Source organism: Pleurodeles waltl, chromosome 6 (assembly GCF_031143425.1).
Source record: "Pleurodeles waltl isolate 20211129_DDA chromosome 6, aPleWal1.hap1.20221129, whole genome shotgun sequence".
Lineage (NCBI taxonomy): Eukaryota > Metazoa > Chordata > Amphibia > Caudata > Salamandridae > Pleurodeles > Pleurodeles waltl.
This window is the reverse complement of record NC_090445.1, coordinates 1,546,828,659-1,546,900,747: the sequence shown is the minus strand read 5'-3', so window position 1 is coordinate 1,546,900,747 and position 72,089 is coordinate 1,546,828,659. Positions and strand designations below refer to the sequence as shown.

Sequence of the window (72,089 nt, the reverse complement as noted above, 5' to 3'; positions counted from 1 at the left end):
AGAAAAATCCAATAGTCAGACAGAAGCCATGGAAAGCAGGAGTTCCTCCACTTCGATATATGTCAATATCGGAATATCCACGCCAAAAAGTATCATGGAGCAGGTGTGTCCCAAAGCCCCAAAACCATCCAGGGCGGCACCCCGTGCAGGGCCTATGAATGAGACAATACCATCTTCCTCCAGGAAGGGAATCTCATAATCTGCCTCACGAAGCAAACGCAACCGTAGTGCACAAGTCTGGGAATGAGCCCTAATCGGGAACATCAACAGATCAGTATCGACCACTGTGGGGCGCTGCAGTGAGAGACAGAGAGCCAGTGCATGTTCAAACTAGCACCAAAGGCACCGAAACACGGGTTGCACACAATCCAAAACCGGCCGAAATGACAGAGACCAGTCACACTCCAATTGTACCAGGAGTGTTGCTCCAAAATGCTGCATCATGCGTTCAGAACACAGCTGCGCTGACGGGAGCGCCAATATGGAATCTTGTCGCGGCGGGACAGCCATTGCGGAAGAACAGCAGCAACAGCAAAACTCCAGCCAATAAAGCCAAAGTAATCGGGAATCCCCCAAAAAGGCTTCAGAAAATAGAGTGAATAGCCGAAGATATTAAACCGAATATGGAAGAGAAGGTGTGAGCAAAACCAACACCAACGGCTTTAAAAAAATGTGCAAATCCAGCAGTGCTGGACGCATTAAATATACGTCCCACGAGTTCACCAAAGTGACTCGGAAAGTTAGTGTTCAAAAGGGACTGTATTTCCGCCGATGACCTTGCCACCTGAAGTGCGTAGGTCTCGCTAGCAGATGTAAGGGCCACATGCTTTTGAAACAATAGAGCCTTTAGTCGACTCAACTTGTCGAAATTTACCTTGGAAGTAGCAATATGAGGCCAGATGTCTGCTACCTCCCTAATTTGAGTGGGGGGAAACAACACATTCCCGCAGCACGTAACGGCCTTGGTGACAACGACTACGTAAACTATTCCGGCACGCATGCCACAACAGGGTTCACTGTTAAGAAGGACGTAACTGCCGTTCGAAAGCACCTGGAAAGTGCTTTTAATTACTGGGACTGGAACTCCCTTAAGATAACAAGCTAAGTTAGCAATCGAGGCATTACACGCCCCGTGCAAGGACAGCTGTTTACAAACCATGGAATGGCTGACAGAAGTTTTGCATCCGCTACCGCTACCGCTAAGAAAAACCTCCCTCAAACCATTAATACATCTGTATAGAAAGGGAAGCTCCCACACCTCATGTATGTAACTGTCACCCAAGCGTTCGTATCTACCCACCGAAATGTCCTTCAAACAAGAAGTAAATTGCAAAGTGGAGATAGGCAAATTAATAACCCCATGAATCAACCACTCTGCTGACGGAATCTCAGCAACAGTAAAAGGCAATTTCTCCAACTTTTCAATATTTAACATAACATATGTCGCTTCCTTCTTAGCCATCAGCTGTTGTTGACGAGTCAAATTAAAGGAAATAAATATTTCCCTGGCACGAATGTGCTGCCACGGAACGTGACCTGCCTTCAATTTCTGTAGAGTCCAACCCAGCTGCATGATGGACCGCGTTTGACTCTGCCCATGATATAAAGAAGACATATCCGATTTAATAATGTCTATAGCAGAGGAAACTATGTTGTCTATTGTGTAAACACGGTCTGAAAGGGTATGCATCCCATTATCCACAACAGACAAAGCCTGTATCAAATTTTCCTGATCAATTTGTCTCAACCGGGCCGCTGCCTCTTGTTGTGAAAGCTTCCAAATCTCATTATATACTTCATATAGAAAACGTTTCTTCCGCGGCATTCTTGGTCCTGACAAAAAATCTTGTAAGTCAGTCTCATTAGACAGTAACGTGAGATGTGACTTAACTGCATCCAGCATGGATGACTTCAACCATTGCTGACAAAGCTTCCCCACGCTGTATGTAGTAATGATATCAGCATGTTCTGGTGATATGTAGCGAGGGTCTGCCCTACTAGTTCTGAACCCCCCCTTAGAGGTGACAAAACGCTGATGACACCCATTAGTGTCTATGGGCCATAATAACCACCGGCCCGGATGTATCAATAAAGTGTGAAGCGTACCATTCTGGACCCAGTGTGTAAGCTCACTAAACATGGCATTAACATATCACTGCCAATTGTTCAATTTGGAAGGGACAGGTATACTAGGCAAATTCAAATTTCCAATCGTTGCTAAGCCCAAACAGCTAGTCTGTTGCACAGTGTCATTGAGGAAAATCATTTGGACAGGAATAATACACGCCCTAAATAAAGTGTCCCTGCCCTGCGTTTGCCAATTTTTCGTTCCCCAGACACTTTTCAAGTCAACAGTCTTGAACCAATATTCATACCCCTCAACCGAAAGTTTAGAAACAAACAAATTTGAATACAGTAATTTAGTATCGGTCAATAACATTTGCTTATTAGCATGCAGAGTAACTTTAAAATAGTAAGACTTAGCATTCTGTTGATTATGCCCAGAAAAATATGCAAATTTATCATAATACGTTTTAGAACTCCCCTGTGGAGGAGTCGGGCAATGTTCCCATTGCATATATTCAAATATCGACTTAGGGCTACTAGCTTTATGAATAAAGTGGTGTCCATAATAATTGTGCAAAACATGTCACCATGATTATCTCTAAATAGGTAAGCATCTTCATCGTCATAGACAGTATAATATTGCAATTCTGTTAGCATAGAATCCACTGTCTTCACATCCCAATCATCAGAAACAATGCCTGGTATAACGATATCATTCATTGATAACTTGAGAACATACGGTATCTGAATCAATTCAGTGGGACCATATATATCAAACATCACTTTATCCCACACAATCCCATCCGGAATCGGTACTGCAGAAATGTTCACATAGGACAAGTCTCTTCGAACCATATGAGACGAAAAATGTGGTTTCAACACCGTCTCCACGTGCTCAATGTCAGATCGTTCAGGAAGAAAATGACCATGTATTACCAAAAAAAAGGTAACCACAAATCCCAACCACAAGAAAAGAGTCATTACAGTCATAAAAAGCCACAGATAGTTCCAAGGAAAAACAAAATATGTGTGTTTAAGCCAACACAGCAGCTTAAGTGGACCCCGGGCTGAAGATAAAGAGGACGTGGAGTCTGACACGGTATCATCAGTGTCGTTGAAGCAGCCAGAGGCAGTTCTTGCAAAAGGTGCAACCGTAAACAAAGAAGCAGATGGTGGCTCCCGCCGTGGCACGCTATAAACCACATTCTCAGCAGTTTCAGTAGAACGTACAGCAATCTGATCAAAACATTCCAAATTAATCGGCGTCTGTGGAACAATCGCAAGATCAACTTCCACCCTCCCCAAGCTCGGAGAGGAAATAGCATCGGTGCAAATCACCTGCAGCGGGACTTCTTCCCCAGTAGTGAGAGGGATTCCGGAACTACTGGGTGTCCCTCTTGGACTGCTGTGAGGATTCGGCCACATGTTGTAACTTGACATTATCAATGGAAACAAAGCGATTTCCTTTGGCCCCGTGCAGCGGCGGTAAAATTACAGTTCTCGTGCCGCTAATCCCTAACACAGGGACAGGCACCCGGTAAGAAGGACCAAATTCTTTCTTTACTGCGACCTTTTCACGCACAAGATCCCCAATCCTGGAAATCCAACCAGTAGGCATTACTGGCTCATCCTTAATTCCTGTGGAGGCAGCACTTGCAGAAGAGTTATCTTCACGGAATTGTTGTAAATCCTGCAAAACAGTGACACGATCATTTATGTCAAAGGGCGTATCTGCCGTCTCCACACCAGGACCATCTAGATCAGGAACATACATTTGTGTTCCAAACAGGCACTCATATGAAGTACGACCCCCCAGAGACCTTCTAGGCAAGTTATTAAGTGCTCTCTGTACTCCATACAGGTGGGCTAGCCAACTACGACCCGTACCTATAACTCTGGCCGTTAAGGATTGCTTTAAATCACGATTTAAACGCTCCACGACAGAATTTCCCTCAGGATGAAATGGAGACGAGAACTGGAGTTGGACCCCCAACGAAGCCATGGTGTCCCTGAATGCCTTAGAGGCAAAAGCAGGGCCCTGGTCCGAATGAAAAGCCGCAACTGCATATGTATCGACAAAGATGCGCAAATCTTTAATAACAGTTCGAGCGTCAGCCGAGCGCTGTGGCCAGACCCACACAAATCTGGAGCACAAATCTACAGCAACCAATATATATTTGTATGCACTATCTGGCGTCAGCAGACCACAATGATCCAAGTACACACACTGTCAAGGTTTATTTGATATGAGGAGTGGCGTCTGCTGCGGGCGTCTAGCCGTGGAAACTTTAATTTGTTGACAGATGTCACAACAAAGGACATACTGCTTTGTCTCTTTATAGAGACCAGGCCACCAGTAACGGGCCTGTAAGAGTGAAATTGTGGCAGCCACGCCTGCATGGGCAGAAGCCGCCCCCTCATGTGCTGCAGTAATTAATCGCTCAATTTTATTGGGCATTTCACGTACACCAACGCCTGGTATTTTCAGCGTTTAGCATACCACCCATACAGTAACTATATTTAGAAGGAAATCCTTTAGGAAATGGCGTGCCATCACCCGTAGCTTTTATAGCAGCCAAAATCTCTGTGTCTGGTTTGGAACTCGAACGAGTTACTGCGGCCACAGTGGCAACTGCCACTGCCGATTTTGCGGCTTCATCAGCCAAAGTATTCCCAGCAACGTGTATTCCAACGCGCTGTTGTCCAAGTGTATGTACAACATGGACTTTAGGAAGCGTTTCTTTCAGATTCGCAACCTTCCCCCACAGAAATTTGTGTTTAATGGTGTTGCCTTTGGAATCTCTGAACCCATTCAACCTCCAGTAGTGCAAATATTCATTGAAAGACTGAACACAGTAATAGGAGTCACAGACCAGCAAGGTAAGTACCGCTGGATCCACGTGTTCTAAGGCTAACAAAAGAGCTTTCAACTCAGCCTACTGTGCCATACAATCTCCCAAGGTCTGCGTATAAGTATGTCGGGGCAGAACACTTCCGTCACCATATTGCAGCTCACCACCACACATGCAGCAGAATACTGTTGTTTAGTCCCAACCGCCGGCTGCACTGAGCCATCTATATACATGACCACCTGATACTGGTCAATAGGCAACGTGCCAGCAGGAACTGGGTACTCCATTTCATATTGAAGAAATTCTTGAGTCTGCAGTTTAGGGTCAAATATGTAATCTACATCAGTGGCTGTCAAAGACGTAGCCCATTGTATCCATCGCGGGTGTAAAGCTTTCGAATTAGGAACACTCGCTTTTGTAACAGCCTCTAAGGCTGGAATTGGGGAAACGACAATGATGCGTTGGCCCTGGGCAAGAGGTCTTTCTTTAATCACAGCCATCTGTACAGCAGTGAGTATTTTCTCAGTTTGTGCAAATCGTTGTTCTGCAGCAGAATACAAGTGTGACTTGTATGCTATCGGGACTGTCTCACCCTCATTAGAGGTGACATATGTAAACCCAATGGCACCAGTATTACCCTGATGACCAGATGCGTTTTATTGTCTCGAGTGTGTAAATGTTTAACAGCTAAGAGATCAGTTTGTAGATCTCGAACAATATGTGTATGCTCAATTGTCCAAAATCTACTTGAAAAATGTGGGCGAATCAACTCGTATAAGGGTTTTATACGTGTAGCATAATCAGGAATGTAAGTTCTGCCAAAATTCAGAAACCCCAATAATGACTGGAGCTTCCGAACCGTATTAGGAAGCTGCAATTGAGCACATTTCTCCAAAAAATGTGGCGCTAAGCTCTTGCCCTCATTAGACAACTCATATCCCAGGAAAATGACGCTGAGGAAGGCAATCTTCGATTTCTTAAAATTAAACTTATAGCCAATTTCAGCAAACCCCACAACAATGCGTGCTACACGCCTTAGATGTTGCAGAATCTCATCGTCCGTCAAATATATGTCATCAACATATGATAACGCTTCAGGGTCCAACTCGTGCAGAATTTCAGTTACACAAGCCGGAAATAGTCCTGGGCTATTCTTATACCCCTGAGGCAGACGACAAAACTTTTTTTGAGAGCCAAACGCACTGAAACTGGTATAGTCCCGACTTTCGGGCGCTATATTTTGGCAGAAGAATCCATTCGAGATATCTAATGTTGTTTTATATTTTTTACGCACAATATTATTCATAAGCGCTGCGCTGTGTGAATTCTGTATTGCATATGTGCGTGTATGTCCATTTAAATGTCTGTAATCTACCACTATCCTATATGAATGGTCCGGTTTAGCAACTGGAAATAAGGGATTATTCATAGGCGAGACACAGGGTTCAATTACTCCCTGGTACTCCAATTGTGTAAGAATTTTCCTTACCGATGCCCTTGCCTCAAATTTTATAGGATACTGCGGCTGCGGCTGTGGTTCGCCCTTTATCGGAATTACATGATAAGGTGATTCTCTATCCCACCCCACATGATTTCTATATAGGGCGGGGACTTGTGTCAGAGCCCATGATTTACTATAGGACTCCGCTAGTTCTCTTGGAACAAGTTGTGAGAATGAAGGTATAATAACCTCCTCCCTAACTGGACAGTTGCGAACAAAGTCAGGTGGCCAATCTTGTTCGGCCACCAGAACATCATACGATTTTACCACATGGTCCCAAAAGATGGCGTGTACAATGCGGTCAATGTCCCCTTCTAATTGCAAAGTTACTTTATATACTCTATCGGGATCAGAGACACGCATATCTGCCGTTTCGACTTGTATGAAGTCATCAGTTGCTTTCACCTCCAGATGCTCTAGAAGACTCCGGCGAACTATTGTGACCTCTGCCGCGCTGTCTAACAGTGCTAACGCCCATGTCTTGTTCTTCAAGAGAACTCTCTTCTTGAGCGGCATGTCTAACTGAGACTGCTGCCACTTTCTTCTTTTTAAATTGTTGCTTTTGTTGGAGCGGTTTCTCTTCCTGTTTAATAGAAACCTCCGTTGAGCGTTGTGATTCCTGTCTCGGTTTAACGTACTCAGTTCTCCGCTCTGACAGCCCACCTCTCTCACTTCTCTTGTACGAGGAGTTCTGAAAGGAACGAGATTGGCGTGTATCAGTATATTGATATCTATCAGGCGTTTTCAAATTATCCCTATTCCTGAGATTATACCTATTCTGCGGGGTCTCCGGCTGCGGAGACTGCCCCCCATCTTTCTTAGGTGTCTGTTGTTTTTTCTCCCAGCGCTTCTTAGTACCCTCAGGCTGTTGTTGTTTAGCATTATCCTCACTATTTTTACCCTGTAATTGGGGTTTTTGCGGTCTAGCCCCAAGGCTATCACAACCGATACTAGAATATGTTTCTACTATTATTCTCGGCAGTTCCCGCTCCTGATTAAGTTGCAGAACGTCCCGAAGACGCATACGCACGGCCAGCGCAATTGGCTCTCCCTTGAGATTACTCAAAATAATAGAAGAAACTGTGGCAACATTGCCCATCAGCTGCATGCCTAAATCTAAGGCTGGGGCAGCCCCATATTCATCTTGAATTTGTTTAAGCACTTCCGGTAGGTTAGCCAATGTTGGTGTACCGTGTGCTGTAGTGTAGAGCGCGGCAAACACCGTGCCCCAGGTATTAAAATGGTCCACAATAGGAACCAATCCATACGGCAAACACATTGTCAATATTCTATGTTTATCCTGAGGTCCCGTATGGGGAAATACTGCTTCCAGCGTATTAATTTTTTGCGCCAGCCAAAATGGAGTTTCCTCACGTTTAGCCGGTACCTTACCCATTACTGAGTGTACAGTGGCCGGATTGATACCCGGAACCACTGCCTGTGGGTGCGCCGGAGCAGCACGCGCTGCATTAGTATTTAAGGTCTGCATTACAAATTGAACCACTCTTCTGTATGTAGTAGCTAATTCTACGTATAAACGACGAACGTCAGCCACTGCCAAGTTAGCAACCGCAGGATATGGTGTGTAAGTAGCCAATAAAGGCCAGGTCGGACCATCATTACTAAGTGGACCTAACCTAACTTGTGCTACTGTGTGTGGGAGGGCGCCATCAAGCCAATTATGGTGTTCTTGATAAGATAAAGGTATCTCTAAGTATGCATAAGCCCTGTACTGTCCAGGGACATTCGCAACAGTGTAATCGTGAAAAGTGTTTGTACCCCCATCAACTGCTGGAAATACGACCCAAGAATAAAAAAGTTCTGTTCTATAGGCTGCATGGGCGTCCACCACACAAGTGACCGGACCCCCCTGGTTCGTCAAACCATGTGCTATCAGATGTCCCGTGAGCGGTTGGCGCATATTAAGCGCTATGTTCACTACTAGAGGATTCGCCATTATAAAAATAGCACTAGGACAGAGAAGGCACACCAATATTGGGGTTTTCCTTTCAAAGTTCAAGCTTGAACAACCGACCACTAAGTAATAGGATACACCTATCCCGTGGTGGCGGAAATCCTCAGCCCCACGGACGTCTCCGCTTACGGACCCGAGGAGTCAATATATATATGAGACTGAGAGAGTCAGCCGGACCCAAAAATTAGAGCCAGACCAATCGTTGGCGGCGCCATGTCACGTGGGCTCTCATTATCCTAAATGAGACTACTGGATTTCTAGGCAGCAGGATCGTTCATGGTGTGGGGGACTGAGTCGGATGAACTTGGAAGGACCTCTGTCACCCTAAACCCGGTTTTGCTCCGGCTAACTAGCAGTGCCTCATTTCTCCATAAGGGAAGAGATGATTGGGCAGCCGAGCGCATGACATCTTGGAACTTCTCAGGGAAGTCGTGGTCACTCAGATCCAAACCAACTCTCTCATTTACAATATGATCTCATATATGTTTTAATAAAACGACTGCATTTTAGATATTAAGGCGTGAGCTGCAATAACCAGAACCATACAACACAGTAGGATTGAAATAGTCACGAGGAGAGTGAAACATAAGAACAACGCTATCATGGTGTTTAACAATTTCTACTCTCTCTCAGCTAGTTCTATTTCGAGCACAGCATGTTAAGCTTCTAACTTGCCTTTATGAATCCCTGGGGAGACATCAGCCCTCATACCTGAGCAAAGGCCTGTGATCTGGTTCAGCATCTGCAACGAGGCAGTCAGCGTCTAGTTGTGGTTCCCTGGTCGGAATCTCCCTCTTGCGTGTATTAGGACAAGGAAGTGTTTTTATAACTAACATGTCAGCGTGATCACAAAATGTCCCTACGCAAGAATGGAAAGGCTAAACTCCTACCACGTCTATCGGCAATGTACCAGACTGTATCCTTGACTGAAGCACAGAGTGAACAGGAATGTGTTATGGAGAACTCCAGTGCTGAAGTAGGCTAAACAGTGTGATATAAAAAATAAAACAAGACCGTAGAACTGGTTATTTGAAAAATAACAGTACGAAGCCGAATAAAAGCATTTAGAGCAAAGTGCACAAAGGCTCTAAGCTGCGAGCAAAGGAATAAAATACATCCAGGGCAAAATGCACAAAGGCCTAAAGCCTGAAGCTAATGCGCAAAGGAATACGTAAAACTGACCACACTACACCTTTCCCTACCGCAGCAAGCCCAGCTTACACTTGTACTCTTAAAGTTCGGGTTAAGAATTCAATTCCAACAGATATAGCTCCAACCCATTTCAGGAGAGATGTACTCACTCGCCTCTAAAACACTCAACCTCATCGTAGAGAAACTCTGAATGCTCAACTCGACCTATTTCTTTGTTCCTACAAAAACATCTCATTGCTCTATTTATTTTCTTCCTCACCTTATCTATTGCTGCCTGCCTACTAGCACCTCTCCATTGCCTCCTGGGAATGAACTAAGTCCATGCCACTAAACACCCTGACCACTGTGCTTTTATCTCCTTCAGGTCCTTCTTCATGGCTCGCAATAACGATAAACCTTTTTCCACTGCCATGTCATTTTCACCCGGATGTATTAACAAAATGTCAAGACACACTTTCCCTCGCAATAGCTTATTCAACATAGGCAAGAGCTGTTTCCACCTCATACCCCCTTTCCCATGCCACTGAAAGACTATTTCAGTTGAATCCTAGTTTACTTCCCCAAGCCTGCTTCTCAACCGGCCCACTTCACAAAAGAATGTTCAACGAGCCAAACCACAAAGCCAGCAGCTATTGGACCCAGAACCAAACCTGAAAAGAGAAAATACAGTAAGAGGCATAAGGAAAATCTACATATTTACAATTCCTCTTTGCTGATCCTAACATAGCACTGGAAACAACCGGAAGACCATCACCCCAGTTCCATGATTTGCTCCCTTGACCAACCCCTCTTCCCCGCCTTGGTAGCGGCCAGTATGCAAAAACAGTGTGCCATAGTCCGTGGCCTCTAAACCAACCCCGTCAGTGCTTTCCTCTGTATTGGCAGCAACTGAAATGCAGTAAGTACATCACTTTGGACATGTATGAAAACTACCCCGACAGGTGCTGATCTTTGTCCCCAGAATGTCTTGCCCCAAGCTACCAGGCAAAACCCTTCCAGCAGATACTCTGTAAAAAGATTGTCTTTCCCTTTACCTTCCGATCTGCCTTTGAACTACATAGGCACATTCTTACCCCAGCGGGTTGGAAACTGACATGATCCCATAGCAGCCCCCTATGACTCCTAATCCCCAATAATTCCGACACCCTGAATGCCCTGAAAAACGTCTATGTTATCGATGTGGTAAGCAAATTTGGTTTGTGGGGGAGGAGCAAATGGCTGGCAAGAGACCCAGCACTTCTGACAATACCTGCAGCGTAGCAGGCTTCCTTTTCTATCCTCAACGACCCTGCTCCTAAGCCCAGCCTTCCAAAATCCTCCTTCCCAATTCCCCCACCGATGACGCGTAACCCCAGAACATCTTTCCCATGAAGGCGATACCTGCCAATTTCCCGGCAATCATGACCCGAGACAAGCCCTTTCTCCATCAACCACAGGATAAACTGAACCAAATCTTTCACTCTTTCACATTCCCCGGATCTCCTACAAGCCCTTGTGCCCAAAAATTCTTCCAAAGCTTAAACAGTCTTCCTCGTGGACACAGCAAGGGACCTTACCACAAGCTGGAACATCTTTTGTCTCTTACTGTCCATAGTTCTGGTGGCATAAGCATTCTGTCCCTGTTCACCTCCATTGCCAGCCCAAGGAACCTCTCCTACTGTGAACGAGTCAAAGCATCCACATTGTCCACAACTGGCACATGCTTTGCCTTAAACTAAATATCATGCCACAAGCACACTAGCACAAAAACCCTCAACAACTTTAACACATGGATATCTTTAGACGATTGCCTGTTGACCACCTGTACCATAACCATATTGTCCACATGAACAGGACCTTCTTTGGTGCCAACAAATCTCGCCACAGAGTGACAGCCACCATCAAAGGAAAAAGCTCCAGGAAGGTGATGCTACATCCCTTACCCTTCCAACTGTCTAGCCATTCCTCCACGCATTATTGGCACTGCCAGTACAAATCACAACTTAGAGCCCCTGCTTCATCTGAATAGAGCTGAACACCCCACTCAAACTCCCATGATGAACTTATGGGAACACCATTAAAGAAATCCAAAAAGAAACACTACATTCATAAATTGTCTTTCACCCCCACAAACAGACACACAGGAGGGTGCAGCAAGGAGAGCCCGGACAGTGCAAAATCAAGTCTCCTGCAAAACATCCTACTTGCCCTTACCACCCTACATGCAAAATTATGGTGACCCAAGAGTACCTGGACCTCCCTGACTGCGACCTTGGGTTTTGCCAAAACTGTGTCTAATAGGAGCTGCATCCCCAATTTTGTGTCCGGCAGCAAGCGAGTTTCCATGGTCCCAGCATCTAGTTCAGTTCCCAGGAATGACTGCATTGTCTGTGGTTCCAACATTTTCTCTGAGGCTGAAGGGACCCCCACGCTCGCCATGAGCTCCTGAAAACTTGCCAGCAATCGCGGACAGTCCGTAACAATGAAAAATTCATCCAAGTAGTGAGTCATCCACTCATGCCCAGTGCTCCACGTGAATAACATTTGCAGGAAGGAGCTAAACCGGTGAAACAGAGCACATGAAATTAACATGACATTAGGAGGGCCTTGTCCACATACCACTGCCCTCTGAATTGAATACCCAGTGACTGAAAATCATCCAGGTGTACAGATAACAGTTTGAAAGCCGATTTAATGTCACATTTTGCCATTTGTGCTCCTTCCTGTTCGACCAGTGCCATCGCTATGTTCACTGACAAATACAACACTGAAGCCAGCTTCTTGCCAATAAAATAATTCATAGGTTGTCCCTCTGGCCATGACATACGTTGGATCAACTGAAACTGACTGGGCTCCTTATTGGGAAGTAGCCCTCTCATGGACACAATCAGATTTTCCATAGGCCATATGTTAAAAGGGCCAGCCATCTGACCATCCTGTACGTTCTTCCGCAATTTCTCCCGAACCGCCTGTGAGTGTGTTTTGATGGATTTCAAATTATCTGCCCAGCGCCTGACTCTAGGACCCTCGTACTCCAAACCCAATTTCCACTGAAACTCCTCCCGCAAAATTGCTGCATCCTTCCTATTCGGGTAGGACTGCAGCCAGAAAGTTGACCTATCCAGCCTAAGCAGTGTACAAACCTTTCTCCCCAGGTTTCTGAGCCCAGTCCTTCTCTGTAGTACCCAACAATCCCCCAGCTTTGCCACAGCAATGCACAATGGCACGTTTCCCGGAACCTTTTGAGCATTCATGTCTAAACTTACAATACTCCCTCGTGCATACAACCTTGTTAAAGTCCCAAAAGGCCCCCAATGGTCCTCCTTGACTTTTAGTTGTGACCCCCCACTCCTCCCCGGGTGAGGCATGCCTTCAAGGGCCGATAGACTACTGGTAAGCCACTGGCTGTAAAAACTGTCTTCCCAAATTTTGCCAGACCGATTGTGTGCTGCAATAGGTCAGCATCAATTTTCTCCTATTTTGCCTTCAGATGTAGGTCCATCCGTGCTGGAATTTGTCATCATACTGCACCCAGGCATTGCCCCCCCGGATGAGACGTGCACCTTATGTATGATGTCCATATAGTTGAACAGGGCCACACTCCGCTCAGGGTATATCTCGGAGTCTACACTGGTGTAAATTAGAAAGGCTGCCGTGCAGTTCTCTATGGTCATTGGCACCCATGGGTATTTTTCCAATTCATATTCTTTCTCTTTGGATTCCTCCTTGGGTCGCAGTTCTATATGCAACAACTTAGACATTTCAACAAACCCTCCTTTCCAGATTTTTTTCTTTTGTGGGCAACATCAAATGAACCCCCAATGGTTTGGTCAACCCTATGTATGGTAGTTTCTTTATTTTTTACTGTCTTTACCATCTGCCCATGACTTGTCTTTCGCCCAGTCATCGCCCTTCCTAGTCATACTCTGAGCTTGGGCATGCTTGTCTGGCTGCACCCTACTGATGTCCCTCCACCAGAGCCATCCATCTCTGTCTTTTGTGCAGCCATCACCTGTGATTCCCGTGGCCCCTTCTCTTCTGTTTCCACACTCGTGTACCTCACATATTTGCCCTTTTGCAACCTTGACTCATCTTGTCTCCTCCCGCTCCCTGCATTCTCTCCCATAGACACCATGAGCTGGCATTAAGGTCGATATTTTGCCCCATCCTGGGGTGTCTGTATACTGCATCCTAAGGGGGCGTACCAGATCTTCCAGGAAACACAGTTGATGCAGGCCGCTGTGACCCGTGTGTCCGTCCAGCTGACAACACTCTGTGCTTCTTTTGATCACTCCGATGAGGCCTCACCAGACCTTGTATCAGGTACAACCAGATCCCACAATGGCATCCATCTGGCTGCCCTGGGCCATGCCTTCACCTCAGGGTAGATAAGCTGCACTGTGCTCTCCCGAGTCCACTTCCTAGCGTTTTCCAGAAACTTGTAAGAGAGGATAGGTCCGGTGTGCAGCACCCAGACACCCCTATAGCTTGAGCCAGCTTTGCCAGTGACCTCCACCTCACCCAGGAGCACATAGGCACATCTCCCCCAAACCCCCATCTCTCTGCACCGCCTGAGCTATCCCTCCCCTCTCCTAGACTATACCCTGCGAGGCCTGTGCCTAGTAGCCCTGGCATCCTCCCCTTGACCCTCATCCTCACTGCATACTAGACGGTCAGCCAGGTATGTCGAAGCTATACTCTCCAGTTGTGTAGGTGGCCCACATAGAGGCAAATGATTCTCCAAACCCCTGTGATCCCCTCTTGCCCCCCATTGATCTTGTTCTCCCCACCAACATCCCTTCCCCCACCTCTCCTGCACCCCCTTGGGTGTGTGATTTAGCCAAAAGCATCTTCCCAGTGGTACTCCGGACCTAGCCCCATAACCACTAGCCCCTTTGTGTAGGGTGGCAGTCAAATGTATATCCCCGGCAGCATGTGACACCATCAACCTCACCTTGTCTAAACAATTATGTCTCCCCGCACTCGTGAATATTATCCACTTGCCAGTCAATTGGGAGGCCTGTTGTGCTTTACCCTCCCTGCCTGCTCATGTGGGGGCTGCTGGCATCCGGTAACTGCAACGCCTCCCCTCATACCCCTTTGGTTCTGGCACAGAGCATAGCCACTTTTTAGCTTCTCCCCCTTCAGGCAACTCCTGGGGGGAGTTCAGCCCCTTTTATTGCCCCTTCTTCCGGGTCCCTGCCAGCCTCCTCTTATTGAATTCCTCCAAGTGGGAGTCACCCGCTTCTCCCCCCCCCAAACTGCCCATGCCTCTCATACTCCACAGCCCCTCCCCTCCTCAAAGTTTCTGTGCCCTCAGGGCTGCATCGTGCACTCGCACATAACCCCCTAAGACCTACCTGGGCCTTGTTCCAATCCGCATGATGCACACTTGCGGGACAGTATACAAACACAGCAGCTACCCCGGTCAACGGGTGACTAGCTGGCTGGGCCGGCAGAGCTGGTAAACTTCTACTGACGAGCAAGTCCAGCCGACTGGCTTCCTCCAGAATTCGGAACGCCTGGTGGACATTTTTGCCACTTGACATGTTGTATATACTAAGTAAAAAAGCACCAACGTAAAAACTACACATTGAAGTCTAAAAGTTCATAAAGGCTACTTCGTGTGCTGATGCTGGGGCTGCTACTGGGTACACCTACCACAAAATGGTGGCTCCCTATAAATCCCTTGGGTTACCATCTTTAACAGATGTAGCCCAAAGCAGCACAGTCGAGACTGCACCTGCATTCCCCCAATGCTCCAAGGGACAACCTCCCTCTGGTCAGCTGTCACCCGAATCCCTATTCTCTTCTCTGAAGGACTTTAGAGAGAGGGCCTAGATATGGGCTGCAGTGTCAGGCTAAGGGCAGGGGAGGCAGGCAGCGCCTCAGCCTCTCCCTCTTGCATGTAAAACACATAGCTTATTGCACTCAGTAGTACACAAACCTTCTGTACACATGCAACTGAAGGTGTGCCACTTTAATCTGCCCTTTCCAGCTAGGGTTACAATGTGTTCACACTGTGTGCCTGCTATAAGCCTAACTCTCTGATAAGAAGTGGCTTCTCTTCAGAGTGTAAGTTGATTATTAATTTTTGGGGTGCACTGCTAGGAAGCGAATCAGCAATAAACAATAATAATCTGTTTTAATCTGTAGTTCTTGTTTTACAGCTTTACGTTGCTGTACCTCTACTTACTTTTACCCATTTTAGTTTAACTATATGAACGGATGAAATGCTAGGTTGTTCAAGATAGGATCCAAACCAGGGACAAACAGACCACACATAGATTTTAGCAGCGAGGGTTAACGCGAAGAACTATGATACAAGACCATAGAACAAAGGATACCTTCAGTGGACTACAAAATCCTCACCCTACTACCGGTAAGGCAATATTTTTAAACGATCAAAAAAAGTAATCATTAGACATTCTTAATGCGTATGGAGGCAGACAAACTGATTTTCTTTAGGTCTGTTATTTATCAGATCACTGGAATTGAAAGTATGCCTTCATCTGTTATTAAAGCTTGGCCTTTAATAACAGATGACTCACTGTGAAGAACTGTGAAGAACTGCCATCATCTGCAGGTGAAAGTTTCAAATCTTGGCATGATCAGCAAATCCTTTCAGCCCAAAGAAAGGAGCTGCGGTCTCGAGTGGATGTTAATAACCGTAGAAGCATGTTTTCCATAAAACATTCGGATAACAATGGTCTATAAATAGCATGTAATTATAAAATATTACGGTGTTATTTTTATTTCCTATTATTTATTTTACGTGGCATAAAGCACAAATTTGAAGGAAAAAAAAGGATAAAGCACACCTGTGCAAGCGTCATTTCACTTCAGGGTCTCTATGTTGACAATCAAAGGCAGGATTTTGTTCAGGGCCTCTGTAGTTTTTCAAAAGTATCAGAGTCTCCGACTTAACTGTGGTCATTTCCAAGCAAACAGTCTACAGGGATATTTGAGGAGACCACCACCAGTTTCAGGCCATTGACCCCTCCCCACTCTAAAGTTACCATAGCCATGGGATGTACTTAAGTCTGATTGTCAGCGTTGGTGACTGGATAAGTTTGTCCAGCCAGGTATTGACCAGGGGAAACCAGTTTCTCTGTCACCATGGTGACACTGGCACCTGTATCCCTCACGCCTTTTACACTTGTCCCATTAATTAAGAGTTGCTGCCTGTATTTTTGCATATTAGGGGGCCAGGCAGCCAGTGTGGCTAAATCCACCCCACCCTGAGAGACTAATGTAGCTTCAGTGTGAACCCTGATTTGCTCTGGGCACACTGTTGATCCCACTTGGAGACTGGTCATTCCAGTGTTAGCTGGAGTAGAGTTAGAAGTGGAACCTTTCTTGGGACAGGCCTTGTCTCCAGTTTGGTGTCCCTGCTGATTACAGCTACGACACCAGGCCTTTTGATCAAAGTTTTTACCCTTGTATCCAAAATTGGGTTGTGAAGAGGCTTTGGACCCTCCCTCCTGAGCAGGTTTTTGGGGCCCTATAGAAGACTCTTTACTTTTTCCCTTGGATGTCTCAACACTCTTCCCCTGGGGAGTCTTTGTGACCCCTTTCTTTTGGTCACCCCCTGTGGAAGTCTTGGTCACCCTAGTCTTGACCCAATGGTCCGCCTTCTTTCCCAGTTCTTGGGGAGAAATTGGTCCTAGGTCTACCAGATGCTGATGCAGTTTATCATTGAAACAATTACTTAACAGGTGTTCTTTCACAAATACATTGTACAGCTCATCATAATCATTTACACCACTGCCATGAATCCAACCATCCAGTGCTTTAACTGAGCAGTCAACAAAATCAACCCAGGTGTGGCTCGAGGATTTTTGAGCCCCCCTGAACCTAATCCTGTACTCCTCCGTTGAGAATCCAAAGCCCTCAATCAGGGCAGCCTTCATGAGGTCATAGGATTCTGCATCATTCTTGAGGAGTCTATCCCTACACTTTCCAGTGAACATTTCCCAAAGGAGAGCACCCCAGTGAGATTTGTTTACTTTTCTGGTTGCACAAGCCCTGTCAACAGCTGTGAACCATTTGGTGATGTCATCACCATCTTCATATTTAGTTACAATCCCTTTTGGGATTTTCAACATGTCAGGAGAATCTCTAACCCTATTTATGTTGCTGCCACCATTGATGGGACCAAAACCCATCTCTTGTCTTTCCCTTTCTATGGCTAGGAGCTGTCTCTCTAAAGCCAATCTTTTGGCCATCCTGGCTAGCAGGAGGTCCTCTTCATTGAGGCTGCCCTCAATGCTTCCAGAGTTGCTGGAGTCTCCTGTGAGAGAAGCAGCATCTCTGACTCTCACTTGTGGAGACAGGGTTGGAGAAACCCTGCTCTTCCTAACTAGGAGTAGGGGTGGGAATTCCTCCACATCACTAGTTTCCCCCTCTGGGAAGGTATCATCAGAGGGGTTGTTTTTAGCAAACTCTGACAAAAGCTCCTGGAGCTGTACTTTGGTAGGGTTTGAACCAGTTTTAATCTTTTTGATTTTGCAGAGAGACCTTAACTCTGACATCCTAAGATGCAGGTAAGGGGTGAGGTTGAGTTCCATCACTATCTCTTCTGCAGTAGACATTATGTTTCTAAAAGTTGGAATACTTTTTAAGAATCTAAAACTATCTCTAGAACTTAATTCAAACTTTTACAAAACTTTTAAACTCTAAAAGAAATGCTACCAGGGATTAACACAAGGCCCTAGCAGGACTTTTAAAAATTTAGAAAAATAGCTCAAATTTAAAAAATCAGTTTCTAATGACAATTTTTGGAATTTAGTCGTGTGATCAGGTATTGGCTGAGTAGTCCAGCAAATGCAAAGTCTTGTACCCCACCGCTGATCCACCAATGTAGGAAGTTGGCTCTGTATGTACTATTTCAAAGTAAGAAATAGCATGCACAGAGTCCAAGGGTTCCCCTTAGAGGAAAGATAGTGGCAAAAAGAGATAATTCTAATGCTCTATTTTGTGGTAGTGTGGTCGAGTAGTAGGCTTATCAGAGGGTAGTGTTAAGCATTTGTTGTACACACACAGGCAATAAATGAGGAACACTCACTCAAAGACAATTCCAGGCCAATAGGTTTTTATATAGAAAAATATATTTTCTTAGTTTATTTGAAGAACCACAGGTTCAAGATTTACAAACAATACTTTAAATGAAAGGTATTTCACTTAGGAACTTTGAATTAGCAAAATAGCATATACAGTTTTCATACAAATGGCAATAAGCTATTTTAAAACTAGACACTGTGCAATTTTCAACAGTTCCTGGGGGAGGTAAGTGTTTGTTAGTTTTGCAGTTAAGTAAACCATCGACAGGGTTCAAAGTTGGGTCCAAGGTAGCCCACCGTTGGGGGTTCAGAGCAACCCCAAAGTTACCACACCAGCAGCTCAGGGCCGGTCAGGTGCAGAGGTCAAAGTGGTGCCCAAAACACATAGGCTTCAATGGAGAAGGGGGTGCCCCGGTTCCAATGTGCCAGCAGGTAAGTACCCGTGTCTTCAGAGGGCAGACCAGGGGGGTTTTGTAGGGCACCGGGGGGGGACACAAGTCAGCACAAAAAGTACACCCTCAGCAGCACGGGGCGGCCGGGTGCAGAGTGCAAACAGGCGTCGGGTTTGCAATAGGATTCAATGGGGGACCTAGGGGTCTCTTCAGCGAAGCAGGCAGGTAAGGGGGGGGCCTCCTCGGGGTAGCCACCACCTGGGCAAGGGAGAGGGCCACCTGGGGGTCACTTCTGCACTGGAGGTCGGATCCTTCAGGTCCTGGGAGCTGCGGGTGCAGTGTCTTTACCAGGCATCGGGTTCTTAGAAGCAGGCAGTCTCGGTCAGGGGGAGCCTCTGGATTCCCTCTGCAGGCGTCGCAGAGGGGTACAGGGGGGTCAACTCTGGCTACTCACAGGGTCGTAGTCGCTGGGGAGTCCTCCCTGTAGTGTTGGTTCTCCGCAGGTCGAGCCGGGGGCGTTGGGTGCAGAGTGCAAAGTCTCACGCTTCCGGCGGGAAACGTGTGTTCTTTAAAAGTTGCTTCTTTGTTGCAAAGATGTTTCTTCTTTGGAGCAGAGCCGCTGTCCTCTGGAGTTCTTGGTCCTTTTAGATGCAGGGTAGTCCTCTGAAGCTTCAGAGGTTGCTGGACCCTGTGCAACGCGTTGCTGTTGCAGTTTTCTTGAAGTGGGGAGGCAGGCCGGTAGAGCTGGGGCCAAAGCAGTTGGTGTCTCAGTCTTTTCTGCAGGGATTTCAGGTCAGCAGTCCTTCTTCGTCTTAGGTTGCAGGAATCTATCTTGCTAGGTTCTGGGAGCCCCTAAATACTCAATTTAGGGGTGTGTTTAGGTCTGGGGGTTTAGTAGCCAATGGCTACTAGCCCTGAGGGTGGCTACACCCTCTTTGTGCCTCCTCCCTGAGGGGAGGGGGGCACATCCCTAATCCTATTGGGGGAATCCTCCATCTGCAAGATGGAGGATTTCTAAAAGTCAGTCACCTCAGCTCAGGTCACCTTAGGGGCTGTCTTGACTGGCCAGTGACGACTCCTTGTTTTTCCTCATTATCTCCTCCGGTCTTGCAGCCAAAAGTGGGGCCGTGGCCGGAGGGGGCGGGGAACTCCACTAGCTGGAGTGCCCTGGGGTGCTGTAACAAAGGGGGTGAGCCTTTGATGCTCATCGCCAGGTGTTACAGTTCCTGCAGGGGGAGGTGAGAGGCACCTCCACCCAGTACAGGCTTTGTTACTAGCCACAGAGTGACAAAGGCACTCTCCCCATGTGGCCAGCAACATGTCTGGTGTGTGGCAGGCTGGTAAAACTAGTCAGCCCACACTGGAAGTCAGGTATGTTTTCAGGGGGCATCTCTAAGATGCCCTCTGGGGTGTATTTCACAATAAAATGTACACTGGCATCACTGTGCATTTATTGTGCTGAGAAGTTTGATACCAAACTTCCCAGTTTTCAGTGTAGCCATTATGGTGCTGTGGAGTTCGTGTTTGACAGACTCCCAGACCATATACTTTTATGGCTACCCTGCACTTACAATGTCTAAGGTTTTGCTTAGACACTGTAGGGGAATAGTGCTCATGCACTTATGCCCTCACCTATGGTTTAGTGCACCCTGCCTTAGGGCTGTAAGGCCTGCTAGAGGGGTGACTTATCTATGCCATAGGCAGTGTGAGGTTGGCATGGCACCCTGAGGGGAGTGCCATGTCGACTTAGTCATTTTCTCCCCACCAGCACACACAGGCTGGCAAGCAGTGTGTCTGTGCTGAGTGAGGGGTCTCCAGGGTGGCATAGGACATGCTGCAGCCCTTAGAGACCTTCCCTGGTATCAGGGCCCTTGGTACCAGGGGTACCAGTTACAAGGGACTTACCTGGATGCCAGGGTGTGCCAATTGTGGAAACAAAGGTACAGGTTAGGGAAAGAACACTGGTGCTGGGGCCTGGTTAGCAGGCCTAAGCACACTTTCAAATTATAACTTGGCATCAGCAAAGGCAAAAAGTCAGGGGGTAACCATGCCAAAGAGGCATTTCCTTACAGGAAGTACTTTCTCTTTGGAGCAGGAGAGTTTAGTGGAGTAGGGCTTCCATTGTGAGGATTATCCCTTTTAGGCTGTCAGCTGATATGTTTTAATGCGTTGAGGGCAAAAAGATTTAGTGCGTCTGGTATCGGAAGTCTTCGATCTCCTTTGTGAGAGTGTCACAAACTGCTGCCTTAAAATTTCTGCTGGAGTAAAATTTTATGAATGTCTCCTCTACTACTCTGGCTACAACATCTCATGCTTCAAATGTTTTGACTATAAGGCCCATATTTATACTTTTTTGATGCATTTGCGTCATTTTTTGATGCAAAATTGGCGCAAACTTACAAAATACAATTGTATTTTGTAAGTCTGCACCGCTTTTGCGTAAAAAAATGATGCAAATGCGGCATTAAGAAAGTATAAATATGGGCCTTAATGTTTTAATGCTGAAGTTCATCTCAACATCAGAAACGTCTTGGAGGTAAAATAAACAGATTGCCAAGTTCTCTTCATTGTTGAGTAGGTCTTCAATATTAATAATAATAAAAAAAGTGAGGTTGGAATGCTTTGATTATTCTCAGCTACTGGAAATTACTCAGTCCGCAACCCAGTCCATCGTTATTTTGCACGTGAGGCTGGGTCCAATCTGAGGTGGCATGGTGGACAAAAGAACAATGGGTTGGAATGCTACGCTGAGCGATTGCCAGTTGTTACACTTAATGCAAGCATCCCCTATTCACCTTTTGTGTTTTTGATGTAATTCCCTAAGTGGCCAACAGTATGCCCAGACATGGGTCACTTGCTCACTGTGCCACTGAAACCAAGCTACATCCGAATAAATAGACCAAATTAGGACGAAACCAGCCTTGGGTTGCTTGGGTTCCAGTTCAAAGAGGACTTGATTAGTAGTTCGGTCTTTACTGCTCCTATTGGAGCAAGGTCAGGACATATTTGCATTTAGTTGGGTCTAATCTGAGGTGGCATGGTGTAATGCTATCTATATTTAAACACCGACTCCATCTTGATCACTGACTCCATTTTGTGCTTAGCTTTAAACGCCGTAACATTGGTGGCACAGGTATTTCTCCACACACAGCTTATTAACTGGTTTTCGCTTTTCCTCACCAAGGACGGGAACATAACATGCGGGAGTAAAAGAGATAAGGATGTACCAGGCTGAGAGTGTTTATGGTAGAGCAGGGTACAGCTCGTTCTTAGAAGTACACCTTGGGATCTGGCCAGTTTCTAGTGTGTTCTTTCAACACTGACCTGGTACAGCCAGCGTTTGAACAACTTACTCAACGGGAGGTGGGCTTTTAGAACCTTCCTCTTGCATTTGTTTAAAGTATATAAGGTGGGGAAGCTTCACAACTAGGGGGAAGAAGGAACTAATCTGGAAATAGACGCATTGCCCAGAAAATAAATCCCATGGAGGTTGGTCTCCCTCTTGTTTCGGTTGTCCAAGGTTCCACAACCTGAGGTTGGCAGACAAAGGATGATGTCGGAGTCAAGCCCCATGCTGATGCATTTTTTAATCTTATTTTTAACTTTGCTGTGTGCATGCATGAAAACGTAGTCACTATTTATATATTCTATTTATTGTTGAAGTATTACATTTACTTTGTTTCTTTGGCGGTTATCCTGCTGCTGTGATTATTTCAAGAATTGCATGTGTGTTGCTGCATTTGAAATAAAAGCTCACGTTATTCTTTTTGGTTATGAAACTTGGGAAGTGCCTTAATAAATTAATTACTCAGACTAAGAGCTGCATTCTTTGCATTCCTTTAATTTAGTTTCCTCTCAGTCTGAAGCAGACCAGAACACAAGCAGACAAAAGAACAAGGGGATGGAATGTTACTCAAGCATCCTTTCATCACCTTTTGTGTGTTTGAGTAGTGGCTCAATGTCATTACAGTCTTCCACAGTGAGGCTGTGGCAGTTGTGCCTTTTCAAAACATGGAGGACCGCAATGTTGAATGGGAACAGCTGAAATAATCAAATGATTTCTTCAGCACCATGATTTGGATCTACTTCAGTGGGTGTCGATGAAAACTGAAGGAAAGCGACAGTGGAATGTGCCTCTTTTCTGGCCTTTCCAGCATGTTCAGCCTCTGCATCACCTATATGCTGGGTCCAGTCTATCTCAAAGCTTTATATCTTCCTTTCCAGTCCTTAAGCATTTTCCTGTACATTTGCTGAAAAAAGTTAACTTTCTTCCACAGCATGAGACTCAGGCAAACAGACCATTCCCCTTTGGAAATAGGAGTCTCTCATCCTTCTTCCTGCTACAGGAGGAGCACTTGGCAAATAAGGCATTTCAATGGTAAAATAATAATGATAAACTGAGATATTCAGCTTGAGAACACCTCAACACTCCTGCATTCAAAAGATACTAAGGGGCAGATATACTAACATTTGACACAGCACAATGCAACGCAGCAAGACAACTTGCTGCGCTGCATCAAATGGACAAGGCAGGAATACGCCATAAAGGGATTAGGGGCCTACGCCCGCCAAAGTCGCGCCGACAAATGACCTCACCGCGGTCAAAAGACCGCAGCGGCCATTCTTCCATTTCCGCTGGGCCGGCGGGCGCTCTCCAAAAGAGCGCCCGCCGGCCCAGCGGAAATGCCCCTGCAACGAGGATGCCGGCTCCGAATGGAGCCGGCGGAGTTGCAGGGGTGCGACGGGTGCAGTGGCACCCGTCGCGATTTTCACTGTCTGCTCAGCAGACAGTGAAAATCATGGTGGGGCCCTGTTAGGGGGCCCCTGCACTGCCCATGCCTGTGGCATGGGCAGTGCAGGGGCCCCCAGGGGCCCCACGACACCCGTTACCACCAGCCTATTCCTTGGCGGTGAAAACCGCCAGGAACAGGCTGGCGGTAAGGGTTCGGAATCCCCATGGCGGCGCTGCAAGCAGCGCCGCCATGGAGGATTCCCTGGGCCAGGGGAAAACCGGCGGGAAACCAGCGGTTCCCCTTTTCTGACGCCGCGGTCAGAATGGCCCAGGAAGCACCGCCAGCCTGTTGGCGGTGCTTCCTCTGCCCTCTGCCCTGGCGGTGTTACACCGCCAGGGTTAGAATGAGGGCCTAGGTTTCTAACAGGGTTTTGTGTAAAAAAAGAAAAAAGAAAAAAAAAGTGAAAGGTAGAAGCCCAGTACCCGGAGATCCTTGACACAGAAGTACAACAAAATAAATAAACTGAATTAACTACTAGTTCATAACACGATGGGATGTTGGGGCTGCTGGCCACCATAAAGGGGGATCATTTATAATTCAGCTCCCCTTTTTTTCTTTTAAAAAAGGAAAAGTAAAGTTAACTTCAAAAAATGTATTTTGTGATTTTAGTCCCGAATTTGATATATATTTTTTTTTTTAATGCAAATATAGTCTGATCTAATTATCTACTTTTAAAATGGCCAGTTTAACACATGTTTTACATTTGGAGGTGTCCTGCATATGGATAGCAGTATCCACATTTTTACGTCTTTCAATGAAAGTATCTCAATTGAAAACAAAGACTTTCTACAATATTCCCAGTTTTGTATGGTTTCAGACCTACAGATAAAGCAATAAAATTAACTATATTGTACATTATTTGCGAACTAGGACTCCTGTTCCACCCTCTAATGCCACTTGTTAGCCATTATTTTCCGTTAAAGGTTGGACAGACAACCTATGAGTCTTTTTCCATGTTTTAATAATACTTCTTCTTTGTAAGAAATGTTCTTGCTACCTTCTCTGCCAGGTGAATCTTTAATAGCCATTCACCTAAGGAATTTTATAACTTTCTCTTCACCACATCCACCTCAACACTATCACTCCCCCTCCCAAAAAGCAGTCTTTTAGAAGTTGCTCCAGCAGGAATCTTACCAAATGTATTCTACTGCTCCCCACCTCCCATCTATTTGCTTTCTCCTTAGTCTTGTCTTACATGCACCCACGAGCAAGTCTCCAAAAAACATTCAGACCCCGTGTGTTATTTTCCAACATTTGTTGCAATCCTTCTTGAAGCTTCTTCTGAATCTGGTCATTCAAGGTTCTACTGATCTATTCTCCCTTGGTGCTGCATCTCAGCCAGACTTAAATCAGAGAAGATCAGTTCAGATCATAGTGAGCCCATGGAATGATTCCATTGAGTCACCTGTGCCTAGGTCAAAACCTGCAATCCTAAAGTTAGTAAATCCTATTATTATATTTGTAGATGTATGCCTTAAAGGTAGATTTTCACGTAGTGGTGCACAAATGTTGCCATACATTTGTCAATCCCAGGCCTCTGAAATTATCTACCAGGCTTTTAAATTACTTCATCTTAGTTAGCTAACCTCTTATAGTCTTGTAACCTTTTATATTACCCAACTTAGATAGAGCTGTGCACCCGATTAACCCCACTCAAAATGTAGTTGACTTACTATAGAACAATAAATCGAAGCAATGTCACCATTCCGTTCTCAAACAACCCTTTGAAGAAGGGATACCTGCTGTCTGAATCCAATTTTATCTTTGTATATTTAAGATCAATTCCTCTCCTAAGAACTTACCCCGTTTGGTTCATTTTTCTTTCCCCGCAGACCGTTAGATCACCGAACCTCTAAGGAAGAACTCCAGAATACAGTCATAATTTGTTTTGAAGTCAGGTAAAGTACACTCCAAATCTGTCTGTTAAAAACTCTTTCCAATGAAAATGTGGGTGACCCAATCCCTATCATCTTAAAGGAATCTGTACTGATTATCAATATTCCATGGGTACCCATTACCTAAGCATCTAGCTTTTGTACGCCACTCTGGTACACAGAGGCCTTTCCACCACCCAGGACATTCTCCTCCACATCTCCCTGGATGATCAAGTGATGCCAATACATCAGGTGTGGTATCCAACATCAACTATGATGACCCAACCAATCAATAAAAAGAACCTCTTCTTCAGATCTGGTGTGGTTACGATTCACTTCAGCCAGACTGTAGTGCTGATTGTTTCTACCCAACCAGGGTATCACAATACAGTCCATCAAAAGCAAACCAGAACTCAATCAGATAATATGTAGCATTTATCAAGCCTAACCATCAGATGGTGCCTTGGTCATAGCCACCCCAGCTCTGAAATACACTGTATTCTTAACATTACAATCTTAGGAGGGAACAATAATGCTTTGAAAAGGTATTTGAACATTTAAGACTTCAACTCAAAAAGGTCTTCATGCATCCTGCTAGATAACAGTTTGCTTTTGCTGTTCCCCTCTGCAGGAATCTGAGGCCTTGTGAAAAACCCTTCCAGCTCCATTTGACACCCAATCTGCAACAAGTCCACTCTAAGCACGAGGTATGCTCAGTTAACTGAGCATTTTCATACCATTCATTAATTTGTTTTTTGGAGGCCTTCCCCAACTTCTCACTTTGCTACTACTGCAGTACCACTGCAAACACTCACCTCCAACAAGGGCAGTAGACATTTTCTCAACCTCTTCCTACTGTAACTTAATGCACCACAATCTGAGCGATAGCACTCCTGGCTCTTCCATCATGGCTACTGGAAAGCCAGCAGTGCCTTGAAATAGCATAAACTCATCTTCTTTAAAAATAAAAATAATTAAAAAATAAATTTAAAAAAAAGGAAAAACTAGCCATCCCTTGCCCCTTTGCTTTTCTAAAATGATCTGTTTATCACAGCAGTTGTACGACTAGAGGTCTTGTGGAAAAGTTTCCAAATTGAGCTCGTTTATGTTCCAGATGCACTAGAAGCTCAAGGCTTTCGAAACACCAAGCAAATTACTGATGTTTCTTACATGTCCATATTAGCCTCCAAACCTTATACTGATTCAAATGCCAAATTTTACATTTACAATGCAGCCACCTCTGCCCATGATTTCAGTTCAGTTCTCATCGTCATCAGCTCCGCCCTCAACAGATTAATATAGTTCCTTCAGACAATGTGCTGACATCTAATGCAGGTGTGAACTCTTCTTTTGGTGATGCCATGCCTGCTTCTCCCCCAGCCAGTGTTCTTCACTGGTAAGAGACCAGCTTTCTTGCAGATGTGTGTGCACTAATCCTGCCTTACGATTCTGGCATCTCAGCAGACAAGGAGGCTTAGTTGTCCTGGAGTCTCTGTCTCTCTGCTTTAAACACTCAACTTTCAAGCACTACCTCCTTTTGTGAAAATAGGATACACAACACCCCCTAACCTGAATTTTCTAGACTTATCAAGTTTCACTCATTGGAGGAGTCTCTCAAAATTTGATTGCAATCCCATGAGTTAAAAGACATGTCAATAAGATTTGTTTGTACATCATCCAGAAACCCAGGAGGGCATCACACATGACGAATGGGAATAGAGGAACCCATGGAACTCGTCAAAACGTTCAGTGTCCAGGTCAGAGAAAATGATCTGTTTTGCTATGTCCTGCCCATTGCACACAGCTTCGGCAAAGTGGTCACTAAAGTGTGCTGGAAGGGATAGGATGGCAAACTGTGCCATCTCCCACAAGCTGTGGAAATAATGGGCCAACAGAAGGTTGCATTTGTGGAGCAAAGGACAAGGCTCCCAGCAGAGAAGACCTTGTTCCCCCACTACATCAATCTTACTTGACTTCCTGTCTAGATGATTAAAGGTTCTATGAGGAGGGATAAGCTGTCAAGTATTTCAGGTGTTCGAGTGCTAGGCGATAGGAGCACAAGACCTGGCACATCATGGGCAAAGCTGAAGCTGGTTTGCTCTATGCAACAAAGAGGGGGTCCATCAATGCCTCACTTGAGGGGAGCAACAGTGCTACTGCCAAAATCTGATAAGATTGTCCTTGTTCTTCTCCACAGGCAATTGCAGCTCAAGGACTGCTGCAGCCTGTAATGAAATGGCATTTTAGGTGGGAGACCGCAAAGGACCCTCCAGATCCAACTGCGGGGAGATGTCCAGTCCCTACATTTTTAATGTAATTCCTTGTGTTTCGGACAGACCAAGTAAAAGCGAATGTGTAGCAGTTCAATTAGGATAGTGCAAAAGGTGTTTCAGTAATACACCTAAATATTCACATAAATTATGTCAAGTAAATGACTTTCTTATGCTTAGGAAGTGTTCTATCTCCTTTCCAGCCTAGCACAGTAAAAGCTCCAAGTAACGCAGTGTGGACTGGCTGGTGACTAGTATTGGACATATGTAAAACTACACCCCCATCCTTTCACAGGGCTACAGAGCAGCCTTAAAGACACTAAAACAACGCAATTCCATTTAAAAAGTAAAAGTACATTTAAAATATCATTGTCCATAGGGTGTAATTCTGGCAACATCAAAACACTTAAAAAGACCAAAAAACTCCCATGTTACTGTAAGACTATAATCTTTGCATCCGTCCCTCACTGTACTCATGGCACCTTAACTGTCACCACACCCAGGTTTCAATATCACACAGGTTTCCAAACATACAATATAACTTTACATTAGGAACAATACACCAAATTACACACATAATGAAGACACAACTGCATACTGATTCACTCTCTTATTTCCACCTACCACAAGTAAGTGTGGAGGTGGGACTTATGTAATACTGTAAGCTTAGCTCCCACCATCCTCACTCAGCCAATTCGGGTTACAATCGAAGATGATCATTCTTGTCTTACAGAGGCAGACAGTGTGATGGAACATGCTCATTCTCAGCCTGCCTATACCCTGTTTCTGGCCATTAAGTATGTGTCTTGCAGGAAGAAGCTGACTTATAGTTCTGATCCTGCAATTGACTACAAAGCAACAAATGGCATGCCTTGCAAATAATTCAAAATAGTTGGTAATAGCCACAACCTACTATGTAACCTCATAGCCTAGCAAAATCAATGTACATCCCTGGTACAGCACTTGACCATCTTACTAAGGCCAAGAGTGGACCATCCCAAATTGTACATTGAACCAGACACCCTCCTCACTCTGCTTTTCAAAACCTAAACATCCCGCTACTATCTCAATACATGAAAGAGAGAGGGTACTCGAGTTCAAAATGAATACAACATTTTAATCTTGTAGTTGGCCTTTGGGTACCATTGTCTATATTCCTTCAGGATGACAAGGGGGTGGGGCAACCTCTATAAAGAATAGTGGACAAAAAACTACAGTAAAAACCACACAGCTACAAAGGCATATAAAAAGTAGGTTTATTGTGTTCTTATACTTAGATCTTCTACTGATGTTGAAAATGTGAATTGGTTGGGAGGAAAATGTAGATCTTTACACACCAGTGCCTCTGTTAGACATTGTAGGATGTTGATGAAACGTTTCCTCCATGGCCGGTCCAATTGGTGTGGATAAACTGTCCTGGTTTGGAGAGCAGTTCATATGTGTGTGCGCCAAAGTAATCCCGCTGAGCCTGTGAAACACAAAAAAGTACTTGAAGTCTTGGTGTAAAATAGGCACACCCAGAGATTCCATGGCCTCAGGGAGAAACATCTCCCAGTAGCTATACGCACACTCGCATCCCTCTACAACTACTGCTCTTCATTCACAAAACCTGGGATGTACTGGTCCTAACACTCTTTTTCTACAGGTCACAAGTGTCATCTTGGCAGGAGTGAAAGCAGAATGCAATACATACTGCACAAACAGCACAATATGGGAAAATGTAGAACACAACTCTGCATGGACAGTATAGTGCTATCAAAGCCATATCACTGCATCGCATGAGCCCCAGAGTGGGCATCAGCCAAATACTAGTATGCACATTTGTCCTGGGGCATTGCTCAGAAGGCGAGAGTTCCTCTAAACTTTCATAGAAGGGTGTGTGTGTGTGTGCCATGATCCCTCATAACTGGAGGCAGTCTTCTTTATCATGTGACATACTTTCCATCATAGGCACTACTCCCGCCTTCATCATAACTTGAACTGTTTCTTCAGATTCTCTATACTAAAGTTCCTTTACACCAGTGATTGCGCCTCACTAAATACACTGAACCACTAAATGCATTTCTCTATATTAGATCACATCTACATGTGACAAAGCAGGTCTCACCTGGATTAGGTTGGCTGGCAGCATCTCATGCCGGTAACCATCATAGAAGGAGAGAGCTGTGGTGAAACAGGGCATGGGAATACCAAGCTGTACCCCAGTGCTGATAACCCGGCGCCAGGACTCCTGCAAATGTCAAAAGCAAGGGAAACAGTTCAGCTTATAACAAAGGCCACAGCAGAACCATCAAAGGACCCTCAAAAATATTTAATCCTTACAAAGGGAGGCAATTTAGGCACAATTAACAGGCTGCACATGAGGAGTTAAAATGCCACTTATAAGCAATCAAACTGAGCAGGTGATTGAAGATTGTATTGGGAGGAGACAAGATAAGAGGGTGGGATGAGGGGTGGTCAAACCTGATACAGGATGAGACATGTAAAGAGTAGGTCACATGCCGTTCAAGAGGAGACATAGTAGATGGGCAGTGGGTGGGTGTAGGAAATGAAAGGTCTCTGGCTCTACAAAAGGAATCTAGGTGCCATGGTAAAGAAGGCAAACATAGGGAGACAAGGTAGGTGCGAGTCAAAAACTATACAATGTGTTGGTGAGCAGGAGTCAAACTGTATACAGAGGAGATGAGTGGGGTTCCGGGTCGTACACGAGGGAAGCGTTCACACCTGTGAATTTAGGAAAGGGAGTAGTAAGTAGTTTTGCTGAGTACATACAATCAGACTAATAAGACCAGTGTTCTTTCCATTCAGACCATGTACCCAGCCCGTTGTTTTATTATACCTTCCTCACACTCTCACCTGACATCTCTCCACTTCCTTCTTGAAGAACTCATCTAGCAGCAAGTTCTGAAGGTTTGGATTTCCCTCAAAAGCATCTTTGATTTTTCCCAGAAAAACACTAAAAAGAAATATAAAAAGTGTGGTCATTGCATGTATTTCACCGGATAATGTGGATGACAGATGCAGTAAGTTCTCTGGTGTTCGTGGGTGTGGAGACCTGCATTTCTATCAATGGTAGTGAAGGTTAAAAAATAAATAAAAACAAAATAGAAATGGATGATAAATTATTGAATTACACTCGGATGCTGAAGGGCTCATGAACCTGGCCCATGTAGGTGTATAAAGATGTTATTAGCATCTTTCTGATCAATGAAAACCATAGCATCACTGCACATAAAGGGTTGGGGTAGTAAGAGAGGTGTTCCTCCATACTCCCGCTGCTTGTAGCAAAGGGAACACATCAGGCCTTATATTTGGGTCAAACCATCAAAGACTGGTTCTGGAGGGGACCATGTTTTTGAAGCAATTGCAAATGCCATTTCGGGATGGGTAGAGATATATATAATTACTACACGGTACATAAATCTTTGGTTAGTAAGCAGGCCCAATGGAGAGAGGTCCTTACAGATTTCTGCAACATGCTTATGAGAAATCTTTAAACCTCAATGTCACCACAACAATGCTCAGTACAGCACCTCAAAATATGGCATAAGGAAGCTGATCAAAGAGTAGATTCTTTTATATAAGGAAAGATTCTAGTTCTACACTGACCCTAATGGTTACTAAATTCAAAGGAAATATTTACCACATTTGTAAAAAAAAAAAAAAAAAAAAAACTCCCTTTTCTTTTCATTACTTTCTGGTAGGATAGGATGTGGGTGTGGTGAATGGAGGACTGTGCACTGGGCAATAATGTCACCTCAAGGTAAGCTTTGCTCACCCCTAGAACACTTTTCTCACCTCCGGATTATGCAACCTCCCCTCCACATCATTGCGATGCCACCGTAATTGAGTGTCCAGCCAAACTCCTTCGCTGCCTCCCGGAATAGGATAAACCCTTGGGCGTAGGATATGATTTTGGAGGCATACAGAGCCTGTGGAGGTTAAAAGGATTTCATTAAGTTGATTTTTATGTAAAATTTTCAACACATGCACAAAAGTATGTCAGAACACTCACAGCACATTGGTATCAAAGCATTTTACTTATTTTTTGTGACTTTGCTGCTGCCCTTTGAATCTCACACCCTCTGAAATAGGAAGCATAAGAGGATAGTGGGAGGCAAGCCGCACACCAGCCATTAGCATTTGAAAAATTACTCTTTTTAACATGTAGACAAATTGGTCTGATTTGTCATATACCAGTGTAACCTCGTTGCATCCTTATTTGGCATTGCTTGAAAGGGGTAAAGTGGGGGGAAGAGGGCTGTGACTAACCTGCAAGGCAGCAGCCACTCTTACTCCGAGGCCAATATGTTATTTTACTTTTTGCTCCCCAGTTATCGATATGTGTTGTTAGACTCGGCTCAGGCAGTGTTACAATGGTTAATGCCACCAAAGAGGGAGTTACCTATTGTTCCTTTCCCAAGCCATAACAATGGGCTGACACAGGTGGTCAATATAGTGCATCAGGTCATTGAAGCTTTTAGTAGGGGTGTATGGAATTTATTTTGGCGTAATTATGCAAACTTTCATGAAAACTACCCATATTACACAATTACGTGAAAAGCAAATCAGACATCCATCGCTACATTTTAGTGTGAAAGATGTGCTTGCGTCAATTTAACATAAAGACACATTTATTGGTACCAAAAAAAAAAAAAAAAAAATTAAAACACAGTGGTGGAGACCAACACCTTCTCATGTTGTGGGTGCACTTCGAATTTTAATCCTCTTTTCCCCTTTCATCCACTAGGGGTTTGAGGTCAATGTCACACTTTGTTCCATAGAATATATTCCTTATTCGGGTTCACTATTACCAGTGCGAGCTAGAAGCTGAATTCTGCCAGACTCCAACTGTACTGCTGCATGATGAGTTACTCTCTCCCCTCTCCCCTGCCCCCCCCCCCCCCCCCCTGAACTTTAATCAACAGGTTGGTAAGAAGCAACTATTTTAACAAATCCCTGTACAGCCCTTGGATGGTCTTTTCTTTACTTCTTCTTTTAATTTTCTTAGCTACGGTTTCTTTTGGCAGCACTTAGTTATGTTAGGTTATGTTATTTTTATTTGTACCGCGCACAGTTATCCCTGTGAATTCTTGTCCTGATGATGACCTTAAGTGACTATGGTCAAAACGCCGTCAACATATAATACAGCAAAATTTGGCTTATCATTTACTACATAATATTTATAATATGTTTTCTTCATCATCAATTTATATACTAAAATACTGTAATTATTGCCTATGTGCTGTTTCACCTTCTTCCCTGCGTGTTTCACATGCGTCATTCGTGGGCACTGTGTGTTCACTTTATTCATAGTGCATGATTTATATAATTATTGATGTTGCTATACATGGTCTTCTTGATATTGTGAATACAACTGCAGTAATTTGATTGGTGGCTCTTCCTTATTCATATATTGTGTAAAATGATTTTGATTGATACCGGTTGAGACACGGTTGTATGTTATAACGAACTGCCCGGGTCTCAACTGGGCTTACAGGTGCTCCTATGGTTTTGTTTGTTAAGGAACTTTAGCGGAGGGGGGGGGGTGTAAGTATGTATGTGTGTATATATTTATATATATATATATATATATATATATATATATATATATAGATAGAGCGAGAGAGGGAGATAATATTCACAAAGCAGTTTGTTTGTACTGCGATATTCAGCTGTTTATTTCGGTGCCCAATCTCTTGGGGAAACCACTTCTGTTTTTACTATTAGAGCTATGAAGGCTCTAAGACTGGAGTCTTCCTCACATTCATTGATGTCAGCGAAACGGCGGTTGACGCGTGTCATTTTGGTTGCTGCATAAACATCCTGGAGTGCTGCATTCATAGTTGTTCTACTGGCCAAAAACCCTCCTGAAAACGTGCATCCCAGTTAAAATGAAACTAAGGACTATGTGGGTCAACCTAGTCAAAAACAATCCAGTGAAATCCACTGAGAGCAATTGGCTCAAAAATAGCTGTGGATTCTGTAAATTCAGCAAGTGCAAAGCATGTTAATATAGTGTAAATAAGACACATTTCAACACACCATTGGAAAGGCCCCCCACCCCCACAATACATCAAGGGAGCATACTGCTGTGAAACAGATTATGCCGTTTATGTATTGGAATGCTCTTGCGGGCTATGATACATAGGGAGTACTAAATTCCAAGTTCATAAATGCATATTGCGGCATGTCAGAGTCATCAAAAATAGGGGGGGGGGGGAGAAGAGGGAAAGAGAACCATACACTGTGGCTAGACACTTTGCAGCAACACATAACAATGACAGAGTTAAGGTACTTTGTCATTGATGCAGTGCCTAGAACAATCAAGGGTGGCAATGGAGAAAAGGACCTTAGGAAACTTGAATCAATCTATATTTTGATATTAGATAGCAAAAGCCCACAAAAAGGGTGTGGGGGCTCAAAGTCGATGAAGACCTATATACACATTTATAGACTGAGGTGATTCAACAGATGATTAGGGTCACTACCACAAATATTTCATTTAGTAATATTTTTGCATATTATTCTTACTCTTTGTTTTTTACAGAGCATAACTGTTCTTAAAGAGATTTCACCAAGTTGAGACATTACATGAGGTACAGCATGCTGCACACGAAGAAGTAACAAGGATCACATGCTACAGCTTAGTATGTTATAGTTTGAGATTATTGTATTTAATGGACCTGAATGAGTTGACAAGCAGATCTTGCCCACAAGGGCTTTATTTTTTTCCTCAGTTTTCAAGCAAAGGAGTTAATACGCAGTTTTTGCCCACAGGGCTTTATTTTCAAGCACTGTATTAAGCTGTATTGCATGGTCCATAAAACAAGATTAGCTTTACTGCATTACATAACACTCAGCCATGGCTGAGGCGATAATTTTCCACTTGATGTATGGTGTTGAAGGATTTTCTTTTTTAAAATAAATTCATTTGTTTCAAGTTTCAAATGAAATTAACAAGCATGAATTGTTTTTTAAGCAATAAAGTAATTGTGATAGTGGAAATATTAAAACCGACAACCAAAGTATTTTTACTATGTCTATCATGTTCATTGTGACACGGGGCATGACGAGTAGGATTATATTGAAATTGTAATGAAAGCTCCGCTAGTGTGATCAAGGGTTTCACGAGCTGAACTATGCAACTTGCAACATTTTTGCTTCAACAGCAATCAAAATTATAAATATGTATTTAAAAACACCGACAACAAAAATCTACGACCTCTCTCAAAAGGCCCTAACAGCAATATGAACATTTTCAACTCCAAGTGTTAGTCAGAGATGTTGACCCATAACAAAGCCTATGACAAACAATTTCCATATTAAACTTATCAGGCTTACTGCATATGTCATAAATTATCATAATAAACATATGTCATAGGTATGACATTTTACCAAATAACCAATAAGGCCTATAGCCTTTATTGTTGGTTTGTAACCTTTCCGAATTGAGCTCCAAATAATTCTGCATAAAATTTGCCACAAGACACTCAGGCATTGTCAGAAAAGTATATATAGCTACACAAAATTACAGCTGAGGAAAAAAAAAAGTCACCCCCTTTTAAGAGAGTCAAAGGGATTATCAAGCTACAAATCGATCCACAAACTTTTTCAGAGAGAGAAACTAGAGCTGGACATCAACATCAAAACACTTGCCTGTGAAGATCCAGGTAATGCAAAACCTGTCTACAGGGGCTTTAGCAAACTGTAGTTGCAATCTACATTTGCTGTAAAATATGATTTTGCACAACAAAAACACCAGGACTACTGTATTTTTCATAAATGTTCATTATAAAAATATTATGCCTACTGTCTCTTGTATAACTCTTCCAATGACCCAATCAGGCCTACAGCCCTTATCAACGATGTGTCACTATAATCCACCCATATCTACTGTATTCCACATTAGCTTTCCTACCAGGCAAATCAGTAAAGAGTCTCAAAATTACAAAATATGTAATTAACTAAATTTGGCAAAATATACATACTTTCGTTAAAGGGTACAGCAAGGATACTCAAAGTGCAAATGTTAACCTTCGGGGTGACCAATACCAAACGTCTTGTCTGCTATGGTTATCGGAGAGATTATCGGTAATAAAATACCTGCCCACAAGCTTTAACAAAGTGCAATGACAATCTATCCCTAAAGGCCTATTGGCTTTGACATGATTTTTGCATTAAGGTGAGCCTGTTGCCTTTTCATGCTAAACAGACCAGGCATGTAGCCTTGATCAATGGCTCGTTGTCAAAACCAACTAAGTGTTGAGCGTAGGCTTTCCTAAAATGCTGAACTTGTTGCAACGGAAGCACACAACTTCTGCCCTATCAAAAACAGTACTCGGAGGAATCAATCTTTTTGCGGAGATAAAGTGGTCAGTGGTGCTTCTCAAAGCAATTTTTCTGTTCATCACATAATGTATGGTTCCAGCTGCACTATCAAGCCAAACATGATGTCTTTGGAAAAAGGTATATGTTCACTCTAAGTATAGCTTGAGTAGCCTGGAAGCCACAACTCTGATATTCGCGACTTCCAAGAGTCACGGAAATTGAAGAATATAGGGTGCTAACAAAAGTTAGATTAGAACTGGAATATAACTTACTGAACATACCATGTTCACTGAAAACTGTCAATACTGTCAGCAAATGAATATATAAGCTTCCTTCATTCTTATTTTGCGTTTCTCTCCTGCCTTACATTTCACTAACACTTTGCGTATTTTTAAATCAATACATCTTCTTTTCAGCATATCACAGCATTTGTATGAAAGGATGAAAACTATTAGAACCACTAAATCTTTGAAGCATATGTATTCTGCATTTCTGCAAACATGGTAGTGGATTTGTGACCAGAGTGACTTTTTGCTATTGTTAAACTGGGGATAATATCTGTCAGGCATTATAAAAAACTAGAGCTATAAGCAGCATGAAGATGGTTGACAAGGTCCACACATACCTTCCATCAGTTCACTTCAGTAGCTCGGGCATTCATTTCATGTAAAATATCTAGTCTGATTAGATTTGCAATTCTTTGTTTTGGTCCTAAGAGGAACAAGTCATGCAGGAAAAAAACATGGGGCAGAACAAAAGAACTGGCCCATCAGAGTGCCCAAAGCACGAAGCCAAGACCAGTGCATTGCATAAGGAGGCCACAGAGAGAGGAAAACACAAACTCATCATTCTGTTAAAGATATTTGTAACCTATCTCTGTATCATAAAACCCTGTTTCTCCTGCTCCATAAAGCCCCATTTCTCCCGCTCACCTAAACCTCACTTACAAGCTACCTTTGGGTTGTTTAAATGTTCCTCAATGCCTTTTGTGCGAGGATAGCAGGAAGCATCATCAGAGACATAAGAGAATGCCAGCAAGCAGTTGGGTACAGAGTATGGCATGACCAGCAAAGGTCGAGGCCAGAACAGAGTAACCTGATAAGAGGCACTGCCAAAGGAACACAAGCAGCCCAGCAAGGGAAAGAAAGCAGAGCAACAAGGCTAACCCACTGAGAACAATGAGAAATATGGCCAGTGAACCAGGACAGTCCTTGAAAGAAACAGGGTTCAAGAAACAGGAGAGTCCCATTGGCCCGGTTTCCTGATTGGACAGGACGTGTCCAGTAAGCAGTTAAGTGACAGGAGTGTACCACGTCCATTAAGGTGGGGCCAGAGTCACAAGACCGGCCCAACAAAGAGAACATAGCACCAATACATGCCAATAAAGAGAGCAGAGTAAACAGGCCAGGCCAAGCAAAAAAAGCTGTGCCCGATAAACACCTAAGGGGAAGGATGGGGCAAGCCGGAGGGCAGATACAATACAGAATGGGACAGGAGAAGCAGGTGAGTGAAAGCATAATGGGCCTCTAGTATGAGCTCAAGCCCTGTTGAGATTACCAAGCGAATGTCCTCAAGGAAGGTCTTCTTGTCCCCACTGAATGTGGCCTGTTTTGGTCCTTTCAGGTGCTTACTGGCCCCAATGCGCTCATCTTTTAGAGACGACAGACAGCGTGCAAAAACAGCTTCACCTGCAGAGAGAAAGAATGTCAGCACAAGTCTAAGACTAGAAACCCTAACACCACAGAGACCAATGAACTGAAGACAGGATCCAGCAACTAGGGACCAGACCAGAAATTTCATGACTGAGCAAGAGTAAGGAGCGAGTGAATATAGATCGTGTTGTTTTGGTTGTAAATGAGTGTATTTACATAACATCCTAGTACACCACCTTCATAACTGGTCTTTTTAACAATGTAAAATAAATGTTTATCAGCAGTAAAAAATTAAAGTCCAGTGGCCCACCTTAGGATAAGCAACAAGTTCATATAAGTAGCCCTGGGTTTTCATTACCCACAGAAGGATGACATCAGCTATTGGGTCTCACCACAAACTGACTGCAGCTCTGGGGTCTCATCCCATATTTGGGGGGGGGGGGGGGGGAGTTTCCTACCCGATGGATCAGTTATTGTAGCTGTAAGGTCTTACTTCACCCAAACTGTCTAGTGACAGTTTTAGAAGTTCCCAATCACACCAAGGAAGAGTTGGAAGTCTCCCTGCTGTGTGGTCTCAACCCATACTGCGGGGGTTCATTCATGCTGATCTGGATATCAATCAACTCACACTGGAGGCAGAAATAACAGTGGCAGAAGCCACAATGCCTCCTCCTATATTTTAGCCACTTTATTTTTCATTTTACAGCAAACACTTAACTATGTTTTTATCCACAATTGTGCATTAAATTTGTACAACCTCGCCATTCATACAATAACATAATAAGAAACAAAGGAAGCCCAGGTCAAATCAAGTGACCACCTCCTGTGAGTCCTTGGAGTCAGTGTTCATCTCTTAGTTCAGATCTTCACAGCAGTTCTGGTACATTCCCCGAGTCAGAGCCCATCTGCCCCATCTCGCTTCATAAATGTTTGGAATGGAAGCCAGATCTACTCAAACAGGCCTACTCTACTGCTGTCATTTTTTTCCAGCGTGTAAATGTTCCATATTATCCCCCACCAGAGATAAAGAGGGGGGGGGGGGAACGATGTGTTGCTTCCAGAATTGCACAAGTGCCAGCCTGGCTTCCACCACGAACCGGGGTAATGAGATGGCCTTTGCATAGTCATAGGTTATGCATTGTTGTCGCCAACCTTGCCTAGGAGAATGATTCATGGTTGGAGCAGATGAGATATGCCCAGCATCGCTCAGATTTTTCTCATCCCATATTAAAAAGGTACAACTACAACCTTGTTATATCATTCCTACCCTTAGGGGACTGCAGCCTATAAAAACGGAGAATCTAGGGCCAGATGTACAACCATTCCAGATTGCATCTTGCAATTTGCAAGTCGCAATCTGGAATGTACAACAGTGTCAACCACACTGTTGCTGATTCCCAATGCGCGGGGGTGGGGTCGCAAACTACCTACCTCATCAATATTCATGTGGTTGATTGCAATTTGCAATCCAATCGGGAATGGCTGCACTCACAGGGATGGTGGTCTGCTGGGAACAGCAGGCCACCATATATGTGACTGCTGTTTAAATAAAGCTTTTTTTTTTTCTTTTTTTTTTAAATAAATGCAGGATTCCTTAAAGGAAAAACGGGATACATTTCAAACAATAAAATGAAATGTTTTCTTTTCATTTATTCAGAGTCAGCAGTGGTCCGTGCGACCACTACCTCCTCTGAAACAAATACTTTCACTTCAACTCACAAAGAGGAAGGGGTCTCCTAGAGACCTCTTCCCGTTTGCGAATGGGTTACCACCAATTTGAAGGTAACGGATTGTTTTGCGACCGTAATTGCAGACACTAAAAAACAAAAGCCACTGTGACTCGCAATTAGGAAGGGATGACCTTGGAACACCCCTTCCTAACTGCAAGTCGCAATCCCTATTTTGCAATTCAGTATTTCCATCCCGGCTCGCAAAATAGGGATGGTACATTAGAAAAGGCCATTTATGCAGTCGCAAAAGGTGAAATCGCAAAATTGTGTTGTACATCAGGCCCCTAGTGACTTAGTCCTGCCGTTCCATACCACACTAAAGTAGATACTGCACCAGCCCTAGGCCCTCACCTCATACTGAGGGATTCACAGCTGCCGAATGGGTATGGACACAGATCCCCACCCTACCTTCAGTGCTTTGCGACTCACAGCCCTTTGGTCCTCTATCACATTAAGGACTTAAATGTACCGGCCTGCCTTGGGATCTCACAAACAGACTAAAAGGGATATGGATGCTGCCCTGGCGTTCAACCCATTTTGAAGCTGGGGGGAGGGTGGGATTGTTTAAAGGGAAGCAGTGAGAGCAACTCTGGGGGCCTCCCTTCCCACTCAAAGGGCTGACAAGTGAAAAAGTGCGCGTGTGTGTGTACACAACTTTATAATCTTCCTTCTGCTTAATATATGCATCTGCTTATGTACACTCCCCTGCTGAATTCCTGGAGCCCCCAAAAGCCTCGAAGCACTGCTACCCAGATGACCCAGAACATTCCACTAAGCTGTACACCTTGCTCCCCTAACCCTAGACCTTGAACCCCCACTTCCCACAGCCGTTCAACCTCACTACCCTGGAGTCCAAGCACTCCATCTCCTCAGTGCTGGAATCCTCTCTCTGACTGTAGAGCTCTCGCTCCCCCTTGCCATGAACATCCTACCTTGCACACAACCCTACCGCCCTCATGGGCAGAAGCACCCCAGTTCACCTTAGTGTGAAAGCCCACATCCACTCCCATTATAGTTCAGAGACTGGAGGATGACTCAGGTGTGCCTATGCTGCAAGTCATGCTGACGTCCCAGCCACAACGAATGGGGAAGGAGTGGCATGTTTGCACAAGGATGGTTGTGAACCTCTGCACTTCCTGAAAGGAAGCACAGCACAAATTACAAAAATCAACTCCTTCCTCCAGTAAAGCAGATACCTAGCACAGTGCAAGCTAGGCACTGGGGAGAGGGCAGTGCCCACTTTGCTAATGGTACCGGTGGGAGAACATGGCAAGTGAGAACCTCGCCCCCTCCTCCGGCTACACTAATGCCCAGCCCCTGCCTTGCTTGCAGGTCAAAGCAGGTAGGAATTCAATCTTTGCCAACTCACCACTCAGGGCAGCCTTACAATGTCGGCAAAGGATTAACTGACTCTAGAGTCTTAAACAATCTCTTCAAGGCCTGAAGAGAGCGAGCGATGCATGTAAAGAATGCCAGGCCACACCCAGTAGGTGTGCTTTAAACAAAGGCAGGTAGAGACAGGATAGTGTATAGGTAATGGCAATGCTGCCCAGAGGCACACGTACAATATCTATGAGAACTCTGTAGAGAACCAGGGTTAAAAAGTCCACGGGATGAAGTGAAAACACTTGCGAGATCACATGTCAGAACAAAGCAATGATCTGAACAGTCCAGGGATCTAGGGACTGAAAAAACAACACACGAGGAAGCTTTGCTCAGAGCCAGATTTAGGGCAACTCTCCAGGTCCAGGAACTGCACTAACCACACCCGAGAATGCTTTGCAGTGTTGACATCAGAGTAAGTTAAGAGATTCAGGCACTGAGCGCGAGACACCTGGGATTAATCTACTAACAACAGATCATGTCACAAACAGTTAGGAACTACATCTACCATGATGCAATGGGGCAGATTAATTGCTGGGATGTCAGGCAGGTGCGCTCCTAACTGTTTGTGACTTTAAAGGCTCCCTTGAGCTACTGGGCTGACGAGCTCTGGAGCAGGCACCAGCATGCCAGGGAAGAGGTACTGAAACCGGGGGATTTATGGCAGCATTCCCAGCACCCCGCAAATATGTTCTCTGCTGAAGAAGGGATTAACCCAGAAACACATGTGTCCAGAGATGCACAGTAAAGGCTGTACCTACTTAAAGGTGAAATATTTAAAAATTAATGGAGTTCGTTTTTTGAAGATACTACATCTACCATGATGCAATGGGGCAGATTAATTGCTGGGATGTCAGGCAGGTGCGCTCCTAACTGTTTGTGACTTTAAAGGCTCCCTTGAGCTACTGGGCTGACGAGCTCTGGAGCAGGCACCAGCATGCCAGGGAAGAGGTACTGAAACCGGGGGATTTATGGCAGCATTCCCAGCACCCCGCAAATATGTTCTCTGCTGAAGAAGGGATTAACCCAGAAACACATGTGTCCAGAGATGCACAGTAAAGGCTGTACCTACTTAAAGGTGAAATATTTAAAAATTAATGGAGTTCGTTTTTTGAAGATACTACATCTACCATGATGCAATGGGGCAGATTAATTGCTGGGATGTCAGGCAGGTGCGCTCCTAACTGTTTGTAACAACAGATCATGGTATACGGGGACTGAATCTACAAAACATATGAAGAAGTCTGCTGTTCTAGGTGTGTGAGCAGACACTGGGGAGCTAGAGCTTTACAACAACCATGTAAACAGTAGGAGAGGCCTGCTCAGAAAGAAGTAGTAATCAGGGCAGGGCTAGGTGTCCAGAAAAGTAGCCTTTATTAACTGTCCGTACTCTGCTCAGAGTCAGGGTTGTTACAGTCTAAGAACTCTGAACAAAACCACACTCCGATGAGGTAGTGAGTTAGTGCAATAAACTAAAAAAACACTACACAGGGCACTCCTTTATTTAGAAAGCCTGTGTCCAAAGCAGATGATGGAACCTAGAGATTGACCTTTCATGACATAGGGCAAGTCTACTCGGAGACCAATTCACAGCAGGCCTCAGGATCTAACAATGAAACCGGCTAATCCTGGGAGAGCTCGGCTGAAAGACAACAGTGCAGATCTAGAGAGTAACATGTTAAACCTGCATCACCATGAAAAATCTGTTCATTAACAGGCAGGCATCGTGTCTAGAGACTGAACCTTAATACGTCTTGGAAAGCTCTGCTCTGGACCGACTGATGGCTCAAGGGACTAATCCTACAGCACCTGGGAATAGCCAGGAAGACCTCCGCCGGTCAAGTGTAGACCCTGTTACGAGGTATGGGAAAGGGGAGGGAGTTTGAGAAACAGGATCTACATCATAAATGAACATTCTGCAAACATGCAGCAGGAGATGCAGGCCTAAGAGTGCAGGGGTAGAATATACAACACTTAAAAGGAACTCTGCTTCAAGCGTGGGGTTAGAAAAGGAACTGAACCTGTAGGGCCCAGGCCAATTCTGGGTCAAGGCAAATCTTGACGCTGAACCTACAACACGTGGGGAATAATTACACAATACAGCATGAGTTAGAGAATGCCAGAACATAGAAATCCTGGGGTATCTTTACTCTAGGAGATCGGTCTAGAGACTTAACCGACAACACCAGGTCTATCTCTACTCTGAAAAGGGCTCAGAGTGAAAGTAGGCCTTAAGGCAGGGAGTCTTAACCTACAACACTGGTGAGAGCTCATCTCAGACTCAAGTTAGGGCAGGTCTACAGACTGAATCGAAAACACATGGGAGACTAAAGGAAAATTACCATACTGTGGGCCCTGTTGAGACCACATAAGCAAATTCATAAAAGCTTCACAAAGCTGAGGATCTCTAGTGAGCCCTCATGCTAATACCATGTTAATAGACTGTAGGCCTGTGAAAGCCTACCTATGATAACACTTTGGCAGAGTCCTCTATTGCCTTTATAAAGAAATATTACAAGACTGAGCATCGACGCAGGAGAACACACTTACCTATCAATGTAACAGGAATGCCAAATTCCAAGGCAGAGATGGCCGTCCATTTGCCGGTGCCTTTCTGTCCAGCCGTGTCGCGGATTTTTGGCAGCAGGTATGTGCCATCAGTGTCCTTGAATTTCAGAATATCAGCTGTGATCTCAATCAGGAAGGAGTCCAACTCTGTTTTGTTCCAATCTTCAAAAGCCTATTAAAAAAACATCGGAATGTGTTGGCCTTAGTAATATCTCAGAAAGGGGGTGAAGAGAGATTATAAAAATAATAATAATAATAATAATAATAATAATAATAATAATAGGATGAGGGACTGATGGATCTGGGTAGAACAGCAGTTTTATAGGCACATGTGTGATTTGTTCCTGTGAAGAAAGAATACGTATGGCCATTGTGCTGTGCATGTAGTGCTGGTGTATTTCACAGGAACGACTTCCAAAATAATACCCATGGCTACCTATAATGCAGATTAATAAATGGATACCATTTTGGCTACTAATAATCAGACAATATATCCAAGATGGTTCATGTTCTGTTGGTGCAATATTTTGCTAGAAATGAAACTAACTTCTGGTGTCACTTATGTTATTTCTGTAGTGTGCGAGGTTGAACGGTTATACTACTATCAAGCTCATGGAAGGAGCCCAAAAATTCATATGTGGAGAGCATAGGGGCTGAGCATAGTGAACATACAGGGAGTGCAGAATTATTAGGCAAATGAGTATTTTGACCACATCATCCTCTTTATGCATGTTGTCTTACTCCAAGCTGTATAGGCTCGAAAGCCTACTACCAATTAAGCATATTAGGTGATGTGCATCTCTGTAATGAGAAGGGGTGTGGTCTAATGACATCAACACCCTATATCAGGTGTGCATAATTATTAGGCAACTTCCTTTCCTTTGGCAAAATGGGTCAAAAGAAAGACTTGACAGGCTCAGAAAAGTCAAAAATAGTGAGATATCTTGCAGAGGGATGCAGCACTCTTAAAATTGCAAAGCTTCTGAAGCGTGATCATCGAACAATCAAGCGTTTCATTCAAAATAGTCAACAGGGTCGCAAGAAGCGTGTGGAAAAACCAAGGCGCAAAATAACTGCCCATGAACTGAGAAAAGTCAAGCGTGCAGCTGCCACGATGCGACTTGCCACCAGTTTGGCCATATTTCAGAGCTGCAACATCACTGGAGTGCCCAAAAGCACAAGGTGTGCAATACTCAGAGACATGGCCAAGGTAAGAAAGGCTGAAAGACGACCACCACTGAACAAGACACACAAGCTGAAACGTCAAGACTGGGCCAAGAAATATCTCAAGACTGATTTTTCTAAGGTTTTATGGACTGATGAAATGAGAGTGAGTCTTGATGGGCCAGATGGATGGGCCCGTGGCTGGATTGGTAAAGGGCAGAGAGCTCCAGTCCGACTCAGACGCCAGCAAGGTGGAGGTGGAGTACTGGTTTGGGCTGGTATCATCAAAGATGAGCTTGTGGGGCCTTTTCGGGTTGAGGATGGAGTCAAGCTCAACTCCCAGTCCTACTGCCAGTTCCTGGAAGACACCTTCTTCAAGCAGTGGTACAGGAAGAAGTCTGCATCCTTCAAGAAAAACATGATTTTCATGCAGGACAATGCTCCATCACACGCGTCCAAGTACTCCACAGCGTGGCTGGCAAGAAAGGGTATAAAAGAAGGAAATCTAATGACATGGCCTCCTTGTTCACCTGATCTGAACACCATTGAGGACCTGTGGTCCATCATCAAATGTGAGATTTACAAGGAGGGAAAACAGTACACCTCTCTGAACAGTGTCTGGGAGGCTGTGGTTGCTGCTGCACGCAATGTTGATGGTGAACAGATCAAAACACTGACAGAATCCATGGATGGCAGGCTTTTGAGTGTCCTTGCAAAGAAAGGTGGCTATATTGGTCACTGATTTGTTTTTGTTTTGTTTTTGAATATCAGAAATGTATATTTGTGAATGTTGAGATGTTATATTGGTTTCACTGGTAATAATAAATAATTGAAATGGGTATATATTTTTTTTTGTTAAGTTGCCTAATAATTATGCACAGTAATAGTCACCTGCACACACAGATATCCCCCTAACATAGCTAAAACTAAAAACAAACTAAAAACTACTTCCAAAAATATTCAGCTTTGATATTAATGAGTTTTTTGGGTTCATTGAGAACATGGTTGTTGTTCAATAATAAAATTAATCCTCAAAAATACAACTTGCCTAATAATTCTGCACTCCCTGTAGGGCCCCAAAGGTACAGATAGGAAATAGCTACACCCCAGGGACAAAGTGAAGAGACGTTGTTCAAACTGAAGCAAAGCCTCATGAGAAGCAAAGATAGTTATATATCCGCAAGAATCTCTTCTCTTTCCTGGTAGCAAAGCATTGGTCAACCTGCTAGCAATACTGTTTGATGCCTTGCAGGGCCCAGCGATCCACACATTAGATGGCCTCAGAGTTTGCATTTCCCCATTCTTCCGTCAGGGAAAATCTACTGTAAGTGGCATCCAATGACTTTGGTGACCTTGATCTCAACTTCCCGTCAATTCTTGTCTGGTGATTCATCAGCTGGTACCTAGTGGAGGAACGTACAAAGGAGCCTCCTGTAGTAATGATTTACCTTTGCCATTATGTTCTACTCCTTGCACAGCACATTCTTCATCAGCATGATCCTGGGTATGCTCTTATCTGACCTTCTTCCAGAATTAGAACATTCTTTAGCAGCTGGCACATAGTAAATGAAAGTGTAGGGGTGGAAGACCACACTCACCTTTGCCATCTCGTCCTGATTCATGCCCAGCACGTCCTTCATCAGGTGGTAGGCCTCACAGATAAGCTGCATGTCCCCATACTCAATGCCATTGTGGACCATCTTCACAAAGTGCCCAGACCCTTCCTCACCAACCTGTCAAGGAAGGAGGGGTGCGTCAGTGACATCTTTAAAAGATTTTTTCTGGCTAATGCCAAAGCTCTTCAAAACTGTTATTAATGCAATAAACCATGACATATAAAAGCATGGCTGCCAGGCATACAGTGCTGCACAAACACACATGCGCCCCCCACCCCACCCCACGGGTACATGGACCAGGAATGCAGAACACATACAGCAATACAGCTAAGAAATCCTGTGGAAGAGGGAGGGAAAGAGGGAGAGGAAGAGGTACAAAGCCTGCTGTACATTCCAGGGTAAACCACTGGTTAGCACATGACGTGAGTCGCATGCACAGAAAACACACCCACTCTCAAAAACACAGACACCCAAGACCTTCTACTCACCCAGTCACAGCAAGGTTCGCCCTCCACTTGAGCAGCAATGTTCTGGAAGATAGGCTGGATATGCGGCCTGTAGAGGGACCATGCAAGTAAATATTGATGACCATCAGTCATTTTTGAGATCCAGTACTGGAACACCAATGGAAGCTACAGCTAAGGATAGTGGTGTATTGACAGTTGTGTCTGTGTTTATCCCATCAGTAGACCAGTAGGTGTTACGGTCGAAATGAGATGCATATTGAGAGCTCTTGAAAATCATTATACCCATTTTATGTGCACTTACATTTGGAAAACTTAAGTAAATTTATAGCCAGCTATCTTAACAGCCGCAGAGCTTCCCCCCCACCCCAACCGCTTAATACGCCAGTTGTTTAACAGCACAATAACAGCCGCCACCACTCAATAAATAACAGCTTTATTTTTACTAGAGGAGGACAAGAGGGCACATTAATATGGAAAGATGAACCAACGGACTGGATCTGGCTTAGTATTTAGTGCTAAACTAGGACTCTAGTTATTGAAAGAATTGGCATGTAAATAAGATGATCTGTTAGATTACCACCTGTGTTTCATTTTAGTACATTTGATTACATTGAGAGACATAACCTTAATTTCTAAATAAAATTGGAAGCATTCATACTAGAACTTCATGTACCAAATGCTGGGGCAGAAGTGCCAAATGTGAGTTGAGAGGCAACAGCCTTTGAGGTTTGCACTATGTCAACGGCCAATAATATTGCTACATAGAGGAGAGGCACTATGGCCTTTAACCATACCCAGGTGAGGATTTTGTTTTGTATAGTTCACACTCTGAAATGAATGCTTCAAGGCGCTTTCAAATCTATCTGGAAGTAATGAAAAAAAACTTGGCCCATTTAAGTAATTTGCCTAGGCTCACACATTTTGGCCAAGTGGAGAAGCCAGTGAGCAAGGTTGCCACATTCAGAGATTTGGATTTTGAGTCAATGGAAAGTATTATGTTCACTTATGTATCACTTTACAACACTATGATATCGCCTCCTTAGCACTTGATGACTCAAGAGATGAACAAGATAGTATTAGGAAAGAGTATAAAGGGGGGGGGGGAAACGCTCCTCCACCATCCTCTTTCATAGAAAATAATTGTTCTTTATTGAATACAGAATTATAAGTTAGATCTTGTAAGACATCTTATCAAAGTCTTGCACGATACATGAAGAAGATGCAGAATCTCTCATACAATATAGAAATTGTGCACACAATTTAGCCAAAGTGACTACAAAGAGTGATCGGGGGCTGGCGGGCAAAAGCACAAAGCATGAATATCTGAACATTTATAGCAAAACATCGAACTACAAACCTTGCAAATACATCCAAATTATTTTCTACAACAAACCTATTTAGAAAAAGCCTCACTGAGGACCATTAAACAAATCAGCAAAACCACAAGGTCAGACGTTCACCACATAGCTTGCTCTCATGTTGCAAGCTTTCAAAGGGACAATGCAACTTTAGACCATAGATCTCTTGCTTGCTTTCCACTTAGAATGCAATTTCAAGGGGAAAACCAGCATTTCAGGCTTGATGAATGCGGCTCAATAAAAAAAGACATATAAAACGATGATGCTTTTTAAGGAAAGAATGGTCAGGACTTTGCAAAACTGGGCGCAACTCTAAAATGGTTTGATAACTCGACAAGATATCAATCAAGCTGAAGACAAAACTTCTGCCCTGTGCAAAGGTCGATCTCATGTTGGTTTGTCCACCAAAGCTATTACTCGCTGTACTGCAGTTCAGACCCTTACCCCAGTTCCCATACCGTCTGCTACCACCACCCCAAGTCCTGCACTGCCTGGCAAAGCTCCAGGGAGTACCACAATGCCACCCCTTAGAGCATGCAGACGCACTCCCACTGAACATGTCAATTTACACAGCAACATCGGATGAGTCACTGCACCCTTCACAGCTGCTTAGCCACCATGCACAATGGCCACCGCACGCCCACCTTCATTACTGACAAGGCCAATTCTACTGTTGAACACTACTGCTTCTGACAAATCCCTGCCTGTAATTCAGCATCCACTCTACAGCTAACTGCCCTATTTGCAGCTTACCCACTGTGCTTTCACGCACAACCAGCCAATGCACCCACCCCTTCTTACCATCATCACTTATAACACAATACCATTTACACCTTCCAAAATCATCTGCATAGACTGCCCTTAGTCCATATATTTCTCCCACCCTGTTGCCATAGTGCCAGAACACCCCCCCCCCCCCCCCAACCACGTGATACTCACCATGATGCCTTGTCTCCTCCAGGCATGAGGGATGGACCATAGCGGGCACCATCTTCTCCTCCACTCACTCCACTACCGACAAACAGGATCCCTCTAGTCTTTAACTCTTTACAGCGTCGCTGAAAGGGGGAAAAGAGGGAGCATTAAGCATGGCGTGGGCTGTTTCCAGGCATTTTTTCACCAGGTTCTGACTCTCTGATGCCCATAACAAGGCTATTCCTTCAAATACATTACCACTATGGTTCTAGGCAAGACCTGTGCTGCTTTGCCAACAGTTGTGCCGCTGGGTTTGTCCATCCAGCAGTGCTTTACATTCCCCCATCAGAAGCTTTCAAAGAATGGTTTGTTGGTACACTTTTTTGTTTTTTAAACACAGAGCTTCTCCAACTTCTTACAGAAATGATCTAATCGGAGGCAGAGTTGCTAACAGGTCTAACGCCAGGGGCACCTTTAGGCAGTCATGCTTTTTATTTGGAGGAGGTTGGGGGGGGGGGGGGGCTGGGACTGCTTTCACTTTTTCATTTACACATATGGACATACAGGTTCCACAATACAGGGTTTTGCTAAGAAAACAGGCCTACAGACACTGTTCCTTACATTCTGGAGCCAGCAGGTTGTTCACATGAGGACACAGTGATTACATGGGAGGGGAAAAAAATGGTGGGGAGGGAGTGGCTTCAATCAAGTGTTGACCCGCATGTTTCTTTAGAAATAAAATATAATGAACCCTCCTTTTAATGTTCCAATGTCTACTCATTTAACTGTGAGCAACTATTCACATCAAACTCATTTTTTTTTAACTTTCAAGTAAGTATTTTCTTATTTGAGCTTGCACCTATTTTGTTAACTGACTTCAGCCGATGAAATGAGAAGTACTATCAGAGAACAGGAAGTGCAGACAGAAGCTTCATTAACACAGCAGACCTGCACAGTAAGATGCTGCAATTTTTTTTACCGTCCAAAAAATTAAATAAAAAAGCGAACACATTTGGTAATCTTGTTTCCACTAAAAGACTGCAACCCCTGGTGATCCTGCCACCCCACGTCATAAACACAAGAAAAAAAATCTCTTCAAAATAATTTCAGTCCTTGGTCTCAATACTTCAAACTTGTGAGGAATGACCTGATTTAAATAGGCAGTACCAGAAACCCAAACCCCTCCCCACCCTTTTGTCCCCACCCAGACACGCAACTTTCACTGCACATTTATTTCGGGCTCATTTTCCATGAGATTTCATTTAGGTGCTCTTTCTATCAGCACCTCCAGACAAGAAAACATATTTAAAAAATCCGCTCCGAGGACATGCTGTTCATAGAGCGCCGGAAGCAATGACTTCCATAGAAGACAAAACCTGTGTGCTGTGGTCAGGAAACTAACATTTAGCTAGTTCATGGTGGTGTATTGGACAGAATACACCAGACTGCAAAGCCTGGGGTCCTGTGGTACCAGACATTCCTTTCAAATCGCATCCAGTATGAATGGTACAAAGAAGCGCTTCTGCCTTGGAACGTTACCAAACGGGACCAGAGGGTAGCTGGGCCTTTGGCTCAACGTCTGACAAAGATGGAATCTGAACAAACTCCATCCACGGATCAAGTACCAGTTAATTTGTAACCTGCACTGCATCAAGAATACTGCAAAAATCCAACCTCCTGTTCCATGTATGGAGCACCACAAAAGGGTGGAAAACGAGGTTCCATAAATGAAACTGGGACCAAAGCCAGTAGCAGAACCTGCTCTGCGAGTGCATTTACTAGTTCAGAATCAAACGAAGAATGAGGAGAATGTACAAAAAAAAAAAAAGAGCAAATTGATGACCATACCTGTAGCAGACAATTCAGCTATGGGCAACGATCAACTAAAAATTACATCTATATCTATTCCAGTATCTCAGATTATAATCCAACATTGGTAACCCCAGAGCCCACACACATTTTTAAATGACTTTAATGCTTGCTAGTCCTGCCTCTGGTGACCTGCCAATGTCCAGTCAGTTACTGAGAGGAAAGTAGGACACGATAATTTATATAATAATAATAATAATGCGTTGCCAACCCTCAAGGACTTAGCAACCCTGTACCCTGACCTCCACCTTAAGACATACATACTTGGCAAATTGGTTTCTAAATGCATTACTTCTAATACCATTACATGCACCACTTCTACCAGGCACACAACTTCCGGTCTCATTTAACCTACCACCATTACTAAGTTTGGTGATAACTTTAGTACAACTGCAGGTTCTATACGTAATAGCAGGTGTTACTCAAAGTTTGACCGCAAGAATGAATTATATGGAGTTTACCTGCTTACCAGGTCTGGCTGCTATAGTGCATATGGAAAGGTATAGTCTGTCTGGTCAACCGTGGTCTTTGGACAAGCAATCTGGTGTCAGTGCTTAGGCACTCATTACTAGACCTTTCGGTGGACTGCAGAGGGAATTTCAAAGAGGTCGGAAGAGCTAGCAATGCTAGCATCCTAGGAGACTACTTTAAACTCAGAGGCAACTGAAAATGTGTGGTGTTCACTGCTTTCTTATGCAGCTGCCTTCCACAGAACATCTGTCTCCTACGTAACGTTTATGCCTTTACATTGGCTTTGAAAGCCCTATACCAAATAAAACCACCATCAAATTATACTCTACACACTGGACCTCAGTGGAGGCCAGTGAGTAATCAAACCAAGGTCCTGGATGGCTTTAAGGTAGCATCTGCCAAGGTCTAACGTATGTACACTAAAGAAATAAACACATTATGACTAGAAGGAAATGTTAGGACCACTAGAATCCTGTTAGTTAAAAGGAAAAGGCCACCGTTTAATGTGCATCTTCACAGCTGTAGCTACAAATGCTAAGAACAAGTGGACTGCAGCTAAGTAATATGAAAGAAAGTAATGTGGATGCCTCCCAAGTAAACAAGTATTTTGTTGGCATTTATGGTTTCAACAAAGATGTTATATTAGAAATTGTACACAGAAAATATGACAAGAAATGTGTAACAATAGAAAAACTAGTGTATTTGTTCATAGGAGTGAAAAAGCTAAACAACCAAAAAACTTGTTAACATGATCAATGATAGCAAAACTTAAGGAAGGGTGATATCACTTGCTGTCTTGACAGTTGATCAGTGGACTATAAAAGCATTTTAGAAACTGGTAAAAACGGAGATTAATTATTATTGAATTCTTCTATTGATATTTTTCTGCCCATCTAATGTATCTGTTATATACTTAGTGTAAGCACACAAATAATGGATGTATTACATTTCACTGTCGGTTTCACGGTGGTGTCTTTCGTTTCCATATTTGGAGAAGTAGATTGCTCACACCGGAAAAGAAGACTCCCATGCCACATAATAAAGCAAATAATCCCAGACAACTGGTACCACGGAAACAAGCCTCTTTTAAGGTTAAATGGCACACAAGACCAGGGAGAGAAAACTATTTCTCATGTTTTAAGAAACCTACAGGTCATAGGTTCTCACAATTTGAGATAGGAAGGTACTGTAGCCCGGAGTGCCATATAGTAGATGTGAAGTCCCTAGTTTAAGTGCACCAGAGCAAAACGAGCAGGCACCAGAATTAAGGTGCAGAAACTGCCCAACCCAAATGCTGAGCAAAATCCTGGAGCTGGCCTTAACTGAAAGAATTCCCCCCACGTGAGAGAGACACACATATGACAAAGTCAAATATGAGACACGAGAGACCTTTTATACCATGAGTGGTCCACGGTAGATAATGAATGTCATACTTAAAAATACTTCTGTGAAAGGACATACGTCCTTTACTGACATCCATGTAACACCCAGCTGGAAAATATTATGATGGTTTCCTTTAATTCTTGAGACTGAAGAAACACTTCTGCCTGCTCCAGAATCTGCACTGTGTAATCAACACTTGACAGTCAAATATTTGGCCCTGAGCTTCCAGGCCATCTACTGCAGCTAGCAGCATACATAAATAAATATCCGCATCAGGGGTAGCAGAGGGTATTACATATTCTTAATTTCTGCAGCACGTGACAAAATCCCAAATGAACAAAAAAAAAAAAAAAATAATCACAAAACACTAAAGTGACCAAAAAGACATCTGAAACATGAGTGGAAACGCACGGAACCCTGGACGCACAACACTCCTAACGAGAAAGGCCATATACATCGGTAGACGCATAACCTAGCTCAGAAGGCACACTTCCAGAGGCCGTGTGAGCAACAGAGGAAGGCCTCCTGGTGCGCAGACCGAGAGTCGCAAGGCTGAAAAACACCTTATTAACCATTAATCTCTATGAATCCAAGGGTCATCTACGTGCTTACCGTACTGTCCCGATATTCTGAATTCCCCCCGTCAATGATGATATCTCCAGGCTCCAGCAATGGGATCTGTGGCGAGGTATTGAAACGAGAGATTAATGAAAAAATGAAGAAAAAAAAAAAAAAGAAAGGAAAAAAAACTAAACAAAAACATACTTTTACAAAAGTTCTATGATAGTAAAAAAAAAAAACAAAAAAAAAAAACAGTATTGGATAATTTAGTTTGTTGTTTTGTAGAGCTGTAGAATGCCACATTTTATGGTCTTTGCAGTTTCTAAAACCAGCTCCAAACAACCATAAACACAAAAAACAGCAGATAAATTCAGATGATAAGACAGTCCCGTGGTAGAGCAAACATCTAACAGTCCTATAATAGATCAAGGGTCATCTATTGAGAGTGTATGAAGGGCCGGACTGGGAACAGAAATCAGCTCTGGAAACACATTAACATCATATACATCCAGCAACGTGCAAATTACCACAGCAAGCAAACAGGACACTCTCCATTGAGATTTGGGTGGGTGTTTGGGAGCAGGAGATATTTTTATTTTGGGGTGGAAGAAAACTAAGAAAAACGGGATCATACACTGCAAATTACAGGAAAAAAAGCAAAGGTTTCCAAATGTATTGGCTAAGAGCTTTCATCACTGAACCATGGCAGCCTATTCATCCTTAAAAGCCAGTCTACCGTGCTGCATGCTTGGGAGCGCTAGAAAGCTGAAACGGGCAGACTGGCTAGGAGTGTAAGCAGGGTAGTGAGCAGTGTATAAGCATCGTGGAGAGCTCAGATAGCCCCTACTATCACACTGACCAACGGTGTGGACTCCAAACAATATCAGAACATTACCTCAACTGTTGCAGGGCCTCAGGCCCTGCGTGATATTGGCTTCACATAGGGAGTGCAAACTTTAAGATCCCTTTGCAAGTGCAAACTCGACAGCAAGCCCTTAAGTCTTAGGAAACAAATTCACATGAGACCACTGCTTTAAACTGAGGTGGCAAGGAGGAAACAAACAACATTCCACTTCGTAGCAGCAAACTACCAGATGAAGAGCAAATTCTTAAGGGGTGAGGACTATTTAAAATGGCAACCATTTCTAATCAGTGATTCTTCAGGTGGTTGAAAAATTCCCAGGCAGAGAGTCTCAACTATGAACGATTTGGTGCCCCCTCTATAGGAAGGTGATTCATTAGCCTGCCACAGCACCCACATCCCTGAAAGCCTCTGCAAATAGCAGATAAATACTGCTTATCCCAATGGACCAGCTTTCCTCTCGCTTACGACATACCCTCCCACAGTTGTAGGCCCACTGCAATAGAATCAGGCGTGAGGGGGTGGCTGGAGACTTTATTCTTGAGCACAGCAGCCTGATCCAGAATGATCTTATAAGCCCATTTGTATAATTCAATGAAGAGCTCTTTGCTTGAATTAGAGGAGGTGGAGGATAAACGACAGGATGTCACCATCTGTCTCCCAAGTCAGAAACAGGTGCAATTTAAAAAATGCAACTAGCAAGAAAATAAAAATTCAGGAATTGACATGACTTACCACTTCAAAGACGCAGTGTTTTGAAGCAGTCAGTCCCTGGCTCTCCCCAGCTCGGCCGAACTGCTTTTTAAAAGTTCAGCCAAGCTATGGAGACCAAGAAGCAGAGCAGCATTAATCCCCCCCTCCTTCTGAAACCCTTTGACACTCATCTACAAGAGGAGGGAAGGGTGAAGGCTGCCTGCGTCCTGCAAGGCCTCTGCCTTCCTCTACCTAATTGATATATTTTCGAAAGGCATAGGGTGTGGATTACGACACTGAAAGGTTGAGAGCAGCGGGCCTATACCAGTTCATCTAGGCCACTGCCGCTCCACTGTCTTCAATGGAACTCTTAGCATTCCAATGTACTAATATCTCAGAGGTCCTGACCTGCTGCTTGTATACTAGAATATTTTTTTGAGGGGGTCGGGGGGTTAGTTGTATAAATAGACATGCATCCTATCACACTGTTATCATCTGGTTTCTGCTTGAATCACATGCACACACGCCAATCTAAATACAGGCCAAAGACAGGTTGTACGATAAATTATTTGAAATCATTTAGCATTCTGATGAAAAAGCTGATTGGCACAGCTGCACATCTTAGCCACCAAAGCAGGAGTTTGACGAAGGCATGGAAGTGTAGAGGCTTAAAATGCATACAATAGGTTGTAGGTATCCATGACCACCAAGAAGTCGACTAAATCGACCATGCTTTATCTTTGCAAATATAGTGGTATTCATGAGAGGAAGAATTTTATAAAAGAGTTTGGACCCCAGTGTATCCATGTACGTGAATGGACATAGCCTCCTACGACCCCTTCCATCCTCACCAAACTGTTGATGAAGTCGTCGACAGCTTGGCCCGCTTTCACTAACATCATAACTCGCCGCGGTTTCTTCAGCTTGGACACCATCTCCTCCAAGGAGTGAGCGCCAATCACTTTAGTGCCTTTTGCCTCATTGCCCAAGAAGCTATCCACTTTGGAGACGGTCCTGTTATAAGCACAGACCTAGAAGGAAGGGAAAGGACAGGGTCAGAGAAAGGGATACATACAGCAGGAAGTGTGTAGTGCAGATAGTGCCATTTAAAAGCTGGCACAATCACTGTACACAGCCCTTAGTAAGTAGTAGAAAACACCATGTATGGTACTAGTAGGAAGAGGCCCTTAAGTAGTAAGGACAAAAATACTGTATAACCTTCGAGAAGGGCCATAAAGAGATGGAGAAAACGCTGGGCCCTTCTTTAGGTGAGCATTACGCAATGAGTAGGAGTGATGCTGCATATGGACTTCTCTTACCCCTACTGGCACTAGAGCACAACGTAATGGATTTCAGAAATCAGTTAGTTCCAAGGCTGAAAGCGCGTGAAGGCTAGAGGGAGATCTGGGAAACACAAGTGCCCATGGATATTGCATTAGGGGATAAGTAAGGTCATTGAGCAGCAAAACAATGCAAGGATGTTCTTCTCTCCTCTTAGAATGCATCCCTAAAACTAAAGAATGCGGCTGTAAAATAAGTGCTTTAAAAAAAAAAAAACAGTCTTGCGTCTTCTAACGGATACACGGGGACCCAAAGCGTACCAGCAGCAATCTCAGAGACAGTTTTAATAGATTATTAAAGCCCCATTTACTATTACAAATCTCTGCAGCTTCACACTCGGCCTCGTAGCCCCACCTAACCAATCTGCTAACTCCGGCCTCACTCTAACTCCGACAGCACCCCACTCCCCCCAGTCAAACGTTAATCTTCTCCTCTCTACCAGTCTACCACATTCCTATTCTGTTATCACTCACCACGAAGCCATGATCATTCATGTTCAGTATCAGGTTCTGACCCATGACTGCCAGTCCGATGAGAGCGATGTCTGCTCTGCGGAAAGAAGAAAAATGGGATGAGAGGAAGAAGATTTAAGAGCAGGGGTGAGCAGAGAAAGATGCCATCATAGCAGAAGTGAAGAGGCCAGCAGAGACGGAGAGAGGCAGGGAAAAAACAGAATGGAGGAAAACAATCAAAGAGGAGTGGAGAACGGCTATGGGGAGTCCATCAGATACAGGAGACCATCAAAAGGTTATGGGGAAGACCAAAGGCTATCGGGGGCGGGTGGAGGTGATGTGGCAGAGCAAAACAAGAGACCATCAGGGGATACATCTGCAACACAGTAATACCTCTGGATGATTCCTTCAAATCAGGGGATATAACAGGAAGGTCTGAGCAAATACCACAAAAGACAAATTCCATCAGGAATGGAAGGCACTTGGAAAAGCTATTAAGATGAAAATACCATCAAGTGAGCTGGAAGGATGCATAGACCATCCAGACCGTAAGATTAGTGGGGTGGTACATTATAACAAAAGCCAGAGATGCCTTCAGAAAAGCAAGAGAAGTGGTGAGGCTATCAGAGGTGCAAGAGAGGAGAGCCCATCGAGAGTTATCAAACGGGTGCACTTTATCAGGGATCGGTCACCATACACGGTGGGAAGTAGTGGGATTAACTAAATTAGGATACAAGCTTAAGGGAAAAACGATAAGGAACAAACACCACAATGGGCATAAAAGGAGGTGCGTGAGAGTCAGACATGGTCTAGTATCTTATAAAAGATTCCCTTCTCTGGGATGGTTGTCACAGTGATAAAATCAGCTTTTTATAATGTTCATAGAAAGGTAAGGAAACAAACATCGCTGGGGGGGGGGGCAGGGGGAGACCAACATAAAGAGTGAGGGTACTCGACATCAAAAAGGTAGATAAAAGACAAACATCAAAGAGCTAGCACCAACAGAAAACAGAAATGAAAAATACCACAGCATATCATTTTGTGGCGGAATCTCAACAATAAAGGAAATGGGAAATAAACATAAATGGGGGCTAAACCAATGGAGGTGGGTGCGGAGATCAGCATCTCAGAGGGAGAGAAAGGAGAATGGCATCAAAGGGAGACCACCATCGAAATGGTGGAAGGGGATGAAACCAGCACCAAAAGCAGCACAGTGATGCCTGCACCAATAAAGTGTGTGTGATTGGGGGGCGGGGGGGGGACTTGCTGATCAGACTGCCTAGACCTGCATCAAAGGTGGGGGAGGTAGGGAGAACAGCATAAAAGGGGGCACCAAGGCTAGAGATGGCTTGGGGGAGAACCATCGGAGTTGGGCCATCACTGACACGGCAGAGATCGACAGCACAGGTTAGACCATCATCAGATGAGAAGAAACAGTCATTGGATGGTTAATCCGTGAAGCGTAAGTGATGGGGGTGGAGGGACCAGAGGGAACCACCGTTTTGGGAAACAATCACAGGAGAGGGACACAACCAAAGAAGGGGAGAACCTTCACGAGTCCATGGAGAGTGGGGAGTCTATCAGAAAGAGCGGAGCCATTAAAAGGGGAAAATGCCTCAGCTGAGAAGGGAACTCAGTGGATTAGGTGATCACTACAGAAGGGCACTATCTGATGAAGACCGTTAGAATGAGGTACCCAGCATGAGGCATGACTTGACCATTGAGGGTTTGACAGCTTTGGGGTCATACCAAAACCTGGAGATCAAATGTGGTTGAAGAGACCATCAGGAAGAGCATGGTTGGAAAACAGGAGAGGAAGGGAGACCAAGAGAGGAGGGGAGCACTGACGAGCAGCCCTCAAAGGGCAAGGTGGACATCAGCAATAGGTGAAACCATCAACTGGTAAGCCATCAGAAGGGGAGAGATCATTGGGGGTGGGCATGAGCACTGAGAACATCGAGTAGAGGCAGAAGGGGGACAGCCCATTAAGGAGAGTATAAGCACTAAGGGGATGGGGCAACAGAGGGTGGAGGACTTCAGAGGAACATGACGGTTGGGCAGTATCACCAGGAAAGAGACAAGTCTTCAAAGAAGAGAGAAGCTCAAACATGAGCGAAGCTCTCAAAGGAGACAATGAGGTGGGAACACAACCAGCAGGGTTAGTTAGTATTAGAGGCGAGGAACCCATCAAGAGTAAAATCATAAAAGAAATAGACACGTGACCACTAAAAGCCAGTTCACAGCATGACGGGCGTGCGTCATGAACGAGACAATCAAGAGAGAGGGATTATTGGACGGGGGAACACCAGTTGAAGGCTGGGAAAACATTGAGCCTGGAGGGGAAGATCACCGCAGGTAGGATACCGTGAGAGGGAGACATGAGGCTGTCGTTTGTAGTTTGCTACTATAATACGATGCTCATTTGTATTGCTTCTACTTTTAAAAGTAGCCCAGTTGCTTGCTATGCCCCTCCGAATGTTAGTTCAGTACCCTTGCATTTTAATGGAAAGTTCAAGTTGGCTCAATTGCTTCACTGCGCTCATCAGTGCACAGGGTTCGCAGTCAGACGACAGAAAAAAATAGGGGGGTGGGGAGAGAGAAGAAGGTGTGCAAATATTAGAAGAGAGAACAACATGGGATGACAACTGGAGAGAGGAATCTCGGGGGGGGGGGGGGGAGGAATGGCAGCTGTTAAAAGAGTTCCTGTACTTACTGAGCCATGTTCTTGATATTCGAGCTGAGATTTTGCTATACGGTGTTTCCTCTTTCAGGCACTCAGTTACGCTTCCTCTTCTTCCTAGCCAGGCAGACTTGGCATTTAAGCTCCAGCAAACCCATTGCAGGGTGGCTACACTCTGACGACATCGTCTATCCCTTGTCGGGGATTTGATTGGCCAGTGCGAGCCACCTGTCAATCTATGCAGCCCTGGTTGGTTCGTGAGGAAGATGGGTGGAGTACTATTACACAACTGAAGTTGGCCATTGGGTAAATCGAAGAGAGGCGGAGTTTCGGTAATTCGGAGCACAAACTAAGACGAGGGTGTCGAACGTCGAGGTCATCGATCTCTTCTAGAGGGCGCAGCCTGTTCTCTGTATCGGGCTGAGTGGATTATGACAGAGGGACATTCGGGCTCACCGTTGACTACTTTAGTCTGAATGAAAGTTTCATAGACCGGGGAGTTCTCATTGAATCACCATGACGCTTCATTTTCTTTAGAAAGCTTAAAAGAAGCGCATCTCGCTGAGATGTATCCCAAACCGCAAATCTATAACATGCTCTGTGTTGAGTCATGTCACTAGTATGTGTAAATACAGCTATAGACACAGGGTAAGTCAGTGAAAGAATAAAACATTTTCTAGCTTTGCGTTAAGAATTTTAGATTCTATTAAGGACAGGAGGTGAGGATTATGCTTCTCAATCTTTACAAAAAAACGGCAGCCAATAAAAAAAACAGTAAACACTACAGAGGCTTTGAACCACGCCCCCTCATAACCACCACTAAGTATTCCAACACAGTCTATAGGCTGGAGAGGCACCATCTGACTTCCTCTTTCCTTGTAAAATTGCAATACCATTCAGCGACCAAAACCGGAAAAAACACTCCTGGATGGCTTGAAGAATACAAACTGAAGAACCATAGTTGCCAAAACAAATACGGAATGTCCACTAAACTTTACCCTTGTTTGGAATCAGATTCTGAAAGAAAAAAACAATTGTGAGCTTCAAATACACTACAATCATTAAGTTCAGGGGTGGGTAAAATACCATAATAACAATATAAAGTATGCAATTAATTTCATTTACTGGATGGGAAAATCCTCTCCTCCGTGTCCTTAGTAGAATCTAAAATTCTTAACGCAAAGCTAGAAAATGTTGTATTCTATGTCAGGACCGGAGGCTCCGATTATGCTGGTTCGAAGCTGATCCACCACCAAATTAGAAACATGTACTACTGGCTTATAATAAAACATTTTAAACATGGAATCACAAGACCAATCTGCAGCTCTCAGATTATCTTCAAGTCTAGAACCCAAAAGAAATGCTTTTGATAGAACCCCTGGTTGAATGAGCACCATATAAGGACATGTCAATGCCTGATTCAGACATTACCCAGCGAGCCAAAGTGACATCTGAACCCGGTCTGAAAGGTTTTTGAATAGAAATCAGAAGAGGTCCGAAAGTATCTACTCTATAACTAGCCGTAAATTCCTCATAAACTTTTAAACACTTAACTACACATAGCTTTATATTATGAGGAAAAGCAGGTTAATCAACAGAAGAAGACATGCATTTTGTACGTTTTGATATAAGAAAAGAAACTCCAGAAGGTGAAAATAACCTACCTGCTAAATCTAATGCTTTCACATCAGACACTCTGCGGCATGAGATTAAACACAACAACATGGTCAATTTGGCCGATAATTGTTTCATAGATAACAAATGATTGTCAGGCCAATTGTTCAGAAAATATAAAACAATATTTACATCCCATGACTGAGAATAACGTGGTGTGGGTGGATTAGCTACTCTGATGCCTTTAAGTAATTTACATACTAAAGGATGCCAGTTTGTCATTTATCCATCAGTGTCCTGCAGAAATAGACGATCTAAAGTTATTTACCGACCTGTAACATAAACCTGATTCTGCGCATTCGGACAAAAAAATTATAATGTCTTTGACCTCAGATCCCATGGGATCCACTTCTCCTCGAAGGCACCAACCCACCCACTTTTCCCATGCCAGAGAGTATCTTTTGTGGGTGGACAGAGCCCAAGCTTTTCGTATCAATAAGGTAGCTGAAGACGAAAGACTTCGCACTTGTGAATGTCTCCCGATATCTTCCAAGCCATAAGGGACAGTTGTCCCAGCGGATCCAGAAGGAGCTGAGGACAAATCGGGAGTTGCAGTGGAGGAGCAATGGAGAGCTCCAGAAGGGATGATAAACCACGGTTGACTGTTCCACACCAGAGTAATGAGAATCATTGATGTAGCTTGGCGCTGCATGAACGTTGCTACCCTTGGAATCATTGCAAATGAAGGAAAGGCATAATTCATTTGTATTAACCAATCCTGTAAAAATTTGTTTGTTGCCATTGACAACAGATCCGGTTTCCAACTGAAAAATTGAGGAATTTGAAAATTGAGACGAGAGGCAAACAGGTCCACCTGACAGTGACCCATCAACAACATGATCTTGTGAAACACAGAAGGATGAAGTTTCCAATCACTGGAATCATTCAGAAACCGGGAATTCCAATCTGCCACCAGATTGTCCTTGCCCGGAAGAAATTCTGCTATCACCATGATCTTCTGAGATAGACACAGATGCCAGAATCCCCTGGCGATAATCGCCAAATGATTGATGTATCTCACCGCAGACACATTGTCCATCCTCAGTAGGATGCAACAATTGCTCTTGAGTGGAGAGAGGGATCTGATGGCAAACAAACCTGCAAGAAGTTCCAGACAATTGATGTGGCGATGAAGCTCCTCTGACGACCATCGACCTCCTGTCGAGAACTGCCCGCACCTCGCTGTACAGCCCCAACGACTCGCATCAGACTCTATCACAATATCTGGTGACCCCCCCCAAACATGGCTCTGCCGTTCCAGGCTTCCATATGGGAAAGCCACCACTGAAGTTCCTCTCAGGCCTCCTGAGGAATCTGAACTAGATGATCGTATGAAAAACCCAGCTGAAGATAATGAATCTTCAATCTCTGTAAGGCCCTGTAATGCAGAGGCCCAGGAAAAACTGCTTGAATCGATGAAGCAAGAAGCCCCACAATCCATGCTAGGGATCTCAAAGATACCATCTGATTCGACAATGTCACTTTCAGTTCCCTCTTGATCAACTTCATTTTCTGAGAAGGGAGTAATAATTGAGCTTTCACTGATTCCACCTGGAATCCCAGGAATTCCATCTGTTGAGATGGAACCATGGATGATTTTTAGGGTCGAGCCTGCGTTGCATGCTCTCGCGCATGCGTTTAGCAGGGAGACTCTTTTGTATTTAGAAAAGGGCTCGGAGCCCTGTCAACTTCACGTCAGTGTTTTTTATTGGTTAGTGGGCTTCCCTAATAAAATCTGCTTGCTTTCATTAGTCGAAGACACGCACATGGCATGCCTTTTCCGGTGGCTAGCCCTCCTCCAGCGCAGCGACCAAGTACAGAAAACATGCGAGGCTCGCTGTTTTCTATCGGGCTCGTGGACTTTTTTTTCTCTAATTTACGAGCCCGATCTCGCTTGGCAGAAGTCGAGCGCTTTACATACTTGATTTCACTTTTTCGGGTTAGGTACATAAATGCACTTTTGCCCGATATGTGAAAAGTCGGGTTAGGAGTTTACAACGCGATCAGCTCTAACATGAGCAAACGCGAGACCCGATGCATTGTAAATGCTTGTTTCATCAGTTGTCCGGCAGATTTCTGGAAATTTAACCCATGTCCCAAATTTTAGAGAGGGTCGAATGAAAATGGTGGGAGGTGCCTTTTTATGTTATCCAAATCAGAGATAGTTAGCAGCTGCTACAAAACAATGTAATTTGACTAACAGGCTTGATAGTGGCTTTAAAAATTGCATTGTAGTTAGGTTTTCAGTACCTCTACTGTGAATGTATGCTGCTGAGCACTGTCATTCTACGTGCTCGGTTGAAGTACAATTATAGTTCTTTTTCTATTTTTATGAAATGTACCTGTTTTTTTACTTTACAGTTCTGGTCACCCTAGGCTTTGGGACTGGAAAACTAGGTTCCAGGCCCAGCGTGTCAGCTGAACATCCTGTGAGTCTGGTCATATCACTTAAACTCACGGTGCATACAAAATGCAAACAGAAAATGAAGAAGTCCTGTTGTAAAATAATTTGTGTTCATGTAAAGTGCAAAGTGCTACAATTAGGACTGAGGTAGCACTATATAAAACTACTGGACAAAATAAAGAGAGTTTACTATCTGTGTGAGTGAGCAAGGCTGTGTCTGAGAACATGATACTCCACGCTCACCCTGCTGCAGGAGGCCACATGCAGAACGGTCTCATTAATCAAATACAAAAAATAATACACACCGCTCCTCACAGGAAAATTCAACCCAATCTCCCAATCATTACATTCGTATTTTATCATTTCAGGTGGGTAGGACCGGCTCCTGCATCCAGGTTCCTGAGTCCAAGACTTGCATAGCGTCAAGCACTCTGCTGAGTTTACTGTTTAAAACCCTCCTCTTTTCCCGGCACCCTGCCATTCTTCTCTGGCCCCACTAGGTTTGGTATTTGCACAGACGAGATTTAAGAAAGAGGTAATGTATTAGGACCATGAAAGCCGACTTTAGAACTGGAGTTCAAGTCCCGGCAATGGCTCGGCATCCTGTGATTTTGAGCACATCGCTTGATCTCTCCATGACATGTAAACATTATTGCCGGCTTGTGTAATGTAACTGGTGGTCATGTAAAGTGCCTACGTAAAAGGCGCCAATGCCGGAAGATGGCTTCTGTTTCTGACTCTATTCAATCCAGCTACAAAGTAATCATGTTTTGTAGCCACTCCAGACTCTGGCGGTATTTTTGGTGTCATATGTGTCGGGGGGGGGAGGCTGCTTCAAAGGTGAAAAGAGTATTTTTATCAAGTCATTGGCATGCTTTGTTGCAAGCTGATTGTCAGGCGCTCACGCCTTCCTTGTTCTGAAAGTGAGAAGGACGCGATAATTCGTTTGGAGTGGGCGGAGAAGAAGGTACTTGTTTTTAGAAAGGTGATCCCAACGGTACATGAAAGAGAAAATTAGCATAGCTGTAACGATCTATATCGCTGGTCCGACTTCCAAATATGTTTTGTTTTTCAACATCGCATGAATTGCCTTAAATGACCAGATGTGAAGCTTGTCACAAAAAAAGTTGTTAATCTTTTAATAATTTCTGGGCTGTCTCAAACCCCAAGTGTGTAGGGCAGAGATAGTTCTTCAAAATTAATTTTGACCACAGTAAATTAACCATTTAAGAGTTATATTTCCTTCAACAACTAGAACTACTTTAAAAAACACAGATTGAGACATTAAAGATGATATGCAAAGTTGCAAAAAGTTTTGCAGTAAAATAAAGAAAGTATTTTGGGGTATTGTGCACAGTTGCACTAAAGTGTAGTTTCTTAATGTTACATCAAACTGAGAGAAGCCATGTTTACAGATTGCGTGTGCACCACTGCCTTTTACAGGCGCCACCTTTGGAAGCCACTGATGCCCTTGTGGACACAAATGACGATAGACTTAGAACACGCTGAATATTTCAGAATTACTACCACTGTCACAAAAAATGTAACCGGTAGCCCTATTTTCGAATGTTTGTAGACTCGTAGCGATGTGCTGCACGGCTAAACACTTATAAGGTTCCAAAGGCGAGACCTGTTGGCTATGCCAATACTTGTTTGAGATTGATTACAAATCCTAGATCCTGAAGAAGAGAACTCACCTAACACAAATGAGTTATCAAGAGAGATTGGTCTTGTGCTATGATAATCATGTCCTCTAGGTAGATAATCAGGCGAATACTTCTCCCTTGAAGGTGTTCCACCACCGGTTTCAGCAACTTGGTGAACACCAACGGGGCTGAAGACAGACTGAAAGGAAATGTCAGATACTCGTACCAGCTGTCTCTCCAGCGATACTGAAGAAGCTTTCTGTGAGAAAGGGCTATGGGGATAGATAACTATGCATCTTTGAGATCCAGACGGACCATCCAGTCTTTGTCTAGAAGAAGATCTCGCAGAAGATGGATACCTTCCATCTTGAAATGGCGGTAAACTACAAACGGGTTGAAATTTCTGAGGTTGAGGACTAACCTTTGACTGCCTCCTTTCTTTTGGACCAAAAAAACATTGCTGCAAAAACCCCTTGGATGATAAGAGGTTAATGCGCTAGCTTTCTTTGCAAGCAGATCTCGAATTTCGCAATCTATAAAAGATTTGTCTAGTTGGGAAAAACGGATAGGAGGGGGAAGCTCAGGTTGCAGGGGAGAGGAAGTTAACTCTATTGTGTACCCTTGTACTGTATTCAGAACCCACAAATCCGAAGAAATGGCGGCCCAATTTTGAACAAAATACTTTAGTCTGTCCCCTAAAGGGATGGAGGGAAAAGGAAGGTTTATTACCTGAGGGGGTGTTGTCGATGGCTCTGAAACCTCTGCCAGACCCTCGGGATTGGCGGTTGTGTTGACCTCTGTATCTGGCAGGGTTGAAATCCGCTTGTGAGGACTCTTGGGTATAACCCCTGCGTCGTGAAACAATTTCCCTTAAAGGACCTTGCTGGTATCCTCGGCCGGTCAAACGTCCTCGAAATCGACTGGCCCTTCCAAAAAGGGGATTGAACATTCGCTTGAGTGAGGACTGGGACTTATCCAGGGATGTGAAAATGTTCACAAATTTTGCAATATCCTTCACAAATCTGTCTCCAAATAATTGTCCCTCAGCCAGAGGACCTGCATCAGATGAAGCAAGATTAACTAATTGCGGATCAATGCGTAATAACACAGACTTCCGTCTTTCAGATGCCAAAGCACAGTTTGCATTCCCTAAAAAACAAATGGCTCTTTGAGTCCATCCAGCTAGGACTTTCGGGTGAATAGCGGCTCCTGTTTCCTGAGCCTGAAGGGCAAGTTTAAAAATTTTAGCCAGAGGGCCTGAAATGTCAAGAAGTTTGTCCTGACAAGCCCTAAGGGCTCTATCAATACCCTTTTTCGGATCTTTGTTATACTTCTTGAGGAAAGTCACCATTGTATTATCAATGTCTGGAGTGACAGCAAATTTATGTGGAAGATCAGGGCGAGAACATTCAGACCTTAACCTGGATCTGACATCTTTTTCAAATCCTTTCCTAATATGCAACTGCATATAATCTGCCACTGCAGGGGCTGGGGCCCAATCGGAAGATCTGGAATGAACCATATCAGAAGGTTCAAAAGTGAAAGGAGAAGGAATAGCAGAGGAAATCTTGCGCTTCTAAGCGCATTTTTTAGTTTTAAGGGATCCATACGAGGAAGAAGAAGAGTCAGAATCAGAATCCACAGGAGGACATAATGGAGGAAGAGGGTTAGAGGCATTAGCATAAGCATGTTCAGAGGTGGAAGGCAGAGAAATATGAGCTAACTTGCTCTTATGAGGCCAAAGCTGATCAGTAGAAGAAATAGATGGAAATGAAGTATCTCCAGAAGGAAGAGAAGTCTCAGGAGGTCCTGCTAAATCATCAAGCCTTTTAGTCAAAGGTTGGATGGCAGAAGAAATAACTTTAACCAAAGATTTCTGCACAGAGGAATCAATAACCTGTTCAAAACAGGGGTCAAAATAATATTCTTCATCTTCATCTGGCCCACACATCTCCAGGCCTTGTTCATAGGATTCATAATCAGACATAATAAACGTCTCAATCCAATTCCCCAAGGGAACTCAATGCAAAAAACACTATTGGAATAAAATAATTGCCACTCAATATAATTATTGCAACCCCAGCCTTCCTAGGTCAGGGGCGTCAAATCAGTAGAAAAAGCTGCACCAGAATTCATAAACATGAAATGTTTGAAGCAGAAAAAAACAATCCGGAAGAACAGGATCAATAGACCACTGCTGTATAATATCCCTGTTATTACAGCCAGGGCTGGCGTCAATCGGCATCTGAGAAGGGAAGTTGCTAGATGTCACTTCCCTTCCCAAATGCTGTGTGCACGTGTATAGCCCAATTGGGCTGCACCGCGCGTCTCACGGTGTTCTTTCAGAGAGCGACAAACGTGAAGTCAGGCAAAAATTGTTTGACTCTCCGACCGCGCGAAGGACAACAATAAAGTGATAGCCTCCAAGAAGGTGAAGGAGACCACACCTGAAGCGGACCTCCAAATGCTGTCACGTCAGTGAACGGATAGCCTTCACAGACGAGAAAACAGTACACAGCAACAAGCACGGGCGCAACATGCACCCAAACGTGCGAGAGAAAATAAGCGCGCGTTATGAAATAAAACAATACAGTGCAATAAACACACCAAATATTCTAAATATTTTAAATCTTCCCAAAACAAGTATAATGTAACATACCTTTTAGGCAAAATATATACATGAGGAGGCACTTATCTAAATGCAGAGCAGCAAAGAAAGAGGAAGTCAGATGGTGCCTCTCCAGTTTATAGACTGTATTGGACTACTATTGGTGTTTATGAGGGGGCGTGGTTCAAAGCCTCTGTAATGTACTGTATACTATTTTTTTATTGGCTGCTCTTTTTTTGAGTAGTAAAGATTGAGAAGCATAATCGGAGCCTCTGGTCCTGACATAGAAGTAGGTCGGTGCATTGCGAATTATGTCAGTGGCCCAACAAGGTTACTTTATTGGGTGGAATGAACCCAGACAGACCACTGACCCAGCTTGTGTGTGCTAAAGGCCACTTTATTGCAACAGGTGTGCATCACAATTCAGCCCTTGGCATACTGCCTTACAAATGTATATACGTCACTATACAGTCAACATCTGACTACCACCTACCCCTAAAACATCACCCTCCCCTTTAACCTTGCAAACTACCCCATGAATAACTACCTTCTGTTACTGATAAGACTTGAGCTTCCCCCGCTTAACTTTTAACTTGTGCATATTCCTAAATGCTAACTTCCTGTCGAAATAACCTTAATACCTGCTCTCTTTCTGTTTAAAATTCATTGCCTCCTCTCTTAGGGCCCGGTTCTGCTCTGTAAACTCCACTGACCTTCTATAAAGGCCCCTCCAACCTTCTGGGTATCTGCCACATCTGCACCTGTTCCAAGTGACAACCAGTACAAACCATCACCCTACGCAGCTGTCCCTACAACGCAACTATTGCCACCACATCTCAACACTTACCATCTTCCCTTGGGTGTGGGAGGGAGAGGAATAAATTCCTCTCCTTCAGCTGCCTACCAGGGATGCCACCGTGCGTTCCCACACAAAATGGTGGCTAGCCCTATGCAAATGGCCGGTTATAATCCCTTGGGCTACATCCTTTAAAGGATGTAGCCCAAATGCAGCCCAGTCGTCTCGACTGCGCTATCTCCCCCCAGTATCCCCGGGGAACAGACCACCTGCTGGCATCTGTCCCCCAAAGCCCTATTATAGTTGAGAGTACAAGTCAGTGAACTCACCCCCCATCTGTATTGTACCATTAACAAAGACTATCACATTATTAGGTGTGGCGCTGAAGTGCCTTATTCAACGTGTAGGACACTACGCTGCAGAAGTGGGGCAGCACTGCCAAGTGCCATGCATCCTGTGTTACACTAATGCATTTTTGGTAATGTTCCCGCAATGCCGGAGATTGTCACACAACTTGTGGCACCTGGCAGAGGTAGAACAGCTGATCTAATAAAGCTGGGTACTGAGCTGTGGCCTGCAGCGTCTCGACACATTAATGCCTGTCCGCTCTGCCTCTTTGCACACTTGTACGTGGCTGCATAATAGGGACCTGCTGGAGGTGACAAGCAGGTTCTAGGTAGCACCATGATTCTACAGCAGGACCGGAGAAGTGGCAGTGAAAGGGTGTTTGCACCTTTTCACGCAGGCTGCAATGGTAGTCCTGCTGAACCCTGTGCATGGGCTCCCTATGGGTGGCAGAATAACTGCTGCAGTCCCAAGGGATCACCTGGAGCCCCAATGCCCTGGGTACCTAGGTACTATATACTAGGGGCTTACATGGGGCCACCAGGATGCCAATTGTGAGTTGAAATAAAGTGATAACAGTGGATTCCTGGACAAGAGGACCTGTGGAAGAAGGGGACCAAGTCCAAGAAGCACAGCAGAGTCCAGGAAGGCCAGGAGCCCCTACCCACCAGACTGAAGGTGCAAGAGGTGAGTCACCGGTGAAGAAGGGGAATCAGCACTGCACCCAAGAAGATGAAGTCGAGTTCCTGGAAAATGCAGGTGATGTCCCACGTTGGAAGGAGGATTGCAGTCAGGTTTGCGTCTTTGGGTTCCACCAACAAGCCTTGGCACACACAAAACTCGCAGACAGCGGAAAGTGGAGCTGCTGGAGACCAGGAAGGACCAGGTGGACTCTACCCAGGATGGGGAGTCAGAATAGGGCCCTCAGCAACACAGTGAGCCAACAGAAGCCCAGGCAGCACCCACAGGAGTCCCACAAGACGGGGACATGAAAGTTGCAGAAGAGACCCACGCAGCACTACAAAAAAGACTCCCACGCTGCCGGAGAACCACTCAGGGAGCCGTGCATTGCAGGAAGGAGTGCTGAGGCTGGAGCTTCAAGATGCCTGAAGATCCCATGGAAAAGGTGCTAACAAGCCTTGGCAGCTGCAAAGGATGCAGTGCACGGGGGTACTGCATGGGCAGCAAAAGTGCTTACCTCCACCCAAGTTGGACAGCTGGAAGAGAGGATCGTCGGGACCACTTCAATCCAGCACCCGTGATGCAGGATCCACGCAGCTCAGCAGGAGAGGGGATCCATGTAGCGGTCATCAATGCAGTTGGTGTCTGCAGAAGCAGGGGAGTGACTCCTTCACTCCAAGGGAGATTCCTTCTTCCTTCTGATGCAGGCTGAGGATGGGCTGTCCTCAGAGGATGCAAAACCAGGGAAATGTTGTAGTTGCTGGAAGGAGCCGTAGATACAATGTTGCAGGAGGTATCTTACTTCTTTGTTGCAGCTTGTAGGCTCCTGAAGAGTCCAGATACAGTTTCTTCATTCAGAAGTCGAAGTGGAGGTTGCAGAGGAATCCTGCTAGAGTCTTGCAATCCGAATCTGAGGAACCACCCAAGAGAGAGACCCTAAATAGCCCTGAAAGGGGATTGGTCACGTAGCTGGGTGCCCACCTATCAGGAGGGGGCTCTGATGTCACCTGCTGGCACTGGCACTCAAATGCTCCCAGAGTTCCCTGCCAACCTTGAATTCAAGATGGCGAAACCCAGGGACCCAGGGAAGCTCTGAGCACCACCCCTGGGGTGGTCTTGGACAGGGGAGTGGTCACTCCCCTTTGCTTTGTCCAGTTTCGCACCAGAGCAGGGACTGGGGGGTCCCTGAACTGTTGTAGACTGGTTTATGCAAGGAGGGCACCAAATGTGCCCTTCAAACCACAGCCAGTGGCTTGCGAGGGCTACCCCTACCAAGCCTGTAACACTTATTTCCAAAGGGAGACGGTGTAACACCCCTCTCCCAAAGGAAATCCTTTGTTCTGCCTTCCTGGGCTTGAGCTCCTTAAGCAACAGGAGGGCAGAAACCTGTCTGGGAGGTGGCAGCAGCTTGGGCTGCCTGGAAACCCTCAGAAGGCTGAAATAGCAATACTGAGGGTCCTCTAAAGAGACCCCAGAGTGCATGGAATCATACTACCAATACTTGCAAAAGCCTTGGGGTATGATTCTAACATGTTTGATACCAAACATGCCTATGTTCGGAGTTACCATTATTTAGCTGGATATAGGTAGTGACCTATGTCCAGTACATGCGTAAAATGGTGTCCCCGCACTCACGAAGTCCAAGAAAATGGGCCTGGAGTTCATGGGGGCACCTCTGCTATTGCAGGGGCACCCTCACACACAGGTACTTTGCACCCTGTCCTCTGGGCTAGAAGGCCTTCCATAGGGTGACTTATAAGTGACCTGGTGCAGTGAGAAGTGTCAGTGAAAGGGTGCTTGCACCTTTTCACGCAGGCTGCAATGGTAGTCCTGCTGAACCCTTTGCATGGGCTCCCTATGGGTGGCAGAATAACTGCTGCAGTCCATAGGGATCACCTGGAGCCCCAATGCCCTGGGTACCTAGGTACTATATACTAGGGGCTTACATGGGGCCAGAAGGATGCCAATTGTGAGTTGAAATAAAGTGATAAAAGTTACCAACAACTAAATTTAGGGGAGAGAGCATAATTACTGGGGTCCTGGTTAGCAGGATCCCAGTAGACATAGTCAAACACACTGGCAAACAGGACAAAATTGGGTTAACCAAGCTAGAAAGAGGCTACAGTGACTGGACCCACCTGCAAAGGTATGTTCGTGGGGTATGTAGGACCACCTGTCTCTCCTACAGGTGGCTCCGATCAGGGTATGCACTGACAGTGGGTCACCTTTATGTGGCACACTGTAAGAGCACCTCCTAACAGCTTCTTTGCCTCTGCATCTGCGTCTAATCTGTGCAGTGGCTGCAGTGGCAAAGTTTACTCCTCATCAGCATTGGGCTATGCCTCTGTGTCAATAAGTGTACACCAACTGGCGCTAGTGCAGGCACCACTTCTCCACCAGCACTATCCGTTTTGCAGAATGGGCAGCACAAGCATCTGCTGGCATTTCTGCACTAAAGATGTGCCTTGGGGGTGCACAGAGCGGGTACACAGAGCAGGTGAACATTCACAATGCATACCTGG

General features: G+C 44.5%; 1 protein-coding gene across 1 annotated transcript; it reads right to left on the bottom strand.

Annotated features, from left to right (window-relative positions):
- Nucleotides 1–29,159: 29,159 nt before the first annotated feature.
- Nucleotides 29,160–59,603, bottom strand: PGD (phosphogluconate dehydrogenase). Its single transcript, XM_069241197.1, has 13 exons — nt 59,447–59,603; nt 56,755–56,830; nt 55,792–55,971; nt 53,437–53,502; nt 49,126–49,244; nt 46,850–46,916; nt 46,344–46,478; nt 43,564–43,753; nt 37,806–37,936; nt 31,716–31,849; nt 30,774–30,873; nt 30,025–30,147; nt 29,160–29,385 (listed from the first exon to the last, which is right to left on the bottom strand). Exons 1-13 carry the CDS (start codon nt 59,452–59,454, stop codon nt 29,266–29,268), a joined length of 1,449 nt encoding a protein of 482 aa, XP_069097298.1. The 5' UTR covers nt 59,455–59,603; the 3' UTR covers nt 29,160–29,265.
- Nucleotides 59,604–72,089: the final 12,486 nt, after the last annotated feature.

Excerpts from the sequence above, each read along its gene's own strand:
- PGD (XM_069241197.1), bottom strand. Across the intron at positions 46,917-49,125 it reads GGAGGAGACAAGGCATCATG|GCCGCATATCCAGCCTATCT; the intron begins GTGAGTATCACG and ends GTCCCTCTACAG. Across the intron at positions 31,850-37,805 it reads TCCTTGAGGACATTCGCTTG|GCTCTGTATGCCTCCAAAAT; the intron begins GTAATCTCAACA and ends TAACCTCCACAG.